Source organism: Pinus tabuliformis, chromosome Q, assembly GCF_031772625.1.
Source record: "Pinus tabuliformis cultivar Carrire ecotype Pingquan chromosome Q, CPIR1, whole genome shotgun sequence".
Taxonomy (NCBI): Eukaryota; Viridiplantae; Streptophyta; class Pinopsida; order Pinales; family Pinaceae; genus Pinus; species Pinus tabuliformis.
In genome coordinates this window covers 1,136,934,228-1,137,006,316 of record NC_142296.1, presented here as the reverse complement: position 1 = coordinate 1,137,006,316, position 72,089 = coordinate 1,136,934,228, and the positions used below count along the sequence as shown (strand labels likewise).

Here is a 72,089-nt window from a genome sequence, read left to right as displayed (position 1 = left end):
GCAAACTGAGTCATGCTGTCTATTGTTAGTCTTGTGATTTTGGTCTTTTGTGATTGTTACACTTGATTTACGATTTTGATTGTGTCTAGTGCATAGCTATGCCACTTTGTTGTGGTGTCGTATTGCTTTTGGTTTTCATGGTATTCTTGTTGTTGTTTCCTTTCTTGCCTTTTATTGTTTTGAGTCTTGGGAATTGGTTGGGAAAGAGGAAAGTTAATGGAGCTCGAGGAGAGCTGTGTGGTACCCAACAAGTAATGTAAGACACGAATGAACCTCGGTGCATGAGTAAGTGCGACAAAAGTTGAGAGTGTGACAGTCTATTGGACTGGTTGGGTCCATTGTGGTAAGTGGATGGTGGTAGTAAAGTCATGAGAAAGGTAACCAAATTGGTAAAGTAAATGGATTTGAGACGTCAGATGCCTTGTCTATGTTGGGAACGACTATTCTTAATGTTGCGCATATGTTGTATGAATAAAGGAAGTTCTCTTAAACCTTGACCTTTATATCTAGTAATTATGTTATGATCATGATTATGCTAATGTTTATATATGTATACATGTAGGTGTGTATGTATGTCATGCTTTACAGGCCTGTCGCCATGGATCATGATTAACGCTAACATTTATGTGTATATATCTGCATGTATGCATATCATTTCCTGTTAGTCTAATGCTTATGTATATGTATGTATGTATGTATCCATGTATCTATGTCACTGTCTGATAGATCATCAAGAATAGTTCTTATGGCGGAATGATTGCTTATGTAGGCAAATGGCATGAAGAAGTTCCTGGCTATGAGGAATCAAGTGGAAAGAGTAGTCATGACAAATATATGAGGTCAGTATCATGTGACTATGTATTTGTAATGTATGCTCGTAATATGACTACACTTATGTTATGGAAAAGTTATATTGAGGGATACATCAGAAAAATGAAAGTAATGTGGTCTACGACATGCTAGGATAAGCATGGATAAGACACTGGAAGAAAGTTTTCTTGGTAAGGATAGTGTGGTTTTGGATGTGTGGTACTACTGTTGTGCATATGTTGTATATGGTGTACATGTTGCATCTATGATGTGTGCACGTGTGGTGTTGTGTATATATAGTGTGTGTACATGTTGTTTATGCAATGTACACACACTATAAAACAAATTATTCACCACACATAAAACAAATTCACAATAGATAAGTCTCCAATATTCACCCCAAAGATTCACTAACCCACGAACTGTTTGAACCTTGAATTTCGTGTTTATATAATACTTCTTAACAAGGTCATCACCAATTGAGCTACACCTTGTGGACTCTTGTTAATCAAATATAATTACGTAGTTGTTTTTATAACAAAGTATTATGATTTTGTATTTAAAATATATTTACTATTAATAAATGGATATACATTTCTCCTAAAATAAATGTGTTATACTAAATAAAATAGATTATTCAATTAATTAAAATCTTATTGAATTAATTCTCTCAAATTAATTAATATAAAACTATCTAATTAATTAAAGTTAGATTAAAAATTATTATCCACAAGATCTTGGATATATAGTGAGTTAAGACAAATTTTTTTTTTTGCTGAAGCAAGAGACTTTCCTTCTATTTCAAAAACCCAAAAGTATAGTTACAATAAGTACAAAAGGCCTGCAGAATTGTGGGCCTATCAAACCATCGAGAATGAACAAACAAAGAAGAGACCCACTAAACCAACTCAAGTCCAAACTAACAAACACACTGTCCCCACGTCAACAATGAGACACAAGGTTAAATTCCGCATCACCTCCCGTACAAAACTCACAAAGAATGAACAAACACACAACCCCACCAACTAGCCCGATGAGATCTGATCATTGATTGTCCCCGCCAGAAAAGGACAACGCGAAGAGATATCAGAGAGCTAAGATGTGAGGTCTTTAAGATGCGACCCCACCAACTAGCCTGATGAGATCTGACCGTCGATTTACCCCGCCAGAAATGGACGATGCGGAGAGATACCAGAGAGCTAAGATGCGAGGCCTTTAAGTCGCGATCAAGGGTGGTTTTAATACCCCTTGCCACGTGTAAAGAGTTGAGTGGAATCGCTCTCAATGAGCGAAAACCACTTACCATCCAGGAGCCTTACGATAAAAAGAAAACCACTGCTAGCCTAGTTTTCCGCACCAAAAGAAAAAAACTAGGGAAAATCATAGAGGGAGCCGACCCGCCTTTCAACCTGTTGAACCCGACAATGAAGCTAGTTGCTGAAACATTCTGAAACTGTAGAGGAAACCTTGTGTCGCCTCTTAAGAAACAAAGGAGATAAGGGCCCATACCCCTAAGGAAGTTATCACAAATGCAGAGAATGCCCTATATCAAGGAGTTGACCACTGCATTGAGAAATAATAGGCAAAAAGAGCTTTAATCTTGGCCTGCCCCTCGTGCCCAACAATCGAAAATTTCTTTATCCTCTGTGGCTTGAGCCTCGCAGCGAGATTTTAGCCTGCTTGTAGGCATCTCCTGCCATTTCATTTCTATTCTACAATCTGGATTAATCACTCCTAGGTTGGCCAGAAGATCTGCAAGTTTGTTGGCCTTCCTCCAAACATGGTTGAAGCTAACCATTCGTAGACTTTGGAGATGTTTTTGGATTCTCTGGTACACTTGTATTAGTCTCCATTGTTTTGAGACTCTTTCAGGTGTTGTACCATAGCTGATTTTCTTGACTTCATTTATAGAAATTTCAGAGTTTGCTTCGATGAGAACATTTGAGCTGTGATTGAGTTTAAGAAACTCTAGACATTGTTCCAAAGCCATTAATTCAACCATTTTATTGGTAGCTTGGCCTAAATGACAGTGGAAGGCAAAAATTATTTTTCCATCTTCATCTCTTAAGACACCTCCATAACCTACAATCCCCAGATTGCGTTTTGAAGCCCCATCAATGTTGCATTTTAGGTAACCATTTGGTGGAGGATGTCATAACTCCTTTTCCCTTTCCAACATTCTTTATCTTTTCCTCAGACCATTGAATATGATCTCATGCATTCCCATTTGCTTGAGAGTTCTCAATTCAAGTGTTGTGGGAAGATTCGAGGGATCACTGTGTAGAGTGGTGGACACAATCTCCTTTATCTGCTTTAAGATCAACTCCATCTGGCAAAGCGGGGTAGTTTTTTCATCCTTGAAAATTCTTTTATTCCTTTCTTTCCAATCATTCCAGATAATGAAGCTTGGTGTAAAGGTCTAGGCCAAATTAAGGATCTCATTCTCTGCAAAGTCTTTTCTCCACTCATTTAGGGTGTTAATAATGCTACCTTTGTCTCTGTCTGTCTGCTGAAAATTAATTTTGAAAGAATCCCACAACTAGGAGGTATAGGTGCAGCTATTGAAAATATGCTCCATAGTCTCCTCTTGAGCCTCACATAATTGACATCTAGAAGGCCCCATCACCCCCATCTTCTGAATGTTATCCCAAGTTAGTATTTTCTTGTGATGAACTAACCACATAAATAGTTTGATCTTCATCCATCCTTGGTGATTCCAAAGCTTTTGCTAGGACCTAGCCAAAACGCATGGCTCTAGGTTAAGAGAAATTCTTTTAGCTTCCTTAACATTAAAGATTCCTTCTTTGTTTTGGCCCCATCTTAACTGATCCTGCCCATCTGTAACCAAAATATTCCTCTGTTCCAATATGTTCATGAGTTCTTCTGTTTTTGCTTTTATGGGGTTGTCCCCTCTACAATCTATTTTCCTCCAGCTTCTCCATTTCCCAATGTCCTGAGGAAGATTCCAAAAATCCCTGACTTTTATTAACCCTTGGAGATCAGTTTCTTGCTTCATGCCCAGAAAGTCCTCCCTTAACAACATTTGTTCTTGCTGCGATTTATCTTCCCAGAAGAGAGCTTGATCTCCTGCTCTGATTTCCCAGAAGCTGTTGTTTTGTACCAGGCCTCTGTTTTCCCAAGATTTATTCCAGATGTGAGAGCCTTTTATGTTCCCTGACATTCTGATGAGCTCACTTGTTTGCCAGGAGCTTGCATATTTCTCTTTCTAGGTATTATCCCATTGCGCCCTTGGTTCTTTAACCCATCACCACCAAAGTTTAGCTCCTAAAACATTACTTAGAATCTCCTGATCATCTAAGCCTAGGCCTCCATGACTTTTGGGTTTGCAAATTTTATCCCAAGGCACAAGGGCCCATTTCTTTCTGGTTTCCTCCTTGCCCCAGAAAAAGTCTCTCTTAAGGTTCTTAAATTGCTGTAAGACCCCTTTGGGAGCTGGCATGGATGATAAGAAGAAAACAGGGATAGATTGAAGAATTGTCTTCGTTAAAATCAATCTGCCAGCAAGGTTCAACGCCCTATAAGTCCATTTTTTGATCTTGTCTTGCATCTTTTTGCGCATCGGTTCCCAGATACTTTTGTGCATTGGTTTATTCGTCAGCGGGATACCCAAATATTTTGAAGGGAGGACCTCCCTTTGGAAGCCCAGAATTCTAGATATGTTCCTTTGGATAGCAATGTTAGTGTTTAAGAAAAAAAAAATTGATTTGGAGAGATTGACTTCCATACCTGAAGCCGAGGCAAAGTCATTTAAGATTTTCTTGTATGTTGTAGCTTCCTTGATTGTGGGGATGCCCTGTAGCATGGTGTGATCCACAAACTACTGATGAGTCAAGGCTTGGCCGTTCTCTGTTAAATGGAGGCCCTTGATCTTCCCTAAGACTTTGGCCTTTTTAATGGTTTGGCCCAATCCTTCCATCATGAGTATGAAGAGGAAGGGAGAGAGTGGGTCACCCTGCTTGAGACCTCTGGAAGGTGTGAATATCTCTGAGGGCGAGCCATTCACCAGAATTGAAAAGCTGGGTGAAGTAACCAAAGCCATAACCCATCTGATCCAGTCATGATCAAATCCAAAAGCAGAAAGGACCTTTTTGATGTAAGTCCAGTTCACCTTGTCATACGTTTTTGCAATGTCTAGTTGTATGATCATATCGACCTGCCTTTTGCTAGTGAGAGAGTGAACAACCTCGTGGGCTTGAATAATATTATCCAGGATTTTCCTTCTTTCAACATAACCAGACTGTTCCCCAGAAATCAAAGAAGGAAGAAGAGGTTTGAGTCTTTTGGCCAAGATTTTAGAAATAATTTTGTAAAGAACATTACATAAAGCAATGGGTCTGAACTTATCAAGAGTCATGACAGAGTCCTGTTTGGGGATCAGGGAGATGAAGGAGTTGTTGAGGGCTTTCAGAATGGATTTACTTCTTCTAGAGTCCTCTACCACTTCCAAGATGTCCTGTTTGGCCACCTTCTAGCAAGCTTTGAAAAAATCAACATTGAAACCATCAGGACCTGGAGATTTTCCATTCTGCATGTCTTTGATTACCATAGTCACCTCTGCTTCGGTAACTAGTTTGTTCAGGTTAAAGTTATCTTCTTTTGACACCATTCTAGGAATATTCTTTATAATTTCCTTGATGTGTTGGTCTCTGTTTGGATTATTTTCCTTTGTGATGCCTCTAGAATATTGAACCAACACACCTCCAATCTTCTTGTGAGAGGTCTGAAGCTCCCCATCAACATTCAGTATTGAGGAAATTCTATTGTGCAGTCTATTAGCAATGGTGGAATGGTGGAAAAAACTAGTGTTTCGCTCACCTTCTTTGAGCCATTGCACTCTTGACTTTTGTCTCCAAAATATTTCCTCTTGTTTGCATAAATTCTCCCAATCTAGGTTGAGTTTTTCAGCTTGCTCACTTTTGGTTTTATCAAAACCATCTATGATCATTGCTTGGTGTAGTTCCTGCAGTTCGATCTCTACTGATTTTTTGTTTACAAAAATATTACCAAAATCCTCAATGTTCCATTCTTTGAGTTTGATTTTTATGTGCTTTAGTCTTTTATGGAGGAGGAACATTTTGGAGCCCTGAACCTAAAGATCTTCAGACCACCATTTTTCAATATTGCTGATCAAGTCTGGGTGAGAGAGCCAAATATTCTCAAATATGAACAGTCTATTTCTGGGAGCATCAATTCTCTTGATTTCTAGTTGAATCAACCAGTGATCTGAGGCTCCAAATGGGAGAATACTTGTAGATATTTCTGAATTTGTGAGCATCAGCTTCTCAGAGATCAAAAATCTGTCTAATTTGGAGGCAACCTGAGTTTTGCCTCCTCTTTTGTTGTTCCAAGTAAAAAGACCGTTATGCATTTCAGAGTCAACCATTTTCATGTCTTCTGTTAAATAATGGAATCCTACTGAGTCTCTACTGAGTATTCTGGTACCTCCTTTTTTTTCTGAAAGAGATTTAATCGTATTAAAGTCTCCTCCAATGACCTAAGGGATTTCTTCATGACTGCTTCTGAGATCTACCAGGGAGTTCAGAAATCTAAGCTTCTCATCAATTTTCTGAGGACCGTATACATTCGTAACCAAGAAGGTCTCCAACATTCCCATAGGTTGAATGATAGTTGATAAGTAGTTTCTTGTCACCTCCGCATCTACAATGTTGACTTTTTGGGGGTTCCAAAGGGTGAGAATACCTCCCACTGTGTTCTCTGCTTTGACTTCTAGAAACTCAAATTTGTTGAGCCATTTGTTATGGATTTGTTTTATTTTCTGAATGGAGCATTTTGTTTCTTGAATAAAGATTATGTCTGGCATTGCTAGTTTCATTCTATTACTTAGCATTCTCTGTTTTCTTTTACTACCTAGACCTATGATATTCCATGATATGAATTTCATAATTAAAGAATTGTGGAGGAGTAACTGGTTAGATTTTTCATCTTGCTCAAATCTATCATTAGCTTTCCGCACTCCATCAGGAGCTCATGTTTCTTTTTTCTGCCTCTCTTCTTTCCTGTATTTCTGGTGGTTAATCCTGGAATTGGTTTCATGGTTTTCACCCCTTTGTGCTCCTGCTTGTGGATGTTTGTACCTTTCTCCAGTCCTCATTCCTGAGTCTTCCATAAAAACAGCTGATGTATCCTATTGCATTCTTCTTGAGGTAGAGATTCTATTCCTCCTTTGGTTCCTTGCCTCAGGAATCCTTCCAGATCCAAGTTTTCCTTGTCAAGGATTTCTTGTAGTTCATGATCTTCCAGATCTGTTTCACTTTGGGTCATCTCCTGGTCCGTTTCCATTTCTGTTTCACTTATCATGGCTTCTTTTTGAGAGTCAATATCTGGAGAAAGATTTGTATCCTCTTTTTTTCCTTTTTCATTAGCATCTTCCTCCTAATGTTGAATCTCTCTTGTGCTTTCTTCAGGATCTTCTAGCACTTGAAACTTATTCTGACTACCCTTTCACACCTCAGTGTGTTGTTGTTTTGGCCCCTTTTTTCCTCCCCTTTCTCTGCTAGCCACTTTCTGGAAGCTTTCAGTATCCTTCATTGTATTAGGTTTTTCTTTGTTATCTTCTTTGCTGAGAGGGCAGTCTCTTAGTAAATGCCCATGTTCATGGCATCTTCGGCATCTGAAGGGGATATGTTCGTAGTCTACCGTCTGCACCCACTCCTCATCGTGAACTTCCAGGATGACTTCATCCGGAAGTGCTCCTGATAGATCCATTTCCACACATATCCTAGCAAAGGAGGTGTATTTTCCTCTTCTTGTGGCTTCAGAAGCTTTGACAAAGCATCCTAGTTTATTGCCAATGGTAGCCAACGATTCAGTTTGCTAGTAGTCAAGAGGTAGAGAGTAGAGCCTTACCCACACAGGAACCGAAGAGAAAGTCTCCCTCTCTGGGACAAAGTTCATCCTCCAAGGTCTCATATAGAGACCTGCCGTAGCAAAAAAATAGGGACCTCCTTCGAATATTCTGTCTTTATCTTCGATGTTTGAGAACACTACTGTGAAGAATCCTTTTGACCCTAGATGTAAGTCAATGCTTCCTTTGGGTTTCCAATGATACTTGATCCACGTCTATAAAGCCTTTTCTGTGGGCCATAGTCCCATAAATTTACAGATAATGGCGTAGGTTCCCATGTGTTTCCTGTGCTCCTGCAGAGCAAGATCATTTAAGATTACTCGAGGAGTGATTTCTGCTTTTGGTTTGCAAGGTCCTTCCTGATTTTTGTTTCTTGAGCCCAGACTTTTGTCTTCTTCCTCTTTGTCCTTTGTGTTGCTATTTTCTTTTGCTCTGGTCCCATTTGTGTCTTTTTCAATGCCCCTGTTACTATTGTTCATATCGCCTTTACTAGTTTCAACTGGTGATTTATTTTTGTTGGCCACTGCATCTTTGTAGGAGGGAGCCGGGCTCCCTCCCCTACCGCCCTCCATTAGAATTGAACCCTGGTCGCTATGGTCGCCTTGGTTGCTGCGTATCTCCCACCTCCTAGAATATCAGATGTTGAGAAGTCAAGTTACTCATTCGAGTTAAGACACACTTAAATATTAATTCAATGACTTAATTCCCTGCTCTATTATACTATTATTCTTAAACATAACCATCTTAAACATAACCATAATGTCATCTTAGTACCAACTTTACAAAAACAAAAAACATTTTTTTTTTATTAAATATTACAATTCAATGAAAACGTACTTCTATTTATAAAATATTACAATATTTGAATCACTCTTACAAAGAAATTTGAACTTTGCTTCACTTTTTATATAAAATGTGATTTTAATTTTTATTATAAATTAAAAGGTTATATTTTATTTTAAATGAGAACAGTGCAATCAAAAATGTTAATAGAGATGGACATTTATATCTAGTCATATTGAAAAAATGTTAATTTAATCTTGATTTTATTAGTAAGAGTTTAAAGCTTACCAAAATAATAAGTAATCCATAATATTTAGTTATACAATAAAACCAAAACTACAGAACGAAACTTCCATCCCCGTCATCAATAATATGTTTTTTAAAATTAATTAATATATTAAAAAAAAAATGAAAACTAAATAAATGATACTTAAAATATATATCAATAATAAGATTTAAAAAAAATGTTCCTGAATATGTCATTGCCGACTTCAAGTTTGCACAAATTAGACCAAGCAGGTGTAACACATTACATTTCGCAATTTCGTCACGGGGCATCATGTCTTTATTTCCTTATTCATAAATGAAATTACTTTTAAATATCTGATGACGATGACGATATCCTATTACCAGAACTGGGCAACATGACCTTATTTCTTGGTCTAGAGATGACCACACTATTTTATTAGTAGACATTTAGCGTCTTTTGCGAGATGAATTCTGTTTTGCCAATATTTCCCACAAGCTCCCATCAAACATTCTTCTCATCGTTTCTTTCTCAAGAAAACCTTCCCTGTTCTTGCCGATAAGGTACAGGAACGTCCATTCCAGTTCAGCTGCGGCCCTGGGCGATCCAGAAATGTTATATATTATAATTAAATTAGTTCACTTATTGATTGTAGATTTAAAAAATATTTCAAAATTTGATAAATTAGAAATTTGATATCATTAAATTTTTTATATATTCTTGAAATCTACAATCAAGATTCAATATTCATAAAAAAAAAAAAAAATATAATTGCCATTACCATCCAAGAAAGTCATTTGAATTCCTATTGGCCTTGAGCATGCACTGTATGTCCATGAAATTGAGTTTGTTGGGGTGTTTTGTAGCGTATTTGCTGAAGATGGCATCAAACTTTTCAGGAGCGAACCTCCCTTCAGTATCGTAGGTCTCTGAGTCGCTTCCATGCTTTGCCTTGTGGATGTTGTCAATGTATATAGGGAGTTTCAGAGATGGTATCCATCCCTGCTCACCAACATCACATAAAAAGTAGATGAGGAAGTATCATAATTCAAATATATTGGAGCTTTATTGGTAAACATTACAATGAACAATATACTTACAGGAAGAGTATAGTAGGTGAAGGCTACATGGATAACCACTGCTGCCACCAAGCTGAGTATGACGTTAAACCCTATGGCACGAAAACCTTTGCAGGTTCAACCATGTCAGCGTTAGAAGAATTGGGTAAAACAAAATTAGGAAATTATTTTAATGTTTACAATGGAATAAAATAGGTTGGTGATTGGATGCTGAATTTATTTTTTTTAGTAAAGTTTAAGAATATTTTAGAATTTAACAGATAATAGCGAAATCAAACAATTGACTTCGCTGAAGTAACGAAAACGAATTTGCAATAAATTAAGTTAAAATAATATAAGAATTGTTAAAACAGATTAAAATGAGATCTTCATTTGTCCTTTGAAACGCTCAGCTAAATATCTCAAATTTTCTAATACAAATTGTAAATTTTCTCAATATTTTAGAATTTAATAAACAAAAATTTTCTTCTTTAAAATTTCAAACATTTTAAAATTTATAATCAAATTAACAAAAAGTTATAATAATTTATATAAATTTTATCTTTCTCAATCATAATGTCAAATTTTACATAAAATAAAATTAAAATAAAAACTTATAGTGAAAATATAAACTGTCCCAATATTAACTAATCTCAATTAAAAAAAACCAAACCTTAAACTAAAATTACCGGAAACTTAAAACTTTTAAAATGTTATCGAAGAATTGTTATAGTTGAAATTAGGGTATAAATTTAAGAGAAGATTGATTAATGAAAATGAGATATAATATGAGCAACCAACCGTTGTAAGTATCGGAGGGATAAATAATTCCGTCCATGTCTTTATCGAAGAATGCACAATGTTGTTGGAGAACGCTCATCTCCTTATTATCGTAATCCGTAGACCCATTTATATGCTCCGGATCTACTGCTTCCAGGGCTCTTGCTAAATCTGCAAAGTGAACCCACACCACAGCTAATACATGTTAATCATACTCAAACAATAGTAAAGTTATATATATTAAGTTTGCATAAAATATTATGTTAATAACATTCCAACAATAGTGTGGTTGCATAAAAAATCCAAGGATGGTGAAGTATAAAATGTAATTAATAATAATATGTAATTAATAATAATGATATCTAATTAATAGATAAGACTATTTTTAACTAGTAACTTAATTGTCCATCTTTAAATTTACAAATTATAGATTCAAATTTTGTCCATTTGAATTTCTGAAATCTGCGATCAAAATTCACTTGAATTTACAATCTAATCAAACTAAGCCAAAAGAGATAACTCTAACTAACTGGGTAATTATGTTACATACAAGGCACTGGCATTTGTTCCTGCAGCTGGGTGTTCAATCTCCTTTGTGCAGTGACAGGCGCCCGTGCAGCCACTGTTTGCAGGGAGGCTTCCGAAGGTTTCTCCTCCATATTTCACTTCGCTACCAGGCTTTCTCTCCTATCCTATAAAAAGAAAAAGGCAAATGCTTATAACTGGCCTACTCAAATACACTTTACACGAACAGCTTAAACCATTCGAGACTAACTAGATTTGCACAGAGGCTCTATATAATGGGGACGAAACGGGACGAGTGGGGTTACCCTTTTTGATGAACCACGAACAACCAACTAAAATAATTATGAAATAATTATGAGGTGACTAGTTTCTCCGTAGTCGATAATACTACTACCTTGCCTTCTACGTAACCATGTCTGCCGGTAGTATTCCGTCCTTTTTAAGTCATCTTTGCCTTGTAAGTAATATTGTAGTCCTTGTTAGTGTTAATGATGGAAAATTTTAAATAATTTTAGTGTTTAGTTTTAGGTATATATTGTTTTTCTAATTTTATAAAATAAGTATAATAATTAGGAATAAGAGTTTGTTTTCTTCAGAGGTAAGAAAATAAGTTAATGTTTCAAAATGTAAAAGTATCTGGTAACAATGAAAGCCTGCCTTAACTTATTATAGGTTTTCTCACGCTAAAAAAAACATATAGTTTTTAAAAAATTACATATTATAATTGAAATAAAATGTTATATTTATATATAGATTTATAAATATAATTGAAATGATATATAATTGCAATTTTATTAAAAAATAGAGTGAAAACATGCACCCCTTTATGGACCACCAGTGGGACCACCAGCTCGTTATTTCAGGTCACTTGAGCTAGTTTGCATTCTCAGATAAAAGCAACAAATAGCTATCTTCATTGCTGGTTTGACCACTTGAATATAATAAATTTTCTGATTTTAAAAAAACATAATTTTTAAAAAATTACATATAGTTTTTAAAAAATTAAATACGAGATTTTATATATATATATATATATATATATAAATTTATAAATATAATTTAAATAATATATAATTCCAATTTTACTTTAAAATAAATAAAAAAAATACGTTCACAAGTCTTGACTAAAGGTTGATCTGTTAAACGGTTAAAAAATTCTTAACCATAATATACATTCACCGTCACTAAACCTAAAAAAATATTAAAAATTATTTATTATAATATTTAAATAAAAAATATTAAAACAAAAAATATTTAAATTCTATTAAATAAATATGTATTGCAATTGAAATAAAACAAAAACGAAACGGAAAATAAACATGGTTTCTCCACCTAACCTATAACAAACTATAATAATTTTGAATTTATTAAGGAATTTAGACTTCTGTGATCCATAACATTGTTAAGATAGTCTTCGACAAAATCACATAACCAATCTTTTGTCGACGCGTTTCGAACCAACCAGTGTGGTTCATCGTTAGGACAAGTTGAAGAACCAATCCGGCTTAGCTAGATTCAATAGAGTGTGCAGAGACACCAACAGCTATAATGCTAACGGCTAATTTGACCTAATGAACCAGGTCAAACTCCTAAAATAGTTAATTAATATTTCTAGAAATAGTTAAAATCGGTAAATAAAGGAATTCATTTGTTAATTTAAGTATAATATTAATATTTTAATTATAATGGTCATTATATAATATATATTCGATGATTTAATATTATTCAATTATTATTTAAATAATTGAATAATAATAAATTAATTTAAAAGTAGATATATTATTAATATTATTTCGAATATTAAGAGAATCTATAGTATAATATTAATATTATAATTATAATGGTCATTATATAATATATATTTTAAATGATTTATTATTATTTAATTACATTATTAAATAATTATTATTAATAATATATTTATTAATAATAAATAGATATATCATTAAATAATTGAATTCATTTGTTAGTTTAAAAGTAAATAGATATATTATTAATATTATTTCAATTATTAAGAGAATTTATAGTATAATATTAATATTTTAATTATAATGGTCATTATATAATATATATTAAATGATTTATTATTATTCAATTACTATCTAATGGTAATAAATCACTACTATTTTTATAATTTAGTTACATTAGGTAATTATGTAATAATTACTTAATGGTCCATGGGTAAGTTAGTTCTTCATTATTTAAATATAATGGTCATTAAAATAATAAGTGTGTTTATTGAATACTCTATAACTACTAACTAATCATTAATCCCTTTATCATAGAAATAATTATCAAGGTATAATTAATAAATTTATGAAAAAATAATAATAAATGCCCAATAGTATCATAAATAGGTTAAGGTTAATACACTAATAAGCCCGAGACTGACTCCTAACTTATTAAAGGCTCAAACACTCCAAAATAATCGGACAAATCTGCTAAAAGAAAATAAAAGGAAGGGGAAGATAGAAACCCTAAGACCAAAAAACAGGGGAATGAGGAGGCTAGGAAGATAAGGCTGGGACCCAGCAACTGCTAATCTTCCAGCCATCATCCCTATTAAGATTGTTTGGCCTTTTCTCGATCTCCAGGGCCTCTCTAAATTTTCGATGGTGAAACTGCGCAACTTTGGCAATGACTTGAGCCTCCTCTATACATACATGATGCATAGTCTTCCCAGCATGCTCAGCCAGGGCCGAGGACTTGGTCCTACCATGTCTTAAATCCGCCGAATGCTCGCTAATCCGTTGATTGATAGAGCGACCAGTCTCACCAATATATTATTATCTATACACAGATTAAATACTATTTTTTTCATATTAATAATAGATTAATCATAAAGGAAACTACATTGACATTTAATTATATATGAGTAATATTCATTCAAACATTTTCGTTATAATGGTTTCTTTTAATGTTATTAAATTTAACATATGCAATCTAACTAATCTTAACCCTGAAGAAGCGGGGTCTATAAATACATTGAATGCCACCTTTTCTATCCCAACGTCAAAATTAAAAATAATATTGAATTCATCACAGGAATTAATATTATAATCTATGTGCATATTAAACTCTATACGATGAGATTTCTTCGCAAACACTTAATCGTGTTTTCTCTCCACATGATAAAAGTAGCACCATTTTTATTACCAATGGGGTTTCCACTTCATTAATAATATAACATTCCTTTTGGTCACTCTTTCCAGCAAGCTTCGTTATTTCCTTTAGTGGAAAGGATACGTAGCCCATTTACACAATTTATGTTGATATGTATTTAGTTTATGTGGATAATTTAATTTGATCATCATGTTTAAGTAAAAATGGTTCTTTGTTTTCTACATAAGTTGTTATTTATTTAAGTATAATTAAATCCAATACTTTTTAGTTTTTTTAATTAAAATTTGACATTTTTAAGTTTTTTGGAAAAAATTATTTAAATTTAGAACGAAATTTTTATGAAACTATTATTTTTATATTGTTTAACTTACAACTTTGAATGTGCATGTATAATAAGTGTTTTGAAACTTTTCTCATAATTTCAAAATAAGTAGTACCTATATATATGCTATTGCATTTAAATATATAAATTTTTTTCTATATAAAATAATTTTAATAAAAATGTAATTATTGATTAACATCAATTATAAATGTTGTTAAGAGGTTATTATTTAATCAATATTTATTTTATTGTTATAATAACAAAGTGATCTTTTCTTTAGAAAAGAAAATATATACCAATTAGAGGTAGGTCATACATTTTTCTAATAACATAAAAAATAACTTTTTTAGTGCCTTATGAAAGGTCTTTCCAGGTTATTATACTAGAAACTATCACTACTTGGAAATAGAACATGAGAAGATTTGTTTAAATTTATTTCCATTTATATGATAAGACAATAAATGTTCAATATCCTTTTTAAAGTAAACAATTCCTATAAACTACCAAAGTCAAATATTCCTATAAACTACCAAAGTCAAATAGGAGGACATTATCAACAAAAAACATATGTGTTAGGATGTATCTGAAATTTAGATGAACCCTCCTAATGTCACCTTTCATCTTAGCATCTCATATCAATTTACTCAACCCTTCTGACACTAGAAAAATTGTAAGTTGAGATAGTGGAAAGCATTATCTAGGTCCTCTCATGGAATTGAAGAAAAGAGATAGAGAGCCATTCACTAGAAGAAAAAATGCAGCCATTGAAATGAAATCCATGATCCAAATTTCCATTTGAGGTCTCATTACCATTTGGATTAAATATAGGAGGATAAATACACCATGGAAGTTTTCCTGTGTCTTCAAAAGATCTAACTTAACTATGGCTAAGGGCACAAACTGCTAATTAATCATATGCATCACTTTCTAAGCCATGGAGACAATATCATGGATTTGACTCTGAAATAAGAAACCAAATTGTTCTTAGGATGATATGAATGTTAATCAAACATAGTGCGAACCATTCTTTATTGTCTTTCAATGATGCAATGGTATTTTGTATCATGTAGTGATTGTTTAGATGCAAATGTAATGATAACAATCTTTATAGTTGTTGATTTGACATAAATCTTTCTAGCATATACCTAAAATATGTATATAACATCGCTATATGTACCTTTAAATGGGGATGAGTTTGAATACTGTCAATTTGAGCATGGGTTGCATTCAATTAGTCTCCTTCAATATCCTAATAAATCTTAGTAACCTTCACCTTCATAAGGGCCTCTCAAGGCCTTTATGAAGGTTGTCCTTTATTGATGTCTTTATTTATTTTTGTGGAAAAAGGGTTCAACATTCTCATGAAATATGTTAGGCAAGTAGGGAAAGTTAGAGGGAGTCGAGATTACTCCCTTGGAATTTGTCACACATATTCCCTTCATAGATGAAGCCATCCTCTTCACATAAGAAAATCCTCTAGAGTTTCAATTCTTATAAGAGGATATTCAAACATAATGTAGAGCTACAAGTATGGCGCTCATTCATTCAGAATTGTGCATGTTCTTCAATTGTATATTGAGGTAACTTAGGTGCAATTAGAAGACTTTGTTTTTCCTTTTCATTCTATAAATTTCAATAATGGCTTTAAGTTTCTCAAATTTTTTCTTAAATCAAATTCATATTATTTTGAAGACTCATTATGGTTACTAAAAAATATAGAGGCTAATTTCATCTTTTAGAGGTACATATGGCTCTCAAGGAGTAGACACCCGGTCCTTCTAAAGTTAGTTCTTAAATGCTTACCCATATATTAGCTCTCGATTACGAAGGTCCCGAAAGGACTTTTAGCTAAATTAGGAAAAATCATTTTCACTTTCTCTATTCAAGGAAAAATTCCTGAGAAGGAATCTCCCTAATGAAACGTTTGACCCTATCCACTACCAAAGCACTGGATAGGTCAGGGAGCTAAGAACATCTATTGTTTTTGTAAATATTTCATTATTAGGAGTATCTAGATGATTATCTAAAATGAATATTTGTGGGTTTAAGTAATGAAATCAAAGTATCTTGTTAGGATATTAATGGAAGTTTGGATCCAATGGGTATATAAATAAGAAAAGGATACTCCTATAGCCTAGAAATCATTATTCAAACTGTTTCCCCATGTTGAAATATGGTTATCTTGGAACATTGTGAATGGAAAGAAAATTCAAATTGGAAAGGACCCTTGGATCAATGTAGATGAATCCTTTAAGCTCTTGAATTCCCACATTGAAGCTCTTCACACCCAAGGAAATTATTTTGTCCATGATGTTCATTATTAGAACTAAAATGGCATTTGTAGACAAAGATGGAATATGGTAGATGATTTTATTCTAGAACATCCCCTTCTAGAGAAATGGATAATTTCATAAATAAGGTCTCCATAAGATTTACTAATGTGCTGGAAGATGATGGCATGTTGTGCTATTCTTATAGTTTAGTTTTGCTAGTTGATTATGTCATTGCAAATTATAATGTCTTGAGAACTATATAGCTTGACTAAGTTGGAACCAAATAAGTTCTCGATTAGGTATTCAAAGTTCCTATTGTATTTATTAGCTAAATCAAGGTCTTGATCTGGCCAAAGAGGATTCAGGTTGGAATCATTGATAATAAGAATAGCTTGGTTAGTTTTAGTTCTATTATTAAAGTCTCCTAATAAGAGGATATTACATTCATTCATTAGACTATGAATATCATGTTCTAGGGTATTATAAGGGAAATTCTTATCTATATTAATTTTCTTTTAAAATCTATATTTGATATATGAAAAATATTAAATTGAAATATAAATCCTCTTAGAATTAATGTGATATATTTTGATCCAAAAGTATTGAGAGGGTATGTGTTTGGAAGTTGAATGTGAGGAGAAACATATTCTTTTATTTTTTATTTTTTTACTTATAATGAAAGCATGAGAAACCTTAGAGTACTTCCCCACATTTCATGGATGGTAAATTGGGTAATTGTTGGCCCTGATTACGGGTCCTTGCCTTAAGAGAATTGTAGAGAGTCAAACCAATGATTAGCAACAATATTATGAAGTTCATGTCTAGCCCTAGACCACTTGAGCTAACCCTTGCAGTTAGAAACATATTTTTTTTATAATAACATATTCCAGGAATTTCTTTACGAGATGATTTCCTTTTGTAAAAGAAAAATTGAATCCATCCATCTAAGGACAAGGAAAATGTTAGGGGCTAAATTTTGTAGATGGGTTAATTTTTCATTATTTTTGCCAAAAGAAGATTCACTAATTTCCATTTTTTCTGAAAATTATTCACCTAAATTTTATAGGATAAAATTAAGATTTACCTTAGAAAGTTCCAATACTTTATAGATATCATAAAATGCTTTAGAAATTTGAGTACTTTTACAAACTATCACAAAAAATTATCCACAATTTGCATATTGGGAGTACTAATATTTGCCAATATTTCTACACATTAAAATAAAATTCCATTCCTAAAATTTTCAAACTTGGTGGCGTGCCTTAAATTCATCATGTTTCAAAATTTAAAATAAAAGATAATGTCAAATTCACTCATAATCCAACTTAACATAGGTCCTTTATGTCATGGAAAGCCACAACCATATCAAAGAAGTATTAGAGTGTTCTAAATACCTATTTATTACTCTCATTTTGGTCTCTATCCCTAATAATACTTTTCCTATCTCTAATGATTGTCCATTTTCTTTATCCTTTTAGCTTCTTTTACCTTTTGAGCTTCATTCCTTAAATCAACTTGTTTTGTTGGAATGTAATCCTCATTTATAAATATTCTTGTCCCTTTTAAATTTGGAAATATATTGAGTATGTCAAATTTTGTTGAATACCACCTTTTCTATCCCAAAAACAAAAATAAAAATCAACGCGAATTAATATTATAATCTATTTCCTTATTAAAGTCTTTCAATCCAGTCCATACGATTAGATTTCTTCGCAAATACTTAATCTTGTTTTCTCTCCTCCTGATAAACGTAGCACCAATTTTATTACCAATGGTGTCTTTCCACTTTTAAAGTAACATAATTTTCCTTTGGGTGACTCTCCATTTTTATTACCAATGGAGTTTCCACTTCTCTAATAACATAACATTCCTTTTGGTCCCTCTTTCAAGTAAGCTTCGTTATTTCCATTATTTCCTTTAGTGTAAAGGATACGTAGCCCATTTTCACAGTTTATGTTGATATATATTTAGTTTATGTGGATAATTTAAGTTGATCATCATGTTTAAGTAATAATGGTTCTTCGTTTTCTACATAAGTTGTTATTTACTCAGTATAATTATATCGAATACTTTTTGGGTTTGGCTTTTAATTATTATTTGATATTTTTAAGGTTTTTAGAAAATTTTATTTAAATTTGATAATGAAATTATTAGAAAATTACAATTTTTATATAGTTTAATTTACAATTTTGAATATTTATAAGTATAATAACTTTTTTGAAAATTTTCTCTAAATTTTAAAATAAGTAATTTTAATTTCAACAATTGATATTTGTGATTTCAACCATTTTTCAAAAATTTAGTTAAATTAAAGTTAAAATTAGTAAAATAATATATTTAATAAAGATAAATTTGATATTGAAATTATTAGGAAATTACAATTTTTATATTGTTTAATTTACAATTTTGAATATTTATAAGTAAATAAGTTTTTTAAAAAAACTCTCTTAATTTTAAAATAAGTAATCTTAATTTCAACCATTGATATTTGTGATTTCAATAATTTTTCAAAATTTTAATTAAATTAAAGTTAAAATTAGTAAAATAATATATTTAATAAAGATTAAAAAAATAAAATGTATATGCTATTCCATTTAAACATATATAAATTTCTCCCTATAAAAAATAAATTTAATAAAAATGTAATTATTGATTAACATCAACCATAAATGTTGTTAAGATGTCACTATTTAACCAATATTTATTCCACTGTTATAATAACAAAGTGATATTTTCCCTAGAAAATAAAATATATACCAATTAGTGGTAGGTCATACTTTTTTCTAATACCGTAGAAAAGAACCCTTCTAGTGCCTTATGAAAAGTCTTTCCAGGTTATTATCCTTGAAACTATCACTACTTGGAAATAGAACATGAGAAGATGTATTTAAATTTATTTCCATTCATATGACACCACAATAAATGTTCAATATTCTCTTTAAAGTAGAAAATTCTTATAAAGTGTTAGAATCAAATAGGAGGACATTATCAACAAACAACATGTGTTAGGATCTATCTAAAATTTAGATGAATCCTCATAATGTCACGTTTCAACCTAGCATCTCATATCAACTTACGCAACCCTTCTGCCACAAGAAAAATTATAAGTTGAGATATTGGAAAACCTTATCTAGGTCCTCTCATGGTATCAAAGAAAAGAGATAGAGAGTCATTCACTAGAAGAACAAATACATCTATTGAAATGAAATCCATGATCCAATTTAAAATTTGAGGTCTCATTACCCTTTGGATTAAATCTAGGAGGATAAATACCCTGTGAAAGATTTTGTATGTCTTCAAAAGGTCCAACTTGAGTATGGATAATGGCACAAAGCCCTAATGAATCATATGCATCACTTTCCAAGCCAAGGAGACAATATCATGGATTTGACTCTGAAAGAAGAAACCATTTTTTTCTTAGGATGCTATGAATGTTAATCAAACATTGTGGGAACCATTCTTTATTGTCTTTCAATTTTGATGCAATGATATTTGTGTATCATTTAGTGATTGTTTAGATGCAAATGTAACGATAACAATCTTTATAGTTGTTGATTTGACATAAACCTTTATAGCATATACCTAAAATATGTATACAACATCGCTATATGTACCTTTAAATGGGGATGAGTTTGAATATTGTCAATTTGATCATGGGTTGCATTCAATTAGTCTCCTTCAATATTCTAATAAATCTGAGTATCCTTCACCTTCATCAGGGCCTCTCAAGGACTCTATGAGGGTTGTCCTTTATTGATGTCTTTATTTCTTTTTGTGGAAAAAGGTTACAACATTCTCATGAAATATGTTAGGCAAGTAGGGAAAGATAGAGGGAGTTGAGATTACTCCCTTGGATTTCATCACACATATTCCCTTCATAGATGATGTCCTCCTCTTCACACAAGAAACTCCTCCAGAGTTTCAATTCTTATTAGAGGATATTGAACCCTTATTTAGAGCTTCAAGTATATAGCTCATTCAATCAAAATTGTGCATGTTCTTCAATTGTATATTGATGTAACTTAGTTATAGTTAGAAGACTTTGTTTTTCCTTTTCATTCTCTAAATTTAAATAATGGATTTAAGTTTCTCAAATTTTTTCTTAAATCAATTTCATATTATTTTGAAGACTGTTTATGGCTACTCAAAAATATAGAGGCTAAGTTCATCTTGAAGAGGTACATATGGCTCTCAAGGAGTATACATCGGGTCCTTCTAATTTTTGTTCTTAAATGCTTACCCATATATTAGCTCTCGCTTACAAAGCACCCAAAATGATTGTTAGCTATATTAGGAAATACTATTTTCACTTTCTCTATTTAAGGAAAAATTCTTGAGAAGGAATCCCCTTAGTGAAATGTTTGATCCTATCCACTACCAAAGAACCACATAGATTGGGGAGTTAATAACATCTATTGTTTTTGTAAATATTCACAGACAAGCTAATTTTATAAATATTCATGAATACAATCATAATTCAATTTTGCAAAATTAACTTTATATATATCTATTTTTAAATGTAATGCTTAAAAAAATCAAATATATATATATATATATTAAATAGATATATTAAATATTTAAAAATATATATAGACAAAAAAACACTTCAATATTTAATAATATACCTGTTAAATATTAAAATCTTAAAACCATGATAAAAATGTTGTATCTACTTTTAAATAAGCATACCACCATATAAAATTCATCAATAGATTTCAACATAGAGTAAAGGAATTAGAAAAAAAGTAACTATAGAGATAGGGAGGCTTATGTCTCTTAATAGTCTTAAGATATCATTCTAGATTAAATAACTGAATTATATTTAGGAAGTGTAGGAGAACACAATATAGGAAAAAATTAATAGGGAAAAGGAAAAATACTTTTGATATCATTTTTAATCTAATAATTAAATTATACTTAAAATTTGTATCGGAGAATATATGGGAAAAAAACTATATAGTATAATAATAAATAAATAAAAATTCAATTAAAAAAAATTATATTAAAAAAAAATTAGCAAAGCTTTCGGTAAAAGTATATGAAAAAATTATTTTAAATTTTTTTATTAAAAGGGAGAGGTGTTTTTTAAGATATAGTAATATTTATTTAATTTTGTAAGCAAAACGTTTTAGAATATTTTAATGATGTAGATTTTCAAAGTAAACATAAGATTCTAATTATTTTGTAAAACATTTAAATTTAAGAAAGTATGTGATGATTGTTTACTTGTTCTAGGATACTTTTGCTATATTTAAACTCTAATTGATGGTTTCCATATTCCTCAAAAGTTAGTGCAGTATTTCTTCTTCTCCTAGTCCCCAAGGATTTAAATTGATTAAGTGTACTTGATTGAATACTCCAAACTTTCCACCCTTCTTAGGATTTTTTACCATCCTTCTAAACATGTTGCATTTGGCCGATAGAATAGTGGACTAACACTATTTATCATACCAAAGTTCCCATAATAGTTACAATTTGGATAACGATTTGATACTCTTACCTACACATTTTTGTTGCATCTATGAAAATTGAACTTCCATTGGACTAAATATATTCTTCATCAGATCACAAAGGATGCCCAATCTCCTACAAATCCATGTAATCCATCTTAGAAATATAACAATATAAGAATAAATTTAATTTTGAAATCTCAAATCTTACTATAGTTCTACCTTTAGGTCCCTCAACCCTTATAATAGATTTTGGATTTACTTAAGGTATTCCAAGAAAGTACCAAGCAAAGTATCTTTATTCAATGTATCAAAAGGATCGATGATGAATACATGGAGCCAAAGGATGGACCATAAATCAACTGATATTGACACTCGTAGAATTGAAAAGAACAAAGGAAACTCCTTCCACCTCCATAGGAGCCCTAATTTGTCTTGACCAAAATCAAAATTGAAATATTACATGACCAAAAGAATGGATCCTAAATGATATTCATAAAATGGTAAAATAAATTTCTATAGAGGAGAGAATGAAACGAAGATAATATTCCTTAAACTAAAAGTTAAAACTATTTAAATCATTGCAATCCCTTCATAAAATAAAACAAGGAAGGCTGCATGGCAGCTAGTCCCTGCTCAAAGTAACCGAAGTATTGGACTCAGTCAAACGAACAGTAGCAGATCCAGATGCATAAGCAAGACCAGGAGAAGTACCAGCAGTAGCAAAATAAGCATAGGTAGATTCGGTTGATCGAGACCCAACAACATCAGTAGTTTAGACGGTTGATCTAGTTGTTTATCCATAAGCAAGGACAGGTGCAGATCTAGTTCTAGGACCAATTTCAGAGAGAGCTCTATAGCTTGTTTCAGAACCTCCAGGAGCAGAGTAAGATATCTATACGAGGTAGTCAATCAATCAAAAGCATGACGCCCTTGTACACTAGGTTGAAAGGCTCGACGAGCACCATCTGTCTAATGGATTAGAAAACGCCTTGGATGGCTTCAATGGGTATTTGCATAGAGAGAAAAACATGGTTCGGTCAATAGATAAGGTTGTTTACCTTGATCGAGTAAAAGAACCATTACCAGCATTCGAGTTAGCATCCTAGCTGGCATCCCTGCAAGTACAACTAATTTATATTCAAAAGATAAAATAGAAATCAGAATGAACCCAAAATTGAGATTAATTTGTATGATCAACTCAGTTTTATAAGTGAACATCATGCATACTTATGTGCAGACTTAGGCCATGCTAGGGGATTGCTTTAGGAATCCCCCTTATATGATTGACTATCCATTTGGGAGCCTGTATTGGAATTTCAAACAATTCCTAACACAGAATTACAATGATACTTACAACCTCAAGCTTTGCAAATTCTTTTTCGATTGACTTTATCAACAAAACCGGGGATCTACTTCGGTGGGTTGCTTGTTTTGCCATTAAGCTACCTTAGGTATCGATTTAGTTAATCATGTGCTCTTTATGGGATCAAGATTAGTGGGTTTAACAAAATGGGCACACCTGTGCTTTCAAGAATCTGGTATAGAAATATGCTATCGCATGAAAAGCAAATGGAGGATCGAGCTCACATAATGTTTAAGAACCCGCTGCTTTAAAGAGTCAGGGGCTATTCGGTATCGATAAAAACCTTCGTTTGAGCTGTCGACGTGCATAACTCCTCAGCTTCACCCTCGTAACAATCCAGTAAATAGAGAAGAAGTCCTATATGGTGGTGATAGTAACCAATACTAGGTTCTTCGGTACCCATATGTGTATTGCAGATTTTGAAAACAATTGATCTTCCTTCAAGTTTGAGACATTCCAGAATCTATAATCCAATGTCGAGGACATTTGACAATATATTTTTATCTCAATTTTATAGTTTCTTATTGACATTGCACAATAATAGTTTTACCAGAATTTCATAGCATCTGCTAAAATTGATAACAGTCATGGGCTGGCTTACACTCTCAATGTTGTCCCAATTCTATCACGGTTATATTACTAAACGTTTCGATTTTCTTTCAGATTTTAAAAGGCTGTGGTTGCTCCTATCCTACTATTCGGCTGTGACGTTGTTTGATACGTTGAGATTACCCGTAAGAATGTTATGTGTTTAACGCAGGTTACACACATTTGATTTAATATATTTTAACTCAGTTTAATGGTTTTATGTTAGTCATTTATTTTAGACTTAAAATATTTATAAAGATTATTTAGAATTGTAATTTTAAGTTATCATAATTGAGAGGGATAAGAAAAAAATATTTTGTAATTTAAACCACCAACAGTTAAAGTTATTTTAAAAAATATATCACTAATATATCGCAACTTTACCATGGTAAGACTATTTCTTTTCATAGATTTTATGAAATTGTTCAGTATAAATAAGTGCACACTTGCATCACATTGAAAATAAACCACAAAAGAGATAGAGGACTGTGTATAGTATTGCAGTGGCATATGTTCACATACAAAACCATCACTGATAGATGGGTATTTTATTCCATCCTAATATCTTCAAATAACAGAACACTGAATGACAAAGATCTATTATAAAATCGTCATGGTTATCAACTGGACAGTGTATTCCGCTCTCATGTATTCACGATACAAAAACATCACTGATTGATGCGTCTTGTATTCCATCTCAATATATTCAAATAACAAACCATTTAATGACAGAGATCTTGTATTGAAAACTTGCAACGATTATCAACTGAAACTGCTCTTGCCATACTAATTTCTTCAATGAAGTTAGCGCAATGTTGTGTAACGAAGCCGTTAGTCTACAGCCGAACCTAAAGCAGACAGTAAAAGCGCAATGTTGTGTAACGAGGCCGTTAGTCTACAGCCGAACCTAAAGCAGACAGTAAAAATCCAGGTGCAATTTTCATGCAAATTTGAAACCACTGCAACATATATAAGAGATTGAAGGAATTTCCCTCCTGGAAAAGGAGCAACTTCGCATTCATTTCTTCGGTAAGCGCCCGTAAGGATCAGCTCGTGAAAACTGAAATCAATGCCAAGATATATTAATAAAATATTATAAGAGTCTTTTAAAATTATAATTAAAAAATATCGTTGTCCTAATGGAACAAAAGGACTGTGGCCATCATTCCGAAGACCCTCCCTGCATGTGTTACACCTGTTTTGCATAATCTTGGATAGTTCGACTGATGGAACAAAAAGACCGTGGCCACCTTTCTGAAGACCCCCCAGCCTGCATGCATTACAGCATAATCTTCGATAGTTTGAATAGCATAATAAAATAAAATAAACCGCTCCCAAAAAATTATGCCTCTTGCTCAAGAGAGAAGGATAAGCTGAGTTCCGTCCATGAAATTCTTTGTTTCACCTCCTTTAGAAAACTGTCAAAGCAACTCTATTATTTTTTTCAAAGAGAAATGTTTTTGAGTGTGTGTTGTTTCATTCTCAGCCGGTCGATGTGCATGCAAGAGAAATGTTTTTTAGTGTGTTTTGTTTCATTCTCAGCCGGTCGATGTGCATGCAAGAGACACGTGCCTGAACATTGGGAAGACTGCTGTCCATCACCTGTTACAGAGAGGCAGGCTGCCATGACTGGTAGAGAAAAATAATAACAGCATGCAGCATTCTGCTCAGACAATTAAGGAAACAGCAGAAATTGGGCAAGTTTCGCAGTCGTAGTCATCAGGGGGAACATCAATTCAATGTTGCAGTCATCTGCAGGAAGCGCAAACCCCTTGCTTGGTGCCCTTTGTATTATTTAAATACAAGAGACAATCAGGTTTGAACTCTGCGTTTTTCTACATTGGCTAAAGTTTCAATTGACAAATTGTAACATAATGCTAATATGAGAGATGTTTCTGAGATAACCAGAGAAATCCATAATGCCATTCTTGCCAAATTGAATAATGAGAAGAACAATATAGAGATCAACGCATCGGAAGAAAACAAAAAAGTCAACTCAATGAACAAGTAAGACCTGAGCTCTGTCTTTCATGTGATTTTTTAAATGTGATGGATTTCATAAATCAAATAAAAGTTCCATAGATTCCAACTGAGAGTTTTTGTTTTAGCAAAAGGCTGGAAAATATTTGCTTCTATTTGTTACTGTAAGCTCCTAATCTATACGTGTGAAATCTCCTGTAATTCAGAGCTTATGGAGGAAATGCTAAAAATAGATGAAAAGTTGCTAACCTTGATTAACGAAATTGAAAACAGCAGACAGCAGATAGCGGAAACAACTCTTTTAGTTGTTCAGCACGATCGGCTCCCCATCCAGCGCCGAATCTCTATGTGTATTTTGTTTGCAACCACCAATTGTACCTTGTTATCATTTCAGATACAATAAAAAGTTCTCCAGGATTGCTGTGTGGGAAAATAATAAGAAGACTACAGCTGAGGCTCGTTTGAAATTGGTGGAGGTAATATTACAAAACAGTATCAGATACTGTAAACAATAAATCTCACCTATGTCTGGAAGGCAAGAATCTGGTAATAATGGGTAACATATCGCTGCAATAGCAGTTGGGCCCGATGCCGGAGAGACGGATTTCCTGCCAGCCAGAATGCAACCTCAATAAATCTCACCTGTGTCTGCAAGGCAGTAATCTGGTAATAATGGGGAACATATCGCTTCACCGCAAGACATAGCCGGAGAGACAAAGGCATCTCAAAGTGGACCGCTGGATGACGCCTGTCAGATCAACGGTCGTGGGAGAGACCACTTAGCAACTGGAAGGGTGAACGCCTGGCAGCTATTTAAACCATAGTGTATCAACCAACCGTAATCCGCATTCAAAGAAGATAACATTAAATGTTGGAAATTAATGCAAAGGCAAACATAGCATTACTTCATGTAGCTGTGAACTTGTTTTAATTACCTGTACTCCTCCCAACTTTTTCCTAACTTTTCAGCCTGTATGCCTCGATTTGAGGCCAAATAAGATGATGAATCATTTGAAACCTTTGATTGGTTAAAAAATCAATATTTGATTTCGTTCAGTTTTAAAAAATTAAAAGTATTTCATTAATATAAACGCACTTTGGTTAAAATGGGAAAAGATGCATTGGTTTGAGCGTCGGACTAATGCTTATCGGTGAAACCGATTGCTATAGTCCCTGCGGTCCTGTAGGCAGGGACTAATAAGGAAAAGACAAGTGGTAGCTTACCTATATTCTAGAAAATTATTAAAATCACACATAAAACCTAAGCCAAATTTCCAAAAATCAACAAATTGATGCTTGAACTTTTGGACCAAAGTCTCCAAATAAGACATCCCTCACAACATGAGGGAGAATTACCTTCCATAAATGGAAATACAAGTGGAGTTGAATTCCTAAGCATGTGAAAAGATGAGAAGGGTTTCTTCTCATAATTTTCATTGCCTTAGGATAAGCTTTTTAAATGACAGAACTGATTAATCACTTGATGCATGCCTCATTCTCCATTATAGTAGTGTTAAGGGACATGTTAGTTATATGTCTTTCCATTGATAATAATTCGCCCCACTTATAGGGAAGTTCCTTGATGGGAAAAATAGTCCAATAAAAAATTATTCTCCCTTAATACGTTATTAAAATTTACATACATAATTTATTTTATTTTTGTTTTTTTCCACTAATAATATAATATAACAATAATACATAAGCTTTATCATTATTATTAATTGATTGTGTTGATAAATATATTTATTTTAGAAAATATTTTTTTGAATTTTAGTTTAATTATTAGTGATTATAAGATGGATGGTAAAGATTTAACTTCCATAGGATACACTAGAATATTCATAGTAGTATTTATAGATTAAGAACTAAGATTTATAGGCAAGTTAGTTATTCTCTTTTGATTAATTTATCTTGAATTAATTAATTAAAAAATTGTCATATCAACATGTGTCATATTGAGTATGTGGTATTGATAAGCCATCGTATTGACCCATAATATTGTAACAAAAACTATTTATAAATTCCAAATTTCCATGACAAAATAAGATAAATTTCCATAATTAAAAATATTATTTAAATCATATTATTTTTTTATAATTAATAATAATAATAATTTAAAATAAAATTCTAATCTATATAAATTCTTTATAATGATTAAAAGCATGTGTTAAGAGTTTAAGTCGGCCTAATAATTAAAAGCATATATTTTCCAGGCAAAAAAGTAAATTCAAAATTAAAAAAATAAAATAAAATAAAAATCTCCTACCCCAGTTTAAACGTTTGGCTTAACTACAACTTATAATAATAATATATAAACCTCATACAACCAAAATCATTTTATTTCATAATACTAAAATCTCTATTTCTTTTAATTCATAATAACCTACCATCTTCCACCATCACCATAATCGATCGAAATTAATTCCATAACTCCTACACAATTCTATACACAATTCTATACCAAATAAAATGTCTCCAATATATTGATTTCCATGTCCAAATATATTGATGTATATGTGGATTTTGATGGCTGATATGTTTATGGTAATTTTGTTCTTATTATCCTAGTTATATGTATATTTTATGAAAGTAGCTATGTATGGCTATCACCATGTTTTTACTTCTAAATGAATGGATAATGTATCTTTGACCTAATAAATCATAGTGTAGCAATTGAAATGAGGGAACATGGCTCATAGCGATTCTCAGATAAGTATGAGATCCTTTCACTTAATTATGTTGTTTACACATGTAGGTTACATGTTGATGGTATGTTTAACGAAATGCCTATCATGGCTAGTAGGGGTATGGTTATGGCCTTGCTTAGTTTATTTGTTTTTCATCATTGTTTCCCTATATTTTCACTAATTCTAAACTGTCACTCCCTTCTCGGGAGTGGCTTGAGCTCTGGGCCTAAAAAAGTGGCTTAAAACCTAGGGTTACTGGCACAGAACTAGCAATTTTGGTCCCTTGTCGCTAGCAGGAAAGCCTATGAGAGTTACTTTGGGTTGTTGGTCACTCCCTTACCCATAGCATGAAAGCGACTATGGACTAATAGATCCAGAACAATAGTGGGACCTAGGGACAGGTTGTCTGAGTAGTTGAGTTGTCTCCTGAGGGTTCCGTTGATGATGTTGGATGACTGTGTGTGATGTTTGTTGATTCCACTTCCTTAAGGTCACATAGTAGGTCAAATCTTATCATAGTAGCCTCTCGTCTCATGTTTACCCTGGTTGGCATGGTTACTTGGGTGGATGTGGGAGGAGGGTGTTATAGAGTGATATCAAAGCATGGTTCAACTCTCAGTCTGGATGGGTGGTGTGTGTTGGTCATGCATGCATGTTAGTTGCATGTGTGTCTCTTACACTTGCATTCCATGTGCTTGTTGCATTTTCTTGCTGATTGATTATGGTTGTAGTAAGGTTGTCATGAGGAACTTGATGTTGATTTTGTGGAATGCATTTGTCATGAGTATATGACTGATTACATATTGTTACATGGTTCTTACATGTTGATTATATGCTGCCTACTTACATCCTTGTATGTTAGGCTACATTATTGTATGTTTGATTACATGTACTAGTCTTGTAGGTTGGTTACAAGAATTGATTACTTATGCTCGACTACATGCATTCATATGTATGTGTAGTTGATTAGACATTTCTTATGCATGTTGATGGTTTCATGTGGTATTGTGTACAATGCAGTAGTGGTTGTCATCATGCATGAAGTCATGGTTTGGGAAGTTGATATGGTCATCCATTGATGATTAGAATCTAGCTAGACTTATGTGTATATGGTTTGCTACTCATGTGTTATATGTATATATGCAGTTATTATGCATGTAGGGTCTTGGTTATAGTTATGCATGAATAGTAGGTCACAGATGCCTTGTGACATCATGGTATGTAATTTAGGTCATCATGGTGATATTGATATGTTATGATGATAATGTGTTTAATGAGGCAAAGCAGGAGATGCAGATAATCAAAGTGAAGTTGCAACATTGGACCTTGAGGCAAGAGCAGATCGTCATACAGGTATCGTATGTTTTACATGCAGATATGTAAGTCAAGGATTGCTATATGTAGTAGGTTTATATACATTAGTTTTATGTACATGTCTTTTGATGTTATGGTTACATAAATGATAAGTTATAGTTGATTAGTATAGTCATATGCACATGTGTCAGATAGTCAAGAATGATAGTAACATGTGGTTGTAAGCATTTATATTGTTGGTTAGGTTAGATAACTTGATGATTATGTTCTATGATACATTGTTGATGACTATGTTATAAGTTAACTTGTTGTTGTTATATGACATTTAGCTTGACAATTAGGTTTTATGTTGTTGATGAGCATGATATATATCTTATTATTGTTATATGCTATTAATTTGATGATTAGGGTTATTTCACTAAGATTTTGATGTTATATGTATTTTGTTAACCTAGTTTGACCTATGCATATGGTTATGGTTATGATATCCAGGGATGAGCCGACATATTTGAGATATGGTGATGTAATAATCTCGATTGACTTTGAATATGTGTGAATGATAATTGTGTATGAATTATGATGTAAACATGTTAACTAGTGACTATTTTGGATATCATGGTCTTATTTATGTTTGAGTTAATATCTCATGAAGTTATATCATGCTAATTAAATTGATTGTGCAGACAAGATAGCCTCCCTTGAGGTATTTTAAGGTATGAGTTACTTATGTAGTATACTTGGTGCTTCATTGTTGATTATGTCATCTATTTGGTATTTGAGTGTTTGGTGCCTATTGTGTCGTCTAGTTGATATATTTGACATGCTGCGTTCATTGCTTGCTTGAATGTTTCATTAATTACATGACATGAATATGACTTGAAAATGGATTATGACATGATTGTTAATATTAGTAAAGGTTTATTTCAAATTGATAAATATAATTGTTTTGATATTTGGAACATATGGTTGACATGTGTGAGCAGTTGCAGAAAACATGCTTGGTATTAGCATGACAAGGTAATAGTTGATGTGTTTATATAACTAATAGTTGGGTGATGTGACACACGGGGGCTTCACTGGGGGAGCAATACCATATCACGTGGGTTCATATTGGGGGATATTTATTGAGAAAAAAATGGCATGATATATTGGGGGATATATAGGGGGTAGAGGGTTATTATATTGGTAGGTATAAAAAATGGATCCCAAAGTTAACGAAAAATATAAAGGGGTATAAAAAAATGTTAATGAAAAAATGGATACCTACAATATGTAGTGAAAGTAGGGTTTTTTAAATTGGGAAGGTGCATTGGGTTCATATTGGTAGGAGGTTAAATAATGTGGTTTTTAGAGATATTTTCCAATATTTAGTCAAATTAAGGGTATTGTTTAATATGCCACAAACTCATGTGATATGCCAGAGGTTCATTGAGTGAAGCCCCCATGATGTGACAATGCATAGTAAGCCTTGGTTGCAGCAAGGTAAAAAGGTAAAAGAAAGGAATTGGGCAAGAATTCCTTGGGATATGTTTGGAAACCCTAATTCCAAACAAATGAGTGCTTTGCATACAGGGGAGTCTTCTTAACTTTGATTTTGTTTTACATTATGTAGATACATGCTATATTCATGAACATGTACTTGAGATGTATATTAGCTAGCCTTTAGTTATAGGTGGATTTGTCAAAGGATTGGAGTCCCTTGAGAGATGGTATGGATGTGTTTAGTTGCAAGAAATGTGTTTGGCATAACAAGATGAGGTAATTAGTGTATTGTTATGTTTATTTACTTACTAGCAATTATGTGTTAATGACAACATGATGCAAGGAGTTGCATTGCAAGAGAGGTTTCCATGAAAACTTAAAGAAGGATTAGGTAGAGCATTTCTTGGGAACCATGCGGACTGAGTCATGGTGTCTATTATTAGTCTTGTGATTTTGGTCTTTTGTGATTGTTACACTTGATTTACGATTTTGATTGTGTCTAGTGCATAACTATGCCACTTTGTTGTAGTGTCGTATTGCTTTTGGTTTTCATGGTATTCTTGTTGTTGTTTCCTTTCTTGCCTTTTATTGGTTTGAGTCTTGGGAATTGGTTGGGAAAGAGGAAAGTTAATGGAGCTCAAGGAGAGCTGTGTGGTACCCAACAAGTAATGTAAGGCTCGAATGAACCTCGGTGCATGAGTAAGTGCAATAAAAGTTAAGAGTGTGACAGTCTATTGGACTAGTTGGGTCCAGTGTGGTAAGTGGATGGTGGTAGTAAAGTCATGAGAAAGGTAACCGAAATGGTAAAGTAAATGGATCTAAGACGTCAGTTGCCTTGGTTATGTTGGGAACGACTATTCTTATTGTTGTGCATATGTTGTACGAACAAAGGAAGTTCTCTTAAACCTTGACCTTTATATTTGGTAATTATGTTATGATCCTGATTATGCTAATGTTTATATATGTATACATGTAGGTGTGTATGTATGTCATGTTTTACAGGCCCGTCACCATGGATCATGATTGACGCTAACATTTATGTGTATATATCTACATGTATGCATATCATTTCCTGTTAGTCTAATGCTTATGTATATGTATGTATGTATCCATGTATCTATGTCACTGTCTGACAGATCATCAAGAATAGTTCTTATGGCGGAATGATTGCTTATGTAGGCAAATGGCATGAAGAAGTTCCTGGCTATGAGGAATCAAGTGGGAAGAGTAGTCATGACAAATATATGAGGTCAGTATCATGTGACTATGTATTTATAATATATGCTCGTAATATGCCTACACTTATGTTATGGAAAAGTTATATCGAGGGATACATCAGAAAAATGAAAGCAATGTGGTCTACAACATGGTAGGATAAGCATGGATAAGACACTGGAAGCAAGTTTTCTAGGTAAGGACAGTGTGGTTTTGGATGTGTGGTACTACTGTTGTGCATATGTTGTATATGGTGTACATGTTGCATCTATGATGTGTGCACATGTGGTGTTGTGTATATATAGTGTGTGTACATGTTGTTTATGCAATGTACACACACTATAAAACAAATTATTCACCTCACATAAAACAAATTCACAATAGATAAGTCTCCAATATTCACCCCAAAGATTCACTAACCCACAAACTATTTGAACCTTGAGTTTCGTGTTTATATAATAATTCTTAACAAAGTCATCACCAATTGAGCTACACATTGTGGACTCTTGTTAATCAAATACAATTACCTAGTTGTTTTTATAACAAAGTATTATGATTTTGTATTTAAAATATATTTACTATTAATAAATGGATATATATTTCTCCTAAAATAAATGTGTTATACTAAATAAAATAGATTATTCAATTAATTAAAATCTTATTAAATTAATTCTCTCAAATTAATTAATATAAAACTATCTAATTAATTAAAGTTAGATTAAAAATTATTATCCACAAGATCTTGGATACATAGTGAGTTAAGACACACTTAAATGTTAAGTCAATGACTTAATTCCCTGCTCTATTATACTATTATTCTTAAACATAACCATAATTTCATCTTACCAGTACCAACTTTACAAAAACAAAAAACAAAAAAAATTATTAAATATTACAATTCAATGAAAACGTACTTCTATTTATAAAATATTACAATATTTTAATAACTGTTACAAAGAAATTTCAACCTTTTTTTTTTTTTTTCAGCACGAAAAAACTATATATTTGTATTCCATGATTGATATACATACAATGGCTATGTAACTGCCTATTGATAAACTGTAGATAGAAGACATATCCCTGACAAAATAATGAAATATTCCAGGATACATACTCGGAAGCTGAGTGGAAAGCTGAGTGGAAATCATTTGAGATAGAGCTCAAAAAGATTCAAAAAACTGCAGTGTAATGCGAATTAAGGAAGAAGTACCTATACTACAATAAAACTATCAAATATGCATAAGACAATTATAAGATACCAAAATTTCTACCATATGTTAATGCTACATGCCCTGAAAATGGAAATCTTGGATCTGGTAAATATTGTTGTCCACCTTTATCTGCATTCTCCATAAACCTTGGGGCAAGGTTAGACCCAATTTAGATAAAGCATCAGCCTTTTGGTTTTTGTGCCTATCAATATGAGAGATAGAATAGTCCTTCCTGTTATTCCATAATGCTGCTATCTGGAGAGGGTTCATGAGGCTGGAACCTTATTTTAGACAGAACATCATCTAGAAATTTCAGACGGGCTCTCAGATCTTGATAGGCAGGGATGCGTTTGTGGGAGGAGCAGGGAAAATTCAAGTTTCCCCTCGGTTGTTGAGAGCGCTCCATAACAGAGGAATTTTCTATTGGGCCAGCACCATACTGCAATGGGAAGGAGCCATTCCCATTTGGAAAACCGTGGAAGAATTACAACTCTGTGGAGACATGAAGGCACAGTGGGAATTTTTTTTATCCTCTTTGTATGGCCATGGGATTTTTCGATCGGCGGATAAAGACTTGCTCATTTGGGGAGTTATGGATGGTTCCACGAATGTGAAGGTAAAACATGTTTATCTGCAGCTCCTAAGTTCTGAGATTGATATCCCTGCAGAAGTTTTCCCTCCCACACTGTGGAAATCGGGATGCCCCACCAAGATAATCATTTTTGTTTGGTTGGTCTATTATAATAGGAATCTTACATGGGAAAACTTACAAAAACGCAATTGGAACGGGCCAGCCATATGTTCGTTGTGCAGAGAAAGCTCTGAAAATAATTTTCATCTATTCCTCTACTATCAATAGGTGCCGCCAATCTAGCAGAGTCTTGAGGCTCTCTTTGGTTTCTCCTTCGGCTCTTTTCCATCCATTTCTAAAGCATTTAAAGTATGGAGCACCATGAAGAAAGAATGGAGAGCCATTCCTTTATTGGCTATTTGGGGCATATGGAAATGGAGAAATGGAAAAATATTCAGCTCAAAGGTGGATACAAGCTCTTCTGTAACAGATTCTATAATAGCCCTATACAATGCCCTCGATATATATGGAAAGAACAACAACATTAATGGAAGGAATTATGAGTCTTCAATCGACAGGTATGAGAGTGGAAGTAGATCCAAGTCGACAACTGCTTTGACAACACCATGTGCTTTTTTTGACGGTGCTGCCCAACAAGGTATTTGTGCATGTGGTGTTTTCATCAGATTAGCAAATGCACAAGCTATAGAAATCTATTGGAATGCTGGTCCGGGGACAAACAACAGAGCAGAAGCTGTGGCTTTAGCGGGTCTCCTCTCCTTCAGCAATTTTCTTGATATTCCAAAACTGCAAATCTTTGGAGACTCCAAGGTAATAACTGATCATGTTTTGTCAAGAAATTTCAACTTTGCATTCACTTTTTATATAAAATGTGATTTTAATTTTTATTATAAATTAAACTAATATTTTATTTTAAATGAGAACATTATGCGCAATCTAAAAATGTTAATAAAGATGGACATTTATATCTAGTCATATTGAAAAAATGTTAATTTAATCTTGATTTTATTATTAATAGTTTAAAGCTTACCAAAATAATAAGTAATCCATAATATTTAGTTATACAATAAAATCAAAACTACAGAACGAAACTTCCATCCCCGTCATCAATAATATGTTTTTTAAAATTAATTAAAATATAAAAAAAAAATTAAAATTAAAATTGAAAACTAAATAAATGATACTTAAAATTTATATCAATAATAAGATTTAAAAAATTGTTTCTGAATATGTGATTGCCGACTTCAAGTTTGCACAAATTAGACCAAGCAGGTGTAACACATTACATTTCGCAATTTCGTGACGGGGCGTCATGTCTTTATTTCCTTATTCATAAATGAAATTACTTTTAAATATCTGATGACGATGACGATATTCTAGAGATGACCACATTATTTTATTAGTAGACATTTAGCGTCTTTTGCGAGATGAATTCTGTTTTGCCAATATTTCCCACAAACTCCCATCAAACATTCTTCTGATCGTTTCTTTCTCAAGAAAGCCTTCCTTGTTCTTGCCGATAAGGTACAGGAACGTCCATTCCAGTTCAGCTGCGGCCCTCGGCGATCCAGAAATGTTATTTATTATAATTAAATTAGTTCACTTATTGATTGTAGATTTAAAAAATATTTCAAAATTTGATATCATTAAATTTTTTATATATTTTTGAAATCTACAGTCAAGGTTCAATATTCATTAAAAAAAATTAAAAAAAAAATAATATAATTGCCATTACCATCCAAGAAAGTCATTTGAATTCCTATTAGCCTTCAGCATGCACTGTATCTCCATGAAAGTGAGTTTTTCGGGGTGTTTTAGAGCGTATTTGCTGAAAGATTTGTATCCTCTTTTTTTCCTTTTTCCTTAGCATCTTCCTCCTGATGTTGAATCTCTCTTGTTCTTTCTTCAGGCTCTTCTAGCACTTGAAACTTATTCTGACTACCCTTTCGCCCCTTAGTGTGTTGTTGTTTTGGCCCCTTTTTTCCTCTCCTTCCTCTGTTAGCCACTTTTTGGAAGCTTTCAGTATCCTTCATTACATTAGGTTTTTCTTTGTTATCTTCTTTGTTGAGAGGGTAGTCTCTTAGTGAATGCCCATGTTCATGGCATCTTCGGCATTTGAAGGGGATATGTTCGTAGTCTACCATCTGCACCCACTCTTCATCGTGAACTTCCACGATGACTTCATCCGGAAGTGCTCCTAACAGATCCATTTCAACACATATCCTAGCAAAGGAGGTGTATTTTCCTCTTCTTGTGGCTTCAGAAGCGTTGGCAAAGCATCTTAGTTTATTGCCAATGGCAGCCAACGATTTAGTTTGCCAGTAGTCAAGAGGTAGAGAGTAGAGCCTTACCCACATAGGAACTAAAGAGAAAGTCTCCCTCTCTGAAACAAAGCTCATCCTCCAAGGTTTCATATAGAGACCTGCCGTAGCAAAAAAATAGGGACCTCCTTTGATTATTCTATCTTTATTTTCGATGTTTGAGAACACTACTATGAAGAATCCTTTTGACCCCAGATGTAAGTCAATGCTTCCTTTGGGTTTCCAATGATACTTGATCCACGTCTGTAAAGCCTTTTCTGTGGGCCATAGTCCCATAAATTTACAGATAATGGCGTAGGTTCCCATGTGTTTCCTGTGCTCCTGCAGAGCAAGATCATTTAATATTACTCGTGGACTGATTTTTGCTTTTGGTTTGCAAGGTCCTTTCTGAGTTTTGTCTCTTGAGACCAGACTTTTGTCTTCTTCCTCTTTGTCCTTTGAGCTGTTGTTTTCTTTTGCTCTGGTCCCATCTGTGCCTTTTTCAATGCCCCTGTTACTATTGTTCATATTGCCTTCACTAGTTTCAGCTGGTGATTTATTTTTGCTGGCCACTGCATCTTGGCTCCCTCCCCTACTGCCCTCCATTAAAATCGAACCCTGCTCACTATGGTCGCCCTGGTCACTGCGTATCTCCCAACTCCCGGAATATTGAATGTTGAGAAGTCAAGTTAATCATTCGAGTTAAAACACACTTAAATGTTAAGTCAATGACTTAATTCCCTGCTCTATTATACTATTATTCTTAAACATAACCATAATTTCATCTTACCAGTACCAACTTTACAAAAACAAAAAACAAAAAAAATTATTAAATATTACACTTCAATGAAAACGTAGTTCTATTTATAAAGTATTACAATATTTGAATCACTCTTACAAAAGAAATTTCAACTTTGCATTCACTTTTTATATAAAATGTGATTTTAATTTTTATTATAAATTAAACTAATATTTTATTTTAAATGAGAACATTATGCGCAATCAAAAAATTTTAATAGAGATGGACATTTATATCTAGTCATATTGAAAAAATGTTAATTTAATCTTGATTTTATTATTAATAGTTTAAAGCTTACCCAAATAATAAGTAATCCATAATATTTAGTTATACAATAAAACCAAAACTACAGAACGAAACTTCCATCCCCGTCATCAATAATATGTCTTTTAAACTTAATTAAAATATTAAAAAAATAAATAAAATTGAAAACGAAATAAATGATACTTAAAATTTATATCAATAATAAGATTTAAAAATGTTTCTGAATATGTCATTGCCAGACTTCAAGTTTGCACAAATTAGACCAAGCAGGTGTAACACATTACATTTCGCAATTTCGTGACGGGGCATCATGTCTTTATTTCCTTATTCATAAATGAAATTACTTTTAAATATCTGATAGGAGATATGGTATTAGCCAGATATTAGCCAGATCGGGCAACATGCCCTTATTTCTTGGTCTAGAGATGACCTTATTATTTTATTAGTAGACATTTAGCGTCTTTTGCGAGATGAATTCTGTTTTGCCAATATTTCCCACAAGCTGCCATCGAACATTCTTCTGATCGTTTCTTTCTCGAGAAAGCCTTCCTTGTTCAGCTGCGGCCCTGGGCGATCCAGAAATGTTATATATTATAATTAAATTAGTTCACTTATTCATTGTAGATTTAAAAAATATTTCAAAATTTGATATCATTAAATTTTTTATATATTCTTGAAATCTACAATCAAGATTCAATATTCATAAAAAAATATATATATATAATTGCCATTACCATCCAAGAAAGTCATTTGAATTCCTATTGCCCTTGAGCATGCACTGTATCTCTATGAAATTGAGTTTGTTGGGGTGTTTTGTAGCGTATTTGCTGAAGATGGCATCAAACTTTACAGGAGCGAACCTCCCTTCAGTATCGTACGTCTCTGAGTCGCTTCCATGCTTTGCCTCGTGGATGTTGTCAATGTATATAGGGAGTTTCAGAGATGGTATCCATCCCTGTTCACCAACATCACATAAAAAGTAGATGAGGAAGTATCATAATTCAAATATGTTGGAGCTTTATTGGTAAACATTACAATGAACAATATACTTATAGGAAGAGTATAGTAGGTGAAGGCTACGTGGATAACCACTGTTGCCACCAAGCTCAGTATGACGTTAAACCCTATGGCACGAAAACCTTTGCAGGTTCAACCATGTCAGCGTTAGAAGAATTGGGTAAAACAAAAGTAGGAAATTATTTTAATGTTTACAATGGAATAAAATACGTTGGTGATTGGATGCTGAATTTATTTTTATAGTAAAGTTTAAGAATATTTTAGAATTTAACAGATAATAGCGAAATCAAACAATTGACTTCGCTGAAGTAATGAAAATGAATTTGCAATAAATTAAGGAAGTTAAAATAATATAGGAATCCTTAAAACAGATTAAAGTGAGATCTTCATTTGTCCTTTGAAACGCTCAGCTAAATATCTCAAATTTTCTAATAGAAATTGTAAATTTTCTCAATATTTTAGAATTTAATAAACAAAAATTTTCTTCATTAAAGTTTCAAACATTTTAAAATTTATAATCAAATTAAGAAAAAGTTATAATAATTTATATAAATTTAATCTTTCTCAATCATAATGTCAAATTTCATATAAAATAAAAACTTATAGTGAAAATATAAACGGTCCCAATATTAACTAATCTCAATTAAGAAAAAACCAAACCTAAAACTAAAATTACGGAAAACTTAAAACTTTTAAAATGTTATCGAAGAATTGTTATAGCTGAAGTTAGGGTATAAATTTAAGAGAAGATTGATTAATGAAAATGAAATATAAGATGAGCAACCAACCATGGTAAGTATCTGAGGGATAAATAATTCCGTCCATGTCCTTATCGAAGAATGCACAATGTTGTTGGAGTATGCTCATCCCTTTATTATCGTAATCCGTAGACCCATTTATATGCTCCGGATCTACTGCTTCCAAGGCTCTTGCTAAATCTGCCAAGTGAACCCACACCACAGCTAATACATGTTAATCATATTCAAACAATAGTAAGGTTATATAATATTAAGTTTGCATAAAATATCATGTTAATAACATTCCAACAATAGTATGGTTGCATAAAAGATCCAAGGATGGTGAACTATAAAATGTAATTAATAATAATATGTAATTAATAATAATGTAATAATAATGATATGTAATTAATAAATAAGATCATTTTTAACTAGTAACTTAATCGTAGCTTACAGGGCTTTGGATTGACGGTGAATGGGTGTATTGTTAAGGCACTCCTTGGAGTAAGTCCCCAGTTCAAATCCCCGTGGGTGCTTAGGTAGTATTATATAAAAAAAACTAATAACCTAATTGTCAATCTTTGAATTTACAAATTATAGATTCAAATTTTCTCCAATTGAATTTCTAAAAGCTGCGATCAAAATTCACTTGAATTTACAATCTAATTTAACTAAGCCAAAAGAGATAACTCTAACTAACTAGGTAATTGTGTTACATACAAGGCACTGGCATTTGTTCCTGCAGCTGGGTGTTCAATCTCCTTTGTGCAGTGACAGGCGCCCCTGCAGCCACTGTTTGCAGGGAGGCTTCCGAAGGTTTCTCCTCCATATTTCACTTCGCTGCCAGGCTTTCTCTCCGATCCTATAAAAAGAAAAAGGCAAATGCTTATAACTGGCCTACTCAAATACACCTTACACGAACAGCTTAAACAATTCGGGACTAACTAGATTTGCACAGAGGCTCTATATAATGGGGACGAAACGGGACGAGTGCGGTTACCCTTTTTGATGAACCACGAACAACCAACTAAAATAATTATGAAATAATTATGAGGTGACTAGTTTCTCCGTAGTCGATAATACTACTACCTTGCCTTCTACGTAACCATGTCTGCCGGTAGTATTCCGTCCTTTTTAAGTCATCTTTGCCTTGTAAGTAATATTGTAGTCCTTGTTAGTGTTAATGATGGAAAATTTTAAATAATTTTAGTGTTTAGTTTTAGGTATATATTGTTTTTCTAATTTTATAAAATAAGTATAATAATTAGGAATAAGAGTTTGTTTTCTTCAGAGGTAAGAAAATAAGTTAATGTTTCAAAATGTAAAAGTATCTGGTAGCAATGAAAGCCTGCCTTAACTTATTATAGGTTTGAAAACATGCACCCCTTTATGGACCACCAGTGGGACCACCAGCTCGTTATTTCAGGTCACTTGAGCTAGTTTACATTCTCAAATAAAAGCAACAAATAGCTATCTTCATTGCTGCTTTGACCACTTGAATATAATAGATTTTCTGATTTTAAAAAAACATAATTTTTAAAAAATTACATATAGTTTTTAAAAAATTAAATACAGGATTTTATATATATATATATAAATTTATAAATATAATTTAAATAATATATAATTCCAATTTTACTTAAAAATAAATAAAAAAAATATGTTCACGAGTCTTGACTAAAGGTTGATCTGTTAAACGGTTAAAAAATTCTTAACCATAATATACATTCACCGTCACTAAACCTAAAAAAATATTAAAAATTATTTATTATAATATTTAAATAAAAAATATTAAAACAAAAAATATTTAAATTCTATTAAATAAATATGTATTGCAATTGAAATAAAACAAAAACGAAACGGAAAATAAACATGGTTTCTCCACCTAACCTATAACAAACTATAATAATTTTGAATTTAAATATATTATTATCTATACACAGATTAAATACTATTTTTTTCATATTAATAATAGATTAATCATAAAGGAAATTACATTGACATTTAATTATATATGAGTATATTCATTCAAACATTTTCGTTATAATGGTTTCTTTTAATGTTATTAAATTTAACATATGCAATCTAACTAATCTTAACCCTGAAGAAGCGGGGTCTATAAATACATTGAATGCCACCTTTTCTATCCCAACGTCAAAATTAAAAATAATATTGAATTCATCACAGGAATTAATATTTAGGCCGATAGGCCTTCCTTTGAAAGGGACCTTTCGTCGTCCTACTCTTTCTGACGCTGACACCTGGCGAACTTCGTCTTTGTTCAGGAAACGACTAGACGCTGACACCTGGCGAACTTCGTCTTTGTTCAGGAAACGACTACCTCATTACCTGGATATCGGCCTGCATATCGGCCTCTCTGCAAAGAAGGGGCGGAGGTATTCATGACCGGCTGTTCGAAATGATATCGAACCCTTGCATCTGGCAACCACTCAACCGTTGGATCCGAGAAGATCCACGGTCTCAATGATTTGGATTGTAGACGGGTAAGTTAATGCAATTCTCGGCAAAGTAAGGTTCATTTGGTTGTTCCGAGGTGGGTGAGCTACGGCTCTGCAACATAAGGTGACCGGATGGTGGAATGGCGGAAATGCCTTCAATAGGCCTACAGGTATAGACATGCCTTCGACCTCCATCTCGCCTAACTGTTATCTCTTCCTTCATTTCGCACTTATGTTTATTCTCTGAAACCCTCTATTCGGCTCCTGCACAGGTGGAACTGTTAATAGCGGGTTCTTGAATCTGGAGAAATGCATCGAGGGCTCGTTCTACAAACCAGAGGTAACGTAAGCAGGCCCACGCAGTTTCATACAGGGTTCGTTTTGATTTTTTTGAGAACTTGATATAATAAAGTGTCAATTTCAGGTGCAACATTCCGCTTGCTGCTCGACAACTCCAACTTCAGATAAGCTCGCTCTTCAGCATTTACATTTCTCTCTTAATACCCTTTCGATTACTCTCAGGCTTACTTTAATACGTTAAACTGTCTGTAGGTACGCTTTGTTGCGGGGTTTATGCATATACATACTCAGAGGACGTTCCTTGGAGCGAAACTGCGTTCTCACAATGGTTACCGCCTTCGATTACAGGTTGGTTCCTCTTCGGTTGTCTGGCGAGTTCTTGGTGTGAATCTTCGTTTTAGATAGAGGATTGTTAGATTTTTCTTTACATCAATGTGTTAAGGTGGCTCGCCGGCCGAAATGTTACGGCTGTTCAGTGGATATATAGATCTTAGGGTTATTGTAGAACGGAAAGATGGGGGACGGATGCGCCCAATCTAGAGCCGAATACTTATACTGATATTTTGACATTATGGGATTTATGCGTGTAGCTTTATCTGAGGGTTTGAATAACTTCGCAGTAATTTGTGCATTTCAAATATGATTACTCTGTTTCTTCTCTTTTCTGAACGGCTTGCCGTTAGGGTTTTCCCAATATGGGGTTGGCGACCTAAGCATTCATTTAACACATGTACTGTTGGGTAATTTTGTTTAAAAAGGATTGGTTCTTATCTCTGTTTCCATTGTGATAAATCAAGGTTGTCGATCTTTACTGTAATGGGTTATTTTTAGCGTATTGTACAATTCCGATTAGAAATTTGCAAATACTCTGAAGTGGATACTGTTAAATATTGTCTGTTGAATGCGAAATCCACAACTTGACATTCTCGTATGTTTTCTTTTTGATTAATGATGGTTGAAGAAATGCCTATTAATGTTCATGGATTGACCGAATACAGTTATAGGTAAAAATATTTCAGTAGGCTATTAAATCTTCATTGCAATAGATGGTAGTTAGAAGATAATTTGAATTAACTGTGTTTCTACAGAAATTGTTCTTTTGCTTAAGACTTGGAATAACTCATGCATTTCATTTCAGTAGATGGAAATAAATTCCATTACCTTATTTTCTTTTCTTTGATGCAATGATATTTGTAACTAACTGATTGTATTGAGATTGTAAAGGATGACAGTATGCTTAAAATTTATTATTGACAGAGTAATACTATTCATTCATTAGCATGTCAACCTATTCATTTCATAAAATAAAGGAGTGAATGTTTCTCCTACTGATACTTAATAAACACAGAATTGTTACTTATCTGTTTCCCTGCTTTACTTGTAAGCATGCATGTAGTTTTTAACCTGCCTGGAAGGTCTCACCACAGAATCCCCCTCTGAGCTCTTCCAGCCACTCACAGTGGCTAAAACAGCTTGGTACCTTGGGCACCGGACTAGAGCTCCAGTGGCTAAACCAGTTTGGTACCTTGGGCCTCACTAGAGCTCCAGTGGCTAAACCAGCTTGGTACCTTGGGCCTCCGGACTAGAGCTCCTGACAGTGGCTAAACCAGCTTGGTACCTTGGTACCTTGGGCCTCCGGACTATTTCCAGCCTCCAGCCTCAAGTCGGTTGTTATCCAAGGTCTTGTTCTCACTGACTAATTCTTCCAACTCTAGGAAAAAACCATTCACAACAACATCCTACTCCAGCCTCAAGTCGGTTGTTATCCAAGGTCTTGTTCTCACTGACTAATTCTTCCAACTCTGTGAAAAAACCATTCACAACAACATCCTATCTCTAACAGTGTTTTCCAATTCCCCAAGGGTCTGTCATTATCCTTCACAAGTCCTCCCTTTCCCTATTGCAGGGGACATGACCCACTCCTTGGACACATGTCTCCACATCGTAGGAGATGTTGTGGGAGGGTTCCCTGACTAAATTGGACTTACCTCCCTTTGAAACAATCTAGAATTGCGATTTATATGTTCTATTATGATGCCTGGTATTTTTCATTCATAATGTTTGCTGGGTGTTCTTCATGTACAATGATTTTATTCAAGGTCTGATTTCTATTTTCCATGCCCTGTCATATAAACCTGTGTGGAAAGTTATTCTAGGAGTTTGATGTTTTGCAGAGTTTTGGTTGTGGTGGCCAACAGTGAATATTAAAAGCGCAGGACTTTTCAGTTTACAATTTCATTTTCTCATATTTTCAATGGTCTGTCATATATTTTGCATGAACCTGTCTAGGGAGTAATTTTAGTCTGATATTTTTGCTGGCAGTTGGTTGTGGTGGCCAACGGTTGATCTTTAAGAGCTATGAACTCTTCAGTTTACAGAGTTGCTTTCTGAGATTTTCAATTTTCTCAATTTTCACATTCAGTTTCAGATTTTCTAATTTTCACATGATTTTCTTCCTTCTGTATGGATCCCATCGATATAAATTTCAGTTCTGTTCTTTAAATTTTAACATTTTCCTCTCGCACTTGAACTTTAAACATGGGGTGCTGCCTGTCTCTGCGTACTCGGCGAACTTAGTTCAAAGTATATAGTAAAGGGATGTTTTTGGTGTGTTTGTTGATTAATATAAATTAATGCATTGTTTACTTGTTAATACTAGTGAAGCAGGCAGGATCATTATTAGCCTTTGTGGTTTGTGGGCAATTTAGGTCAAAATTTGTGAGTAAAATGCAAGACTAGTTGGGGATTCTCATTTAAAACCTCTAAATGGATAACGTGGTAACCTGGTACTTGCAGGTTTATGGTGCTCGCCCCTTGCAACGATGGTTGAAAAGTAAAGTTCTCACTCTGCTATCTTGGATGCTCATCAGTGGGGAGATTGATGAGAACAGTAAAGTATACATTGATGCAGTGCCTGAGCACCAACTCCCAGAGTTTGCTCCAGATACATCCTCAATAAATTCATCTATCACTCGCAATGCTTGGAGTTGATGATGATTTGGTATCAAACAGTAGTCCAGATTTTAAATCTACTTCTCTGAGCTTCATAATTTTTCTTACTGCTTGCTTCTGTAAAAGCTTCAATATTTTATATGTGGTGTATTACTATGAGCCAATGTCACTACTTAGCTGTGTTCAATTTCAATCACTCTGCATAATGGCTGAAGCTGTGTTTGAAGTTGAGTGGAGTCCATGTAAAGTCCCTTGCCCACTTGATCTACTTGGAGCAAACTTTTAGAGAACAAGAACATGATAATAACAAACCTAGGGGCAAAACCTTTTGCTCTGCAAATTCCAGTTGGGATCCTTAATAAATATAGTTAAAGTCTATAAGCACTTTTTAAGGCATTTCGGCGCCCCTCAGTAACTAATTTAATCATTTGCATACTCTTGAGCTAGCTCACTGAAAATACATATAACGATCATGTTTCAAAAAGTATCTGGATTTGAGCAGTACCTTTCTTAATTGTTAAATTTCCCAGTATCGAAAATGCACTTACCTCTGCCCAGTAGTTGGTACCTTCTGCCAATGCAGCTTTGAAACAGAAACTATGGTTTTCCTTCAGAAAAAACACACGTCCAGCACCACAAATCCCTGGAATTTATGGGAATTTCATGTCTCATGCATGTCAGATTCATATTTGCAATTAAAATAGTAGATGAGGATAGTTCTTGACAGTAGAGGTGTTTTCTTTATAATGAACTATTTCTTTTATTCTGGGCTCTTCACATGCTTGGTGATGCATGTTAGAGTGCCAAGTTTTCTGAGTTGAATTATTTTAGTTTCGTATTGTCTACATATGGCTCTTGGGCCTTTACTCGGATTTTAGAAGTGCTATCATTTTCATTTTGGAGGACAGGTTTGTTCAGTTGACATTCTTTACTGTAGATTACAGTTGCTGGCTTATAATGTGGATAAGTTTAGGTCCTGTAACATCTTTTTCCACAATATGAAAACAGAGTAACATCATTTAACCAGAGCTACTATCCGTAAGAAATAGGGTGAACATCATTAAAGTGGGGTCGTTGATACACTTTTTTTCACATCATTTAAAGTAGAGCTACTATTTGTAACAAATAGTAGGAGAGCAGAGTTACACTATGAGCATTTAAGCATTTATCGCCCTTCATTCACGTTTTTCCTTCACATTATGAAAGGTGAGTAACATCATTAAACCAGAGTTACTATTGGTATGGTCTCTTTAACATGATACTGGTTTTTAATGCTTTCTGTACCTAACTGCATATCTTGTATGTGTTTTGTCTCAGACTGATAAGGTTTTCCAGCTGGAGACGGTTTACAGTTACCGTTACCTATAATGGCTCAACCTTGTCTATCAATGTATTTAATGCTTGGCCCAAACTGCAAATCTTGCTCTAGCTCTTTGCCATTCATTTTTCTTGTTGCCCAACTTCTAATCCTGCTCAATAATTTCTCAAATGCATTATGCCTATCACTGATTTGCATCTATGTTTTCTGAAACCATGTCTGATGTAGTTTAACTATTGTCCAACTGCATATCTTGAGATGAAGCTCTCTCTCATCCATTTTGCGAGCCCGTGCGCATACCCCCCTTAGATATGAGTTTTGCCTAATTTTTCTGCATACCTTCTTCTGCAACTGTTTTCCGTTCTAAGTTTATTCTGCATAACTTGTTCTCCAACTGATTTCCGTTCAGTCAGTGAATAACTTGCTGCAAATCTTGCAATGGAAACATTTTAAATGCAAATAATTTTTTCTATAACTGTTTGTAATGCAATTTATCCGAGATCTATATGCATCCTCTGCCCTGAAATCCCTCTCAATGCATTTTGTCACCATTTCATATGGCTATCTTGCACTGGAACTATTTGCAGGGTATTTTGCGTATGCTCTATATGCATATATTTCAATGAAACTGATCTTATGCAGTTTGTCTGTGCCTCTGGTTCTGCTGTATACTTTTCCCCTATGACGTGTCTCAGAGATTTGCTCTAAGTTTTAATTATGTCTTTACTCCGTATGCTGTGTGGTCAGTTTTTCATCAAAGATTGGCTCATTTTATATTTTTATTTGGTTGGTAAATATTAACTCTTCACCTTTGCTCATCAAGTCCCTTGGGATGGACAATAGGTTTTCAAGTTTGTCACTTTGAGGTGTATTTGGATAGTATTGATATGCCTTGTGTGGAATTTTAGCTGTCTGGTTGCTTTGACCGCTTAACCATGAACTGCTGTCCCTTTATTTTGACCATTTTCTATACCAACCAGAGGCACTGAATTTTTGGTGACAAATGAGTAACTGGATATTGTTTGGCCTGATGGTATGTCTAATTTCAGGTAAGTAAACTTGTTTGCCTTAATGAGTCTACTGCTTTATGTTTGCAGAAGTTGAAATGATGAAAGAAAGATTTTCAAAGTTGTTGCTGGGTGAAGACATGTCAGGTGGTGGTAAAGGAGTATGTACAGCCCTGGCAATATCTAATGCTATTACAAACCTCTCAGGTATAACATTTTTAATTATGTTCTGGAATCACACAGGATTTTATGCAAGTCTTAAGACACAATTTTTTACTTAATCTTAAGACATAAATTTTCACTTAATTTCAAGATACTAACTCCTAACATGGGGATCTCTTGTGGCAGCTACTATTTTTGGACAGCTTTGGAGATTGGAACCTCTGGTGCAGGAGAAATTTCAAACAATGTATATAAATAGAAAGATGCAGAAAATGACAGTCAAATTTTGTACTCAGAATTATGACAAGAAAGCCCCTGCTGGGTTTGTGAGGAAAGAGAGCTTCAACACCAGTTCTGTCTCCCACCGCCAAGATGATCAGTATGCTACTAACATGTTTAGTGAAGAATTTCTGCTATTCTCTTGTAATCTATAGGCCCCCAAAGCTCCTCATAGATGAGAATATTTGCAGGATGTTAATATTGTTGTAAGTTTGTAGTAGTTGTGGAATGACTTACTTTTGTGCTGCTTCTCATCTTCAACAACAAGAGTTTCTGTGGTGAATAAGCAGAATCCATGTCCTGCCTTGTGAAGCAGCTCTCCATTGTGATAGCGTTCTTTGTAATGTCTCTGATAAATCCTTTAGACTTCTATTTCATTCTGTAATATGATGGGATTCACTCTACAAGATTAGGGGATTCACTCTACAGAGTCCATGTCATACCTTCTGAATCAGCTCTCCACTTATGTTAATTTTCTCTGTAATGACCCTAATAAATCCTATATAATGAGATTTCATTTTGTAATATGATGGGATTTCACTCTACAAGATTGGTTTCAGTTTTACTTGTATTGTGGTATATGAAATTTCTCAGTTTTACTTGTAATAGGATGGGATTTCATTCTGTAATATCATGGAATTTCCCTCTGCAATATTTGCTACTAAATTTTACAATTCCAAATTAATAATCCTATCGGCCTCTCTTTGTACCTTTTGGGACAATTACTAGTATAATCTATGTGCATATTAAAGTCTATACGATGAGATTTCTTCGCAAACACTTAATCGTGTTTTCTCTCCACATGATAAAAGTAGCACCATTTTTATTACCAATGGGGTTTCCACTTCATTAATAATATAACATTCCTTTTGGTCACTCTTTCCAGCAAGCTTCGTTATTTCCTTTAGTGGAAAGGATACGTAGCCCATTTACACAATTTATGTTGATATGTATTTAGTTTATGTGGATAATTTAATTTGATCATCATGTTTAAGTAAAAATGGTTCTTTGTTTTCTACATAAGTTGTTATTTATTTAAGTATAATTAAATCCAATACTTTTTAGTTTTTTTAATTAAAATTTGACATTTTTAAGTTTTTTTGGAAAAAATTATTTAAATTTATAACGAAATTTTTATGAAAATATTATTTTTATATTGTTTAACTTACAACTTTGAATGTGCATGTATAATAAGTGTTTTGAAACTTTTCTCATAATTTCAAAATAAGTAGTACCCATATATATGCTATTGCATTTAAATATATAAATTTTTTTCTATATAAAATAATTTTAATAAAAATGTAATTATTGATTAACATCAATTATAAATGTTGTTAAGAGGTTATTATTTAATCAATATTTATTTTATTGTTATAATAACAAAGTGATCTTTTCTTTAGAAAAGAAAATATATACCAATTAGAGGTAGGTCATACATTTTTCTAATAACATAAAAAATAACCTTTTTAGTGCCTTATGAAAGGTCTTTCCAAGTTATTATACTAGAAACTATCACTACTTGAAAATAGAACATGAGAAGATTTGTTTAAATTTATTTCCATTTATATGATAAGACAATAAATGTTCAATATCCTTTTTAAAGTAAACAATTCCTATAAACTACCAAAGTCAAATAGGAGGACATTATCAACAAAAAGCATATGTGTTAGGATGTATCTGAAATTTAGATGAACCCTCCTAATGTCACCTTTCATCTTAGCATCTCATATCAATTTACTCAACCCTTCTGACATTAGAAAAATTGTAAGTTGAGATAGTGGAAAGCATTATCTAGGTCCTCTCATGCAATTGAAGAAAAGAGATAGAGAGCCATTCACTAGAAGAAAAAATGCAGCCATTGAAATGAAATCCATGATCCAAATTTCCATTTGAGGTCTCATTACCATTTGGATTAAATATAGGAGGATAAATACACCATGGAAGTTTTCCTGTGTCTTCAAAAGATCTAACTTAAGTATGGCTAAGGGCACAAACTGCTAATTAATCATATGCATCACTTTCTAAGCCATGGAGACAATATCATGGATTTGACTCTGAAATAACAAACCAAATTGTTCTTAGGATGATATGAATGTTAATCAAACATAGTGCGAACCATTCTTTATTGTCTTTCAATGATGCAATGGTATTTTGTATCATGTAGTGATTGTTTAGATGCAAATGTAATGATAACAATCTTTATAGTTGTTGATTTGACATAAACCTTTCTAGCATATACCTAAAATATGTATATAACATCACTATATGTACCTTTAAATGGGGATGAGTTTGAATACTGTCAATTTGAGCATGGGTTGCATTCAATTAGTCTCCTTCAATATCCTAATAAATCTTAGTAACCTTCACCTTCATAAGGGCCTCTCAAGGCCTTTATGAAGGTTGTCCTTTATTGATGTCTTTATTTATTTTTGTGGAAAAAGGGTTCAACATTCTCATGAAATATGTTAGGCAAGTAGGGAAAGTTAGAGGGAGTCGAGATTACTCCCTTGGATTTTGTCACACATATTCCCTTCATAGATGAAGCCATCCTCTTCACATAAGAAAATCCTCTAGAGTTTCAATTCTTATAAGAGGATATTCAAACCTTATGTAGAGCTACAAGTATGGCGCTCATTCATTCAGAATTGTGCATGTTCTTCAATTGTATATTGAGGTAACTTAGGTGCAGTTAGAAGACTTTGTTTTTCCTTTTCATTCTATAAATTTCAATAATGGCTTTAAGTTTCTCAAATTTTTTCTTAAATCAAATTCATATTATTTTGAAGACTCATTATGGTTACTAAAAAATATAGAGGCTAATTTCATCTTTTAGAGGTACATATGGCTCTCAAGGAGTAGACACCCGGTCCTTCTAAAGTTAGTTCTTAAATTCTTACCCATATATTAGCTCTCGATTACGAAGGTCTGTTTAGTCAATTTAGTGTTATCTAAATTGCTAGTATTTATTGTCAACCCGGGGCTCGTAAGCTGATGAAGTGAGGGTGTACTATATGTACTTAAGTAACCTCTTAGAGTTTTTCTTATCGTTGGGGGGTGTTGTTGTGGTTAATTATGTTCCTAAGATGGAGTGAGAATTTATAAACAAGTGAGTGATGGTGTGTGTGTAGAGTGAATTCTAAATGAGTGGAAGTGTGTGTGGAGTGATCTCTAACTAATTGCTTGAAAGGAAATGCTTGGAAAGAATAAATGAATTGAAATGACTTGAAATAAACTTGAAAGCAAATGACCACTACCAATGGCACTAGACACCGTTCAAGTTGCTGCTAATAAAAGAAAAGAGAATCGCTTTTAAAACCCAAGAATAAAGATTATCTCTCTCTAACTCGATGCTTCAAAGCACATGTACTGTGTAAAGCACGGAAAGAAAGTAGCTTAAGTGGAATTTATAAAAGTGAGAAAAATATGCTTGAAAGACTAATGATAATAATTTGCTATTTCTAATTCTCTACTTCAGCCATATGTACTATGGAAAGCATGATTAGAAAGTAGTGAGGAAATAGTCTAGGAAGCACTTTAAAATCAAAACTTTTACTCTAAAGACTAGTGGTAATGATTTACTCTTTCTAACTCGATGCTTCAAAGCACATGTACTGTGTAAAGCACGGAAAGAAAGTAGCTTAAGAACAGTCCAAAAAGTACCCAAACAAGCTGCAAGTTAGTGATATTTTGATCTTAAAAGATAATAATTTATGATGAAGATCATTCATGTATGTTAACAGCTCTTTGAGAAATAAGATTAAAAACTAACTATAAAGACAAAGGCAGCACTTGAATTGTCAACTTCAAATACCATTAGTTGTAAAGCAAACACAACACATATAAAAATAAATCCCGGGCTAAAAGAAACCTGCAAAGAAATAACACTGATCAGCTGAAAAGAAAGGAAAACAAGTAAATTAAACTATACATGCTTAAGGAAATAAATAAGAAAATAATGAAATGCTGCACATGAAATACTTTACAAAGGCTGAGATGAGTAGGGGCCCTCTGTTCATTCAACCACAAGAAAACTCAGAGATCTGGAAACTTCAAAACGGTGCTATGTCTATTCCTCCATTTGCAAAAAGTTTACAAAACAGAGTGCTGGAATAGCACTAGAAAACAGAGTTCACAAAGCTCTTAAATTGCACACAAGTTCAGAAAATTACAACTAACCCAAAAGTTCCTTGAGCGTACGCAGACGCATCAATTTATAGGAGTTTCTAAGATAGCCTACTCGTACAGCTAGTTAACAGAAAAACAATAAAACAGTATGCGTATTAAAGGTCCTTTGACACATCACGGCTGCGTGGACGAGTTTAGTGGTTCTGTCGACATGGATAATAAATCCTATGTTGGATTACGTCCCCTGCCATCTGTAGAACATGGACAAATCACCATTTAAGGTGACGTGACCAAACAGCTTTCAAACACCGTTTAAACCACCTTGAGTTGACCGTGGCTTAACCAGCTTTGACCATGGGTAAAAATGACGTGGACGGCTGGAACAAAGGGACAGGAACCTCGAGCACGCTGATACCTGAGTGCCCATGTGGCTCGTCTAGCAAACCGACACGTGGATCATAGTGTTTAACAAAAAGGCTGCAGGATCTTCAGATAGCTGCGGGATTCCTGCAAGTAAGTCAAAAACTAAACAAATAGTCATCCATTAGCAAAACTTGCTTGATCATGCTTATTGACACTAAATGTAATGATCTGAGAGGTTTTATGGTGAAAATGAGGCAAAAGTGAAGGAAAGATAAGGAAAAGTTGAGGAAAATGGTAGACAAATAGGTGTAGAATAGAGGTTCTACATACCCCCACTCCGAGGGTATTGCATGTCCTCATGCAATGAAAACACAATTCAGTCCATCTGCTGGGATGCCTCAGCTAGGACATCCAACCTCCTTCTCTTCCTTTGTGTAGAAACATTAACCTTTGGCCTCTTGAACATGCATCTGAATTTCAAGTTAATTAAGGCTCTGTTCAGCCTTCTGCATCTCTTCTTGAGTCTGCTGTGTTTCTTCTGCCACATGCTCATGTGAAGATAGGTATTATCTTGGATTGCCTTGGCAATATCAGCTTGCTGCTTCATTTCTTCATTTCTCTGTTTAATGTGACGGTTTAGCACTTCAAGTTCATAGATTTCTTGTTTAAGTAAATCTTTTTGCTGCTCATGAGGTATGACATTACTTGGGCCAGCAGTGTTTTGCTCCAATGTCTCATAATAGTTGTACACCTCTTGTTGAATTGGGTCAACAATTGGTGACTTCCTTGGACTGTATTCATGCTCAATTTCAGTTTCAAACTCCGGCTGAAATGGACTGTCTTTTCTTGAAGGAGTAGCTGCCTCACGTGATGGACTATCCTCAAGGTCTGCTTGTGTAGCACCCTTCTCAGGTGTGCTGAGATCAACGAAGAGTGTCCTCGTGGCTTTCCTTTTATTCTGCAATCTACTACTCCTTCTTACAGTGGCAGCACTCTGTGTTTCTTTTTGTGCCTTTTCCTTTGGTTTTTGAGTTTTCTCATGGAGTTTAGCTACCCTTTGTGCTAAAGGCTGGTTATCTCTTTCTTCACCACTAGAATGCTCTGGGGTCTGGTCAGTTTCTCAGATTATGGATTTCCCCTTATCTTGTTTTTGTTTCTTTTTGTCCTCTCTTTTCTTTTTGGCAGCTTCCTTGGCAAGTTCAGCGAGGGTTTCTGAGATGACCTCTTGAGCACTGTCTTCAGTGGGTTCAATCTCAGGTTCAGGATGATGGACTTCTATTTCTGCCACAGTTTGTTCTTCTAAGATATCAGTCTCAGAGATACTTTCTTTTCTCTTTCTTCTGCTTTTTCTAGGTATAGAAGACTCTCCAGGCTCTGCAAAATGATTCCTTACAAGGAATTTTTCCCATGTGTCTTGTTTTTCTTTTAACTGTTCTTCTATCAATAACTTTAAAAGACCATGGTGACAGAGGTAAGCTTCTACGTTTAGTGGATTTCGTTGAGCCATGGAACACATTTTCCTAAGGCTTTGGAATAGAAAGTAAGGAAGATTTATATCATGTTCTCCTTGAAATTGCAGCATAATTTTACCATGATAGACATACAACACTCCAAATCTCCCTTCACAGGTGAAAAACTTTTGTACTAATAACAATAGAATTTTCCATTCTTCTTTAACATGGGAAATTGGAATTCCTTTGGTGAAAACACTTGTGTCCATACCTGGGTTTTTAAAAATCCGCTTCCATTGTTGATCCTGGACTGCCCGGTTTTTGAACCAACGTTCACCGGTTTGTGGAAGAGAGGTAGCCCTTGCTATGCTTCCTTCGCTGACTGTAACTGTTAAATCACCCACAATTGCCTGACTGTCTTTATCCTTAAATGATCTTGCAAAGGCTTTGGTTACTTCCTTATGGTAGCCCTTAAACTTTCTGATACATTGTAACCAATTGGCTTTTTGTAGTGCCTCCTCAACCTGAGGATATGCCTCCAAGAATTTCGAACCTTCGGGTTCAGCCCTCAAAAGCTTTCCCATCGACTCTTCAGCTCTTGTTTAAACACAAATTTGATGGTGACCTTACACAGTAACTCCGTAACTTCACACAGTAACTCCTCGGTTCCTGTTCAGACTTCGTGGAACAGAGGGTATACGGTGCATCAACAGCCTCAGACACCGGGAATTCACGGCTTGAATTTAGAGTTAAGCGGTGGAATTAGCGTGGACACAGTGAAAACGGTGACTAACAGTCGTAATACGACTGTATCACAGGTTTACGGACTATACGGCAGAGGGAAAACAGAGGATGGTTTATGGAGGTAATCGTAGTGAGTGAAAACGAAATAAGGGAGATGATGGCGAGGAATAGGGTGTTATGAGCATAGAGGGTTTTGAAATGATGAACGGAACGGCTACATTCTTTAATCTCGGCTGTGGAGTGACACATGGCTGTGGAACGAGAACTGAGAGACGTAATGCGGTAGGTTACGTCATTAGGGTACAAGACCTTAATGACCGAAACAGCCATATGTAATTTCAAAAATCGTGGTTATTATGAGCTGGTAGACGTGGAGGATTCGGAGATTTGTGGTCGCATGGGAAAAAGGAAATGGGTAATCATTACGTTTAGTGGCCAACAAGACATAACCCAGAAAATTCCGCATAATGAAATAACCATAGGTTTAGAGTTTTGAACATACCTCGGATCACTTTTGATTTGATTTGGCTTCTGATGATTTGCTACTAACCTTTTGTTAACTTTATTGCTAGCACATGACCTTTTCTCCTTGTCTTTGATGATTTTGAACTGTAAATATTTTCTTCAGACAAACTGTGTTTCTTGTGCAGGTACAGAAGGCTGCAGGAAAGCTAATCGGCTGCAGGATTGTCAAATGGCTGCAGAAACTGTAATGAAGTCTTCTAGCTGCATAAAATACTTTAGTTGCCTAAAAAAAAACTTTATTAATGAAGTGAAATGGAATGAAGGAATGAATGAGTGAGTGGAAAGCAGTGAGGTGAAGTGAAGATGGTAAGATGGAAGAAAATGGTGAGATGAAATAAATGAAATGGAAATGAAAGAGAGAGAGATTTTTTTTTTTTTGGAAAACATTAGGTGTCAGGTGACCCTGATTTTCACCTTATGTTTTCTGCATGAGACTGCCAATCAGAGATTGGTTTTCAGGCTCATACATTTATTCATTTTTCCCTTTTTTTTTTTTTTTTTTTTTTTTTTTTTTTTATTGAAATTGAAAGAAACAGAGATTAGGCTGATGGAGGAGAAGAATTCTTCTCCACCAGCCTCATTTCAGAATCGCCTTGGAATAACTTAACAAACTCCTCTTTTGAGAGTGGCTTGTGGTAGACTTTTAACCGGTGGCCATTCACAATAAAGGGAGTTTGAAGTTCATCAATAGTCTTCACTCTAACTGCTCCATTATTAAAGACTTCATCAATCTCATATGGCCCAAGCCAATGAGTTTGAAATTTTCCTTTGAAGTCCTTAAATTTTGAATCAAACAAGAGTGTCCAATCACCCTTTTGAAACTTCTTCTCTTTGATATGTCGATCATGCCATTTGCTTCTTTGGTGCTGAACTAGATCGGTTCTTAGAATTGCATCTTGTCTCATTTCATCTAGTTCATTTAATTGGTCCATTCTGTGCTTCTGGGCTTCTGATAAGCTCATCCCCAATTGAACTGCTGTCTTGAAGGTCTTGATTTGGAACTCAATGGGGAACAGGACTTCCTTCCCATAAACAAGTTCATAGGGAGAATGTCCTGTAGTGTTCCTCCATGTAGTTCTATAGGCCCATAAGGCTTCAGGAAGCCTTTCTGCCCAATCTCTTCTATGAAGATGAACAGTCTTTGTGATGATGCTTTCAAGAACTTTATTTGTAGATTCTACTTGACCATTCGCTTGCGGATGGTATGGAGTAGATGTTCTATGCTTAATCTTATATTCCTCCATCAGCTTTTCCACCATCCTTGATGTAAACTGGCTTCCCTGATCTGTTACAATTTCTCTTGGGACACCAAAACGAGTGAAAATATCCTTGAAAAGAAATTGAACAACTGAATTTTCAGTAGCAGAAGTTAATGCTATAGCTTCTACCCACTTGGTAACATAATCAGTACAAACCAGTATATATCTATTTTGCTTGGATGGCGGATTAATTGGTCCAACAAAATCTAGAGCCCATTTCTCGAAAGGTTCGATGCATACCTGTGGCTGTAGTGGCATTTCATTTGAAAGAGTTGGTCTCCCAGTTCTTTGACAACTGTCACACCTTTTAACATATTGCTTTGCATCCTTAAAGAGAGAAGGCCAATAATATCCTGATGAAAGGATTTTATAGGCAGTCCTCTTATCAGAAAAATGTCCGCCACAAGGTTCGTCATGACATGCCTTAAGGATGTCAGGCATCTCATCCTCTCGTACACATCTTCTGATCATCAAATCTGGCCCTGTTCTGAAAAATTCATTAGAAATCCAAGAATAAAGTGAACTATCCTGAATGATTTTCCTTTTCTCATTAGGAAATAAATGTAAAGGTAATTTTCCAGTAACTAAATAATTAGCAATATCAGCATACCAAGGGGTTTTGGTAGTTACTGCAAACAAATACTCATCTGGAAATTTATCCTCTACCGGAGAGTCCTCATTAGTGTTTTGGATTCTAGACAAGAAGTCAGCTACTGTGTTCTGTTTACCTGGTCGATCTAACACAGTTATGTTGAATTCTTGTAAAAGCAAAAGCCATCTTGTAACTCTACCATTAGTGACTGGTTTGTTCATGAGGTATCTAATGGCAGAGTGATCAGTGTGGACAAAGGTTTCATAGCCGGTTATATAGTGTCTAAACTTGTTTATAGCATGAACAACGGCTAGAAACTCCTTTTCAGTAACAGTATAATTTAACTCAGTAGGAGTCAAATTCTTACTCGTGTAATAAATGGCATAAGGGATCAAATCCTTTTGTCCCAAAACAGCTCCTAAAGCTGTATCTGAAGCATCAGTAGAAATGTGGAAAGGGAGTTTCCAATTTGGACCCCTTAAAATGGGTGCTTCAGATATTCTAGTCTTTAAAGCTTCAAAGGCAGATTGACATTCAGGATCCCACTTAAATTCACAATCTTTAGTGAGTAATTTGAAAAGAGGGGATGCTATCTTAGTGAAGTTTTCAATAAATCTTCTGTAATAACCAGTAAACCCAAGAAAACTTCTAACATCTCTTTGGCAATTTGGAACAGGTAACTTAGAGATGACTTCTACTTTAGATCTATCAACTTTGATTCCATCTCCTGAAATATGATGTCCTAAAACAATCCCTTCAGTAAACATCATAAAACACTTTTCATGACTTAAAGAAAGATTTGTTTCCTTACATCTTACCAGTACTTTTTCCAAATTTTCCAAAGCTTCTTCAAATGTATTACCATAGACTGTGAAATCGTCCATGTATACCTCTACACAATCATGAATCAGATCTGAGAAGATTCCTAGTACAGCCCTTTGAAATGTAGCAGGTGCATTGCACAAACCAAAAGGGAGTACTCGATAGGCAAAAGTCCCCCAAGGACAAGTAAAGGTGGTTTTGTCTTGATCTTCAGGTGCTACCTGAATCTGATTGTAACCACTAAAACCATCCAAGAATGAGAAATACTTTTTACCTGCTAAAGTGTCTAATACCTGATCAATAAAAGGTAGAGGAAAATGATCCTTTAAGGTTGCCTTGTTCAATTCTCGATAGTCAATGCAAACTCTCCATTTACCATTCTTTTTGGGCACTATAACCAAGGGAGAAACCCATTGGCTATCTGAAATGGGGTAAATGAAGTTTACCTTGAGCAATTTCTGAAGTTCTTCTTTCACAATTTCCCTAAGATTTGGATTCATCCGTCTTTGTGGCTGCCTAATAGGTCTGCTATTTTCTTCAATGTAAATATGATGAATACAAGTCTTAGGGTCGATTCCTTTCATGTCAGTATATTCCCATGCAAAGGCAGTGGAATGTTTTTGCAACAGTTTAGTTAATTCTTCTTGTTGTAGTCTTTCCAAGTTCTTGTTGATATTTAATGTTTTTCCTGGAAAGACTTCAACTGTAGAACTACCAAACTCTTCCATTGAGAAGAGAGACATCTGTCTAGAGGAAAGATATTCAATATCTGCATCTAACTGGAATTGTGAAGAGTCATATTCTAAAGATGCCTCAAAATTTTCTAATGTATTTAGAATTTGACTGTCCTCACTGATTTCAGAGATGGTTAGAACAGGTTGAAGAGTATCCTCATCATCAATCCACTCATCTTCTCCTATTTCTGTTATTGCCTTTGCGGGAGGATACAAGTTGAATTTCTTGGTAGAATTACCATCTGATATATACATGTCTCCCGACCTACAACTTATGAAAGCATCAGCTGTGGCCAGCCAAGGTCTTCCTAGAATAAGAGGATGTCCTCCTAGATTGTTCTTGGGAGTTAAAATCATAAAATCAACTGGATATTCCCAAGAGTCTAGTGAGACTGGAATGTCTTCCAATACACCATCAGGTTTAATGATTGATCTGTCTGCAAGTTGCAGCAAAGTAGGTGTAAAGAGAAGGTTAGGAAGTTTTAACTGATCCATGGTCTGTCTACTCATAATGTTGATAGCGGCTCCTAAGTCAATCAAGGTATTTGGGATTTCAACCCCATTAATGTGAGTTTTAACAATAGGGCTACCGGGATCTACATATTTTTGCATGGTAATTTTACCCATCATAATGTCTGCAATTTTTCCAACTAGATGTATCCTTTTTGTGTCTCTGGTTCTTTTTATTGTTTTTTTCAAACTCATCTCCTTTATTGTCTTTGCTAGAATGGGAATCTCCTTAATGGCTGTTAACAAGGGAATCTTGATACAGACATTTTTCAATTCATCTAGAAAGCTATAGTCAGGCAACCAAATCTGCTTCTCCACTCCTTTATCAATTTGCAATCTTTCAGGAAAAGGAGGAATAGCTGAAGATGTGGGTTGCTCTACTAAGGGAGTTGATTCTTTTTCTTTTTCTTTAATGCTTGGGTTTTGAAGGGATACTTCAGAACCCTTATTGGCTTTGAGAGATTCTTCCTCAGAAATGCTTGGTTGTTGAGCACTTGTAGAAGGTTGGTCTAGGATTCTACCTGATCTGAGTTGGACCTCATTGAGAGGGACAACCATATAGGTAGGGAATGGTTGACCTTCCATAAGTGGTTGACCTTCCATCACATAAGCATTTTGAGGATTTCTATTATTGGGGTTTGGTTGAGGTTGAGAGGGAAGTTGATTTGGCCTCTGCTGAGATTGTAACAAGAGTTGAGAATTTTGATTTTGTGGAGGAGGTTGTTGTTGTTGAGGGAATGGTAATGACAATTGTTGACCTTGATTTGGAAGTTGGGGAGCTTGCTGATTCTGAAAGGATTGAGGATATTGATAGAATTGGGCAAATCTCCCATAAGGATTTTGCATTTGCATGCTTTGCAACCATGCTTGGAAAGGATTTTGTGGTTGTGACCAAGGATTCCAATTTGGTGGGGGTTGGAAATTCATAGAGTTATTAAACCCTTGATTTTGCTGCCCCTGCCAAGGTTTTCTTGCAACAAAACAAAGGGATTCAAGCGTACTTGGATCTTCTTGAAAGACTGCTTTGAGGCCAGGGATTGAAGGACATTCCTTGGTCTCATGGGTTTCTGAGCAAATTACACAGGTTTCCACAACTTGTGCTTCCAAGGGACATTCCCTTAAAGCATGCTTCTTTCTACACTTCGGGCAAAAGATAGTCATAGCCTCGGCTTCTGCTTTTTGTTTATTTTGAATCTTAAGGGTATCAATTTGTTCACTGAGACTCCCTAAGATGTCAGTTTTAAATTCATCTAGCATATTACCGATTTCAGCCCTACTCACTGATCCTGTTGCAGATTTATTTGCCCTAAGGAGAGAAGGATCTCTAGGCCCTTTTTGAGTTTTTGATTTGCCCCTTGAGAGATGGATACAAAGTTCTGCTATATCATTGAGAGAAAGTTGAGAAATATCCCCTTTCCCATCATGTTTAAGATATCTATCCATTCATCCCTAATGGCTTTTAATAAGAGGGCTTTTAAGGTCTCTTCATCCAAGGTACTCATTTTTGCTCTTTTTAAATTATATTGAAATCTCTCAAGTAAATCTTCTAAGCTCTCATCTTCTTTTTGCACCATTTTAAAAACCTCACCCTTATGATCAGTAGGCATACAATAGTCCAAATACCTATCCAAAAAGGTTTGTTTCATTTCATCCCAGGTCCTAATGGATTAAGTAACTAACCCCATGAACCATTTCAAAGCTTGATCTTTTAATGTTGATGGGAACAGTTTGAGTTTCTGAGTATCATCCAGATAGTCATAAGTTCGACACACAACTTCAAATTCAAACAAGAATGTTTCAGGGTCCTCAGTTCTTAATCCATGAAAATTTGGGAGGACGGATGGTGATATGTTTTTCATGGTGGCTCGGGAGTCCTCATCAACAATGGGAAACCCAAATGAATTATCCCCATCTCTATTTCCTCCAATGGGACCTCTACCTCCTCCATTGTTATTATTATTTCCTCCTCCTCCTCTACCTCTACCTCTACCGCCTCCTTCTTCCTCTGCCATGATGATTCTCCTAGGGATTTCAAAATCTTCTGGTTCTTCTACAAAGGGTGAATGAGAAGAGATCTCTCCTTCCTCTTCAGGTGAGTCTATTTCCTCAATTACAATTGGTTTTCTGGTAGGAGAAAGAGAAGAGTCTCTTCCTAGTTCAAACTCAATAGAAGGTGTAGGAGAGTCAACTCTTGGCTCTTGAATTTCAGGACTAGGAGTTTCGGTTGGAGATAAGGGAGGTGTCTCTTGTCTATCTCTTGAAGCAGATGGACTTGTAAAAATTGAACTTCGAGCTCTAGCTAAAAACCTTCCTCTAGAATCTCTAGCTCTATGCATGTCATTTTTTTATTTTATCTTCAAGTCAAGTTAAATAGTTCTTTTTCTGATCTTCCAGTTCACTCCAGGTGCAAGAAGAGAGCATACTCAAGAAACTATTAAATCAATAACTTTCTCCTTTCTGATCCTCCAGATCACTTCAAAGTGCAAGAGGAGAGCATACTTAGATAGGTTATTAACTTCTTTCCTTGAAACTTTATATTTTTTTTTTCTAAGAATATGGCTACTTAATTTCACTTCCCCGGCAACGGCGCCAAAATGTTTAGTCAATTTAGTGTTATCTAAATTGCTAGTATTTATTGTCAACCCGGGGCTCGTAAGCTGATGAAGTGAGGGTGTACTATATGTACTTAAGTAACCTCTTAGAGTTTTTCTTATCGTTGGGGGGTGTTGTTGTGGTTAATTATGTTCCTAAGATGGAGTGAGAATTTATAAACAAGTGAGTGATGGTGTGTGTGTAGAGTGAATTCTAAATGAGTGGAAGTGTGTGTGGAGTGATCTCTAACTAATTGCTTGAAAGGAAATGCTTGGAAAGAATAAATGAATTGAAATGACTTGAAATAAACTTGAAAGCAAATGACCACTACCAATGGCACTAGACACCGTTCAAGTTGCTGCTAATAAAAGAAAAGAGAATCACTTTTAAAACCCAAGAATAAAGATTATCTCTCTCTAACTCGATGCTTCAAAGCACATGTACTGTGTAAAGCACGGAAAGAAAGTAGCTTAAGTGGAATTTATAAAAGTGAGAAAAATATGCTTGAAAGACTAATGATAATAATTTGCTATTTCTAATTCTCTACTTCAGCCATATGTACTATGGAAAGCATGATTAGAAAGTAGTGAGGAAATAGTCTAGGAAGCACTTTAAAATCAAAACTTTTACTCTAAAGACTAGTGGTAATGATTTACTCTTTCTAACTCGATGCTTCAAAGCACATGTACTGTGTAAAGCACGGAAAGAAAGTAGCTTAAGAACAGTCCAAAAAGTACCCAAACAAGCTGCAAGTTAGTGATATTTTGATCTTAAAAGATAATAATTTATGATGAAGATCATTCATGTATGTTAACAGCTCTTTGAGAAATAAGATTAAAAACTAACTATAAAGACAAAGGCAGCACTTGAATTGTCAACTTCAAATACCATTAGCTGTAAAGCAAACACAACACATATAAAAATAAATCCCGGGCTAAAAGAAACCTGCAAAGAAATAACACTGATCAGCTGAAAAGAAAGGAAAACAAGTAAATGAAACTATACATGCTTAAGGAAATAAATAAGAAAATAATGAAATGCTGCACATGAAATACTTTACAAAGGCTGAGATGAGCAGGGGCCCTCTGTTCATTCAGCCACAAGAAAACTCAGAGATCTGGAAACTTCAAAACGGTGCTATGTCTATTCCTCCATTTGCAAAAAGTATACAAAACAGAGTGCTGGAATAGCACTAGAAAACAGAGTTCACAAAGCTCTTAAATTCCACACAAGTTCAGAAAATTACAACTAATCCAAAAGTTCCTTGAGCGTACGCAGACGCATCAATTTATAGGAGTTTCTAAGATAGCCTACTCGTACAGCTAGTTAACAGAAAAACAATAAAACAGTATGCGTATTAAAGGTCCTTTGACACATCACGGCTGCGTGGACGAGTTTAGTGGTTCTGTCGACATGGATAATAAATCCTATGTTGGATTACGTCCCCTACCATCTGTAGAACATGGACAAATCACCATTTAAGGTGACGTGACCAAACAGCTTTCAAACACAGTTTAAACCACCTTGAGTTGACCGTGGCTTAACCAGCTTTGACCATGGGTAAAAATGATGTGGATGGCTGGAACAAAGGGACAGGAACCTCGAGCACGCTGATACCTGAGTGCCCATGTGGCTCGTCTAGCAAACCGACACGTGGATCATAGTGTTTAACAAAAAGGCTGTAGGATCTTCAGATAGCTGCGGGATCATCAGATAGCTGCGGGATTCCTGCAAGTAAGTCAAAAACTAAACAAATAGTCATCCATTAGCAAAACTTGCTTGATCATGCTTATTGACACTGAATGTAATGATCTGAGAGGTTTTATGGTGAAAATGAGGCAAAAGTGAAGGAAAGATAAGGAAAAGTTGAGGAAAATGGTAAACAAATAGGTGTAGAATAGAGGTTCTACAAGGTCCCGAAAGGACTTTTAGCTAAATTAGGAAAAATCATTTTCACTTTCTCTATTCAAGGAAAAATTCCTGAGAAGGAATCTCCCTAATGAAATGTTTGACCCTATCCACTACCAAAGCACTGGATAGGTCAGGGAGCTAAGAACATCTATTGTTTTTGTAAATATTTCATAATTAGGAGTATCTAGATGATTATCTAAAATGAATATTTGTGGGTTTAAGTAATGAAATCAAAGTATCTTGTTAGGATATTAATGGAAGTTTGGATCCAATGGGTATATAAATAAGAAAAGGATACTCCTATAGCCTAGAAATCATTATTCAAACTGTTTCCCCATGTTGAAATATGGTTATCTTGGAACATTGTGAATGGAAAGAAAATTCAAATTGGAAAGGACCCTTGGATCAATGTAGATGAATCCTTTAAGCTCTTGAATTCCCACATTGAAGCTCTTCACAGCCAAGGAAATTATTTTGTCCATGATGTTCATTATTAGAACTAAAATGGCATTTGTAGACAAAGATGGAATATGGTAGATGATTTTATTCTAGAACATCCCCTTCTAGAGAAATGGATAATTTCATAAATAAGGTCTCCATAAGATTTACTAATGTGCTGGAAGATGATGGCATGTTGTGCTATTCTTATAGTTTAGTTTTGCTAGTTGATTATGTCATTGCAAATTATAATGTCTTGAGAACTATATAGCTTGACTAAGTTGGAACCAAATAAGTTCTCGATTAGGCATTCAAAGTTCCTATTGTATTTATTAGCTAAATCAAGGTCTTGATCTGGCCAAAGAGGATTCAGGTTGGAATCATTGATAATAAGAATAGCTTGGTTAGTTTTAGTTCTATTATTAAAGTCTCCTAATAAGAGGATATTACATTCATTCATTAGACTATGAATATCATGTTCTAGGGTATTATAAGGGAAATTCTTATCTATATTAATTTTCTTTTAAAATCTATATTTGATATATGAAAAATATTAAATTGAAATATAAATCCTCTTAGAATTAATGTGATATATTTTGATCCAAAAGTATTGAGAGGGTATGTGTTTGGAAGTTGAATGTGAGGAGAAACATATTCTTTTATTTTTTATTTTTTTACTTATAATGAAAGCATGAGAAACCTTAGAGTACTTCCCCACATTTCATGGATGGTAAATTGGGTAATTGTTGGCCCTGATTACGGGTCCTCGCCTTAAGAGAATTGTAGAGAGTCAAACCAATGATTAGCAACAATATTATGAAGTTCATGTCTAGCCCTAGACCACTTGAGCTAACCCTTGCAGTTAGAAACATATTTTTTTATAATAACATATTCCAGGAATTTCTTTACGAGATGATTTCCTTTTGTAAAAGAAAAATTGAATCCATCCATCTAAGGACAAGGAAAATGTTAGGGGCTAAATTTTGTAGATGGGTTAATTTTTCATTATTTTTGCCAAAAGAAGATTCACTAATTTCCATTTTTTCTGAAAATTATTCACCTAAATTTTATAGGATAAAATTAAGATTTACCTTAGAAAGTTCCAATACTTTATAGATATCATAAAACGCTTTAGAAATTTGAGTACTTTTATAAACTATCACAAAAAATTATCCACAATTTGCATATTGGGAGTACTAATATTTGCCAATATTTCTACACATTAAAATAAAATTCCATTCCTAAAATTTTCAAACTTGGTGGCGTGCCTTAAATTCATCATGTTTCAAAATTTAAAATAAAAGATAATGTCAAATTCACTCATAATCCAACTTAACATAGGTCCTTTATGTCATGGAAAGCCACAACCATATCAAAGAAGTATTAGAGTGTTCTAAATACCTATTTATTACTCTCATTTTGGTCTCTATCCCTAATAATACTTTTCCTATCTCTAATGATTGTCCATTTTCTTTATCCTTTTAGCTTCTTTTACCTTTTGAGCTTCATTCCTTAAATCAACTTGTTTTGTTGGAATGTAGTCCTCATTTATAAATATTCTTGTCCCTTTTAAATTTGGAAATATATTGAGTATGTCAAATTTTGTTGAATACCACCTTTTCTATCCCAAAAACAAAAATAAAAATCAACGCGAATTAATATTATAATCTATTTCCTTATTAAAGTCTTTCAATCCAGTCCATACGATTAGATTTCTTCGCAAATACTTAATCTTGTTTTCTCTCCTCCTGATAAACGTAGCACCAATTTTATTACCAATGGTGTCTTTCCACTTTTAAAGTAACATAATTTTTACTACCAATGGAGTTTCCACTTCTCTAATAACATAACATTCCTTTTGGTCCCTCTTTCAAGTAAGCTTCGTTATTTCCATTATTTCCTTTAGTGTAAAGGATACGTAGCCCATTTTCACAGTTTATGTTGATATATATTTAGTTTATGTGGATAATTTAAGTTGATCATCATGTTTAAGTAATAATGGTTCTTCGTTTTCTACATAAATTGTTATTTACTCAGTATAATTATATCGAATACTTTTTGGGTTTGGCTTTTAATTATTATTTGATATTTTTAAGGTTTTCAGAAAATTTTATTTAAATTTGATAATGAAATTATTAGAAAATTACAATTTTTATATAGTTTAATTTACAATTTTGAATATTTATAAGTATAATAACTTTTTTGAAAATTTTCTCTAAATTTTAAAATAAGTAATTTTAATTTCAACAATTGATATTTGTGATTTCAACCATTTTTCAAAAATTTAGTTAAATTAAAGTTAAAATTAGTAAAATAATATATTTAATAAAGATAAATTTGATATTGAAATTATTAGGAAATTACAATTTTTATATTGTTTAATTTACAATTTTGAATATTTATAAGTAAATAAGTTTTTTAAATAAACTCTCTTAATTTTAAAATAAGTAATCTTAATTTCAACCATTGATATTTGTGATTTCAATAATTTTTCAAAATTTTAATTAAATTAAAGTTAAAATTAGTAAAATAATATATTTAATAAAGATTAAAAAAATAAAATGTATATGCTATTCCATTTAAACATATATAAATTTCTCCCTATAAAAAATAAATTTAATAAAAATGTAATTATTGATTAACATCAACCATAAATGTTGTTAAGATGTCACTATTTAACCAATATTTATTCCACTGTTATAATAACAAAGTGATATTTTCCCTAGAAAATAAAATATATACCAATTAGTGGTAGGTCATACTTTTTTCTAATACCGTAGAAAAGAACCCTTCTAGTGCCTTATGAAAAGTCTTTCCAGGTTATTATCCTTGAAACTATCACTACTTGGAAATAGAACATGAGAAGATGTATTTAAATTTATTTCCATTCATATGACACCACAATAAATGTTCAATATTCTCTTTAAAGTAGAAAATTCTTATAAAGTGTTAGAATCAAATAGGAGGACATTATCAACAAACAACATATGTGTTAGGATCTATCTAAAATTTAGATGAATCCTCATAATGTCACGTTTCAACCTAGCATCTCATATCAACTTACTCAACCCTTCTGCCACAAGAAAAATTATAAGTTGACATATTGGAAAACCTTATCTAGGTCCTCTCATGGTATCAAAGAAAAGAGATAGAGAGTCATTCACTAGAAGAACAAATACATCTATTGAAATGAAATCCATGATCCAATTTAAAATTTGAGGTCTCATTACCCTTTGGATTAAATCTAGGAGGATAAATACCCTGTGAAAGATTTTGTATGTCTTCAAAAGGTCCAACTTGAGTATGGATAATGGCACAAAGCCCTAATGAATCATATGCATCACTTTCCAAGCCAAGGAGACAATATCATGGATTTGACTCTGAAAGAAGAAACCAATTTTTTCTTAGGATGCTATGAATGTTAATCAAACATTGTGGGAACCATTCTTTATTGTCTTTCAATTTTGATGCAATGATATTTGTGTATCATTTAGTGATTGTTTAGATGCAAACGTAACGATAACAATCTTTATAGTTGTTGATTTGACATAAACCTTTATAGCATATACCTAAAATATGTATACAACATCGCTATATGTACCTTTAAATGGGGATGAGTTTGAATATTGTCAATTTAATCATGGGTTGCATTCAATTAGTCTCCTTCAATATTCTAATAAATCTGAGTATCCTTCACCTTCATCAGGGCCTCTCAAGGACTCTATGAGGGTTGTCCTTTATTGATGTCTTTATTTCTTTTTGTGGAAAAAGGTTACAACATTCTCATGAAATATGTTAGGCAAGTAGGGAAAGATAGAGGGAGTCGAGATTACTCCCTTGGATTTCATCACACATATTCCCTTCATAGATGATGTCCTCCTCTTCACACAAGAAACTCCTCCAGAGTTTTAATTCTTATTAGAGGATATTGAACCCTTATTTAGAGCTTCAAGTATATAGCTCATTCAATCAAAATTGTGCATGTTCTTCAATTGTATATTGATGTAACTTAGTTATAGTTAGAAGACTTTGTTTTTCCTTTTCATTCTCTAAATTTAAATAATGGATTTAAGTTTCTCAAATTTTTTCTTAAATCAATTTCATATTATTTTGAAGACTGTTTATGGCTACTCAAAAATATAGAGGCTAAGTTCATCTTGAAGAGGTACATATGGTGGTTGAAGGGAAAGTACCCCTAGAGTCCTTTGGGCTGAGACTCTACCAGACTGAAAATTTCTTATACAAAGAAACACACACACACAGCCATCTTTTTTACTTTTAAGCAAATTCTAATGTTTAGGGTACATACCTAAGGTCCTACGTCTGAGAAGACCGTTAGGGTGCAAACCCTTCTTGGAGTTCCCTTCTTCTTTCTCTGACCTGCAAGACAAACAAATCAAAGAACACAACAGTACATGTATAGAAGTTTATGTATAAATCATCTTTATGCTATAAAGTTAGTTATAAATAATCTTTAAGTAACTACTTTCATAAGAATTCAACACAAGAATCTCATAAGCATAAAGAAAGATTATTCGGGAACAAAGACGTGTTTCTTTATATATAAAGGCAAATAAAGTACATATATCGGAAAGATATCACCTGAACACCTTCAGCAGGCTCCAAGCAAGCTTCCTCCCGGATTCGTTCCAGCCTCCAGCCTCCAGCAAGAGCTCCTTCCAAGTCCTACTCAATGATGATGTCAAGGATGAATGATCACCAATACACATGGAAACAAGGGTTTCCTATGCAAAATGGGGGAAGTGCAGGATGCACCAAGGACTTCAGACCTGGTCTAAGGGAAAAATCTCAGCATAATAATCTTGCTCTCCTTTCTCTCTCCCCTTGGCCTTCCCTTTGATGTCTTTTTATACCCTCTCCAAAGTAGTTTTTTAGTTAGGAGTTGGTTGGGAACAGTTGGGCCACGGGCACTAACAGGTGATCCAGCAGGTAAACCCGCGATCACCGCCCGAAAAAGAGGAAATTATATTTTTTTAAGTGTTTTAATAGATACACGCGGGTTGGGTATGACAGACCCGCGTGTACACGCGTTTAACACAGGGCAAAGTCGCGTACAGGGAATAAAACACTGTTTTTTAAATTTTTGGACCAGGTCTGGAAGGAGGGGTTGCCCTAGGCCATAAGTGCAGCATCACAAACCATAAGAGTGAGATTTGGAGCTATAACAGATGCCCCCTAATGTATGAGGTCAGAAGGGGAACATGATGGCCGAAATACATTAAGTAAGTACAAGGAAAGGAACTCTGCCGAAAAACCGAGGAGGACTTCACCAGAATTCAGCCTGCCAAGCCACCGAAAGGAGATCAGAAAGAAACACTGTCTGAGGCGGGCATACCCATGCTCAGGAAAAGTAAAGCATGTCCGCATATCAAGTACAAGCGGATCCACTAAGTATACAAGTATAAATGACTGTAAAAATACATAATGGATCATCTGATCATAATGAGTAAGTACATGTCTGAATATCACATATAAAACTGTCAATGATGCTGAAAGATGCAACGGATCACTGAAATCAAAGACTGATCCCATAAGGTACCAACTGAACATGATGGAATAGGATGGTACTACACTGCAAACTCAGGTGCCAGCATATAGAATGTCGCCATGACTGACTGCAACATATAAGGTGGAATGGTATCAACTAGCAGCAACAGGAGCAACTGTCAAGTGAACCAATGAATGCTGATACAACCTGAGGTCTTCACCGACCGCCGTGGTACATTTCTACACCATGGGAATAAATGATCTGAAGTCGACCATGTGAGAAATCGTTTGATTACCGGTCATTGATGTATACCGTTAACAAACGCGAGACTACCCACCGATAATGATAATGAGCGTCAAGGTACCCAGTACAATCTAACAAGTGTGAATAGATGAGTTGAAGTCGAACACCTGTAAGAATCTATCAATCAGGAGACAATGATGGTTTCCCACTGTCGATAGCGAGGAATCTGCCACTAATGACTGCAAACCCCAAGGTACTGCCAAATGGACTCTAGATCTTTGCCCCAGAGCAATGAGTCGGAGTCGATAGGGAAAGATCCGCTAGAAGGAAGGCATTAAGGCATCCTCCATCAATCTAGCGCGAGTGTAACCCGTAGGCCAATAATGTGGAAGGAATCGGACGAAAGAGATGTAGTAACCCAACCGAAGTACGTTTCCGGCGTACACAAGATGTGGCTAGCGCACGGCAGAAACCCTCTGAACCAACCAATAATGAAAGCTGACACAGAGGCGAGGTATCCACCAATAGGGTCAAATGGAAACCAAGGTACTGCACGAATCCCAATGTGTGATAATGTATGCTGATGTCGAACACAAGGGAAACCACTCAGTCAAAGACCCATGATACTGATCGATGCTGAGCACAAGGTGACCTATCAATAATGAAAATAGGGCCAGGGTGCGGTCTCTAGGTCTGCCCTCAGAGCAATGTGTCGTCGTCGATAAGGACAAGACCCGCTAGCAAGAAGTCAATGGGGACCTTCTCAAACCGGCACGAGTGAAGGACCAATATAACTGATGTGATGATAGACATGACACTGACAACCAGGGATGGCCGACTGAAAAATGAGTCAAGAGACACCGCAGAAAGGCCGACTCAGGCTAACTTCCCTTGAACAAAAGCACGACTCAATGTGACTATGTGGCAGCATATAATGAATCTGTATAAGTTCGTCATGCAGGAGGCACGAACGAACCCTCCATATGATTGGAAGAGATAACCAATCGGGGGAGAACTAACTCGATAACAAGGTTATGGCTTACCTAAGTCAAACTAAATCCCACCCATGCGGAGGAGACTTTGTTTTGAGTGCTTTGTTCAAGGGCGACACGACTGACTCTAGCTGCCAACAATAAATGGAAATAATGTCCCTGTTCCCGCTCTTTTTGGAATATTTAATTTTTTTGTCTTTTTCTGATAAGCCGGAAAAAGAATAAAAGAATGCTATGGTACAGTGGAAAGAACGAGTGTCGGTGAAATAGATGCTCTAGTTCCTGGGAAAGGAACGTTCCTATGCTCAATGCAAAGAGGTGAAAAACTGGTCATTGACACTCAGAGGTATGTCCCTTCCACGGATCTGGGTATGCCAAGCTGCAGAGGTCAAGGGTATGCAAGGTTGATTTTTTGCAGACGTCATGGTCAAAAGTGGGCTTAAACACGAGTCCAAGTGAAGCCGGCTCTAGGCCAAAAGGTGAAAATGGTCAACATGCAATGCAGAAGTACAACTCGACACACATAGGAGCCTCTAGGGTATAAGGCCAGAACGAAGCGCAGAAGCAAAGAGGAATGAGTCTTCAACGCATAAGTCATGGCGGGACTACAGAGGACTCCCGAGCCTATGGATGAAAAATCAGCATGAGTGCCAAGTGACAACAAGGTACTAACTAGGGCACCCATGATAAGGTAGGCTCTACCACACAAGTCATGACACTTCTAAGCAATGAGAAGGTTCCGCACCATAACTTGGTGGGGTCGATCCTAAGGCCAAATGGGAAAGGAAACTGATAAGTGGACAATGCAGGCGGAAGAACCTAACCTATATGCCAGTTTCGAGAACCAATACCTGTCAGAACGGACCAACCATAAACTTCCAAAGGAGAAATCTTCCAAGTTCTGTAAACATAAATAGGAACACTAGACACGAAGTTAATACATCCCACATATAAACTCCATATAAAATCTTTGTGTTATAAGATACAAAACTT

General features: G+C 34.3%; 4 protein-coding genes across 8 annotated transcripts; 1 reads left to right on the top strand and 3 right to left on the bottom strand.

Moving 5' to 3' along the window:
* Positions 1–8,986: 8,986 nt before the first annotated feature.
* On the bottom strand, positions 8,987–11,311 carry LOC149223556 (peroxygenase-like). The gene is made up of 5 exons (XM_089383340.1): positions 11,115–11,311; positions 10,586–10,735; positions 9,827–9,912; positions 9,508–9,728; positions 8,987–9,323 (listed from the first exon to the last, which is right to left on the bottom strand). The coding sequence occupies exons 1-5, from the start codon at positions 11,221–11,223 to the stop codon at positions 9,176–9,178; spliced, it is 714 nt and encodes a 237-aa protein (XP_089239466.1). The 5' UTR covers positions 11,224–11,311; the 3' UTR covers positions 8,987–9,175.
* A 24,762-nt stretch (positions 11,312–36,073) lies between these two features.
* Positions 36,074–36,519, bottom strand: LOC149223555 (peroxygenase-like). The gene is made up of 2 exons (XM_089383339.1): positions 36,428–36,519; positions 36,074–36,250 (listed from the first exon to the last, which is right to left on the bottom strand). Exons 1-2 carry the CDS (start codon positions 36,481–36,483, stop codon positions 36,103–36,105), a joined length of 204 nt encoding a protein of 67 aa, XP_089239465.1. The 5' UTR covers positions 36,484–36,519; the 3' UTR covers positions 36,074–36,102.
* A 2,282-nt stretch (positions 36,520–38,801) lies between these two features.
* Positions 38,802–40,739, bottom strand: LOC149223554 (putative peroxygenase 3). The gene is made up of 3 exons (XM_089383338.1): positions 40,530–40,739; positions 39,861–40,010; positions 38,802–39,194 (listed from the first exon to the last, which is right to left on the bottom strand). The coding sequence occupies exons 1-3, from the start codon at positions 40,636–40,638 to the stop codon at positions 38,992–38,994; spliced, it is 462 nt and encodes a 153-aa protein (XP_089239464.1). The 5' UTR covers positions 40,639–40,739; the 3' UTR covers positions 38,802–38,991.
* Positions 40,740–42,710: 1,971 nt separating this feature from the next.
* Positions 42,711–48,887, top strand: LOC149223553 (uncharacterized). Of its 5 annotated transcripts, none has more exons than XR_016248978.1 (3): positions 42,711–42,916; positions 47,936–48,052; positions 48,211–48,887. XR_016248978.1 is itself a non-coding variant. In XM_089383333.1 (3 exons), the coding sequence occupies exons 1-3, from the start codon at positions 42,842–42,844 to the stop codon at positions 48,439–48,441; spliced, it is 375 nt and encodes a 124-aa protein (XP_089239459.1). In that variant the 5' UTR covers positions 42,711–42,841; the 3' UTR covers positions 48,442–48,887. The 5 variants fall into 5 exon arrangements, 4 of the variants coding, with proteins under 4 accessions (XP_089239459.1, XP_089239462.1, XP_089239460.1 ...); XM_089383333.1 differs by having other exon boundaries at positions 47,984–48,052; XM_089383336.1 differs by having other exon boundaries at positions 47,984–48,052; positions 48,194–48,887.
* Positions 48,888–72,089: the final 23,202 nt, after the last annotated feature.

What these genes read in the sequence shown, in the direction of transcription:
- LOC149223556 (XM_089383340.1), bottom strand. Translation starts at nt 11,223, where the DNA reads ATGGAGGAGAAACCTTCGGAAGCCTCCCTGCAAACAGTGGCTGCACGG. An exon ending in GGAACAAATGCCAGTGCCTT is followed by an intron (nt 10,736 to 11,114) that starts GTATGTAACATA and finishes TTCACTTTGCAG; the next exon opens with ATTTAGCAAGAGCCCTGGAA. An exon ending in TCACCTACTATACTCTTCCT is followed by an intron (nt 9,729 to 9,826) that starts GTAAGTATATTG and finishes GTTGGTGAGCAG; the next exon opens with GGATGGATACCATCTCTGAA.
- LOC149223555 (XM_089383339.1), bottom strand. Translation starts at nt 36,483, where the DNA reads ATGGAGATACAGTGCATGCTGAAGGCTAATAGGAATTCAAATGACTTT. An exon ending in TCAAATGACTTTCTTGGATG is followed by an intron (nt 36,251 to 36,427) that starts GTAATGGCAATT and finishes TGGATCGCCGAG; the next exon opens with GGCCGCAGCTGAACTGGAAT.
- LOC149223554 (XM_089383338.1), bottom strand. Translation starts at nt 40,638, where the DNA reads ATGGAGGAGAAACCTTCGGAAGCCTCCCTGCAAACAGTGGCTGCAGGG. An exon ending in GGAACAAATGCCAGTGCCTT is followed by an intron (nt 40,011 to 40,529) that starts GTATGTAACACA and finishes TTCACTTGGCAG; the next exon opens with ATTTAGCAAGAGCCTTGGAA. An exon ending in TCCCTCAGATACTTACCATG is followed by an intron (nt 39,195 to 39,860) that starts GTTGGTTGCTCA and finishes GAACCTGCAAAG; the next exon opens with GTTTTCGTGCCATAGGGTTT.
- LOC149223553 (XM_089383333.1), top strand. Translation starts at nt 42,842, where the DNA reads ATGCATATACATACTCAGAGGACGTTCCTTGGAGCGAAACTGCGTTCT. An exon ending in GTTACCGCCTTCGATTACAG is followed by an intron (nt 42,917 to 47,983) that starts GTTGGTTCCTCT and finishes TGCTGGGTGAAG; the next exon opens with ACATGTCAGGTGGTGGTAAA. An exon ending in TGCTATTACAAACCTCTCAG is followed by an intron (nt 48,053 to 48,210) that starts GTATAACATTTT and finishes ATTTTTGGACAG; the next exon opens with CTTTGGAGATTGGAACCTCT.